General features: G+C 46.1%; 4 protein-coding genes, 1 long non-coding RNA gene and 2 pseudogenes across 5 annotated transcripts; 5 read left to right on the top strand and 2 right to left on the bottom strand.

The window, feature by feature from the left end:
* Nucleotides 1–8,277: 8,277 nt before the first annotated feature.
* On the top strand, nt 8,278–10,153 carry LOC123407750 (protein SLOW WALKER 1). The gene has a single exon (XM_045100951.1). The coding sequence runs from the start codon at nt 8,337–8,339 to the stop codon at nt 9,942–9,944; it is 1,608 nt and encodes a 535-aa protein (XP_044956886.1). The 5' UTR covers nt 8,278–8,336; the 3' UTR covers nt 9,945–10,153.
* Nucleotides 10,154–11,314: 1,161 nt separating this feature from the next.
* LOC123412216 lies at nt 11,315–13,620 on the top strand. Its single transcript, XR_006613449.1, has 2 exons — nt 11,315–12,935; nt 13,236–13,620. It is a non-coding gene; the product is annotated as an uncharacterized LOC123412216 (long non-coding RNA).
* A 4,919-nt stretch (nt 13,621–18,539) lies between these two features.
* On the top strand, nt 18,540–23,576 carry LOC123412215 (putative disease resistance protein RGA4). Its single transcript, XM_045105158.1, has 3 exons — nt 18,540–22,719; nt 22,927–23,032; nt 23,137–23,576. The coding sequence occupies exons 1-2, from the start codon at nt 18,825–18,827 to the stop codon at nt 22,992–22,994; spliced, it is 3,963 nt and encodes a 1,320-aa protein (XP_044961093.1). The 5' UTR covers nt 18,540–18,824; the 3' UTR covers nt 22,995–23,032; nt 23,137–23,576.
* A 19,034-nt stretch (nt 23,577–42,610) lies between these two features.
* On the top strand, nt 42,611–43,133 carry LOC123407016. Its single transcript, XM_045100047.1, has one exon. The coding sequence runs from the start codon at nt 42,611–42,613 to the stop codon at nt 43,052–43,054; it is 444 nt and encodes a 147-aa protein (XP_044955982.1). The 3' UTR covers nt 43,055–43,133.
* Nucleotides 43,134–45,343: 2,210 nt separating this feature from the next.
* Nucleotides 45,344–45,823, top strand: LOC123409562. The gene has a single exon (XM_045102429.1). The coding sequence runs from the start codon at nt 45,344–45,346 to the stop codon at nt 45,821–45,823; it is 480 nt and encodes a 159-aa protein (XP_044958364.1).
* A 19,367-nt stretch (nt 45,824–65,190) lies between these two features.
* Nucleotides 65,191–65,274, bottom strand: LOC123414454 (annotated as a pseudogene).
* Nucleotides 65,275–71,624: 6,350 nt separating this feature from the next.
* Nucleotides 71,625–71,708, bottom strand: LOC123414475 (annotated as a pseudogene).
* Between the last annotated feature and the right edge of the window lie 381 nt (nt 71,709–72,089).

Below are 72,089 nucleotides of genomic sequence, written 5' to 3' on the forward strand. Positions count from 1 at the left end.
ATCCCATTGATTTTTCTGTGCAATTAGTTTTAGCTTTTGAGGAAGTTAGTTCGCGAGATATTTTGCCGTGATGCCCTTTTGTTTAATCCGTAGGTTTTATTCCGAGCCCCGTTCGAATTAGTTGTCAACTAGAGAGTTGATCTCGGATGTTTTGTTTAGCCTCTGGTATTTTTGGTTGCAATAGAAATGCATGTTTAGGTGTTGTTTGACTGCCCTCAAGTTGCTTGAATAGTGCTGTTTCAGAGGAGCTGAAATATTTCTAAGTCTGGAATCTGTTATATTTTGTTGCTGTCTTGTCTAGCTTGCATCTTGTGTTCTGTAGCTCTTTTGAGGTTGGTCCAATGGAGTTAGTTGTACCCCTTATGTTTCTCTAGCATGCTGTTAAGTTTCATGCCATTTGGAGACCTGTATCTATAGGTTTTGCTGCTGTCAATATTGCTTCAGGCTGAAAACTGCACTTTCAGGAGGTGTTATTTTCACTAAGTCTGAAATAGTGCGTGAGGTGCCATTTTGTGTCTTCTTTTCCTAGTGCTCCTTGCTGCCATGTTAGTTGTTGTTAGTTGTTTGTAGTAGTGCTTCTTGCCCTCTTTCATGCCATGCCTTGCTTGAGCTCATCGGAGTTGTGTAGCCGAAGTTGCGAGGCGTAGAAAGTGCTATGTAGCTGATTTTGGCAGTTTGAAGTGTTTTCTTGTTTTGCTCGTAGTTTTTGAACCGTAGCCCCGTTTTGATCGCGTCCTACCTGAGACTTGCTTAGAATCTTGTGTAGTTTCTTTTTCTCTTGCTGGTTGGTTGTGTTGTTGTGCTCGTAGCCGCCGTTGCACACATTTTGCATTCATGCCATCATATCTTGCGGTGCTTGTATCTTTTGATCCGTAGCTCCGTTGGAGATGTTCTTTACGTGCAGGTTGCTTGCCTTGACGCGTAGAAACACGTGAACCTATTTGTTTTGCTGTTTAACAACCAATTAAAGGTATTGATTCAGATCTGGTCAGTATTGTAAATTTACAGGTGAGGTCGTCTCGGAGGTGCTATATGTCATTTCCGACCTCATTTAAAATGCCTAGATAGGTAGTTTAATTTCCGCTTCACCTCTTGCATGTTTGACAACATAAGTATTGCGTGTAGATAACCGGGAGTGAACTAAATAATTAACGTGGAGTTTCGTCAATATGCAACTCGTGCATATTGAACTTCACTTAATGTGTAGTATTTGATTGTGTGATTTGTCATGCCGTGACTTGCATGTATTCAGTAGCTCATGCATCATATGTGTTGTGCATCGTGTGGTGAATATCGTGTGTTGATGCTTGTTTCCGGTTTCCCCGTCTCGATAGAGTTCCGCAAGCGTGTCGGATTGTGAGGACCCGTTCGACTACGTCGGTTCGTCTGCTTCACGGAGGCATTCTTCTTCCAAGCGGGATCTCAGGCAAGATGATCACTTCCCCAGATACCATTACTATCATTGCCATGCTAGTTTTACCGTTGCTATCGTTTACGTCTCGTTGCCTACCACCTGTTAAATATTAGCCTCTCTACAATGCCATGAAACCATCAACCTGTTCACCCTAGCAAACCACTGATTGGCTATGTTACTGCTTGCTTAACCCTGTTGATAGCGTTGCTAGTTGCAGGTGCAGTTGCTTCCATGCAAAGCATGGTTTCCTTGTTATATCACCATATTTAATGCTATTTAATTTAATGCACCTATATACTTGGTAAAAGGTGGAAGGCTCGGCTTTTCTAGCCTGGTGTTTTGTTCCACCTTTGCCCCCTTAGTTCCGGCTACCGGTGTTATGTTCCATAAATGAGCGCTCCTAACACGATCGGGGTTGTTATGGGGACCCCCTTGATAATTCGTTTTTGATTAAGACTGGTCTGGCAAGGCCCAACTTTGGTACTACATTTGCCTAATCACCTAATAAAATTGCATAGGGACTTTCCGGACCCCGAGGATAATTTAATCAACCCCCGGGCCAGTGCTCCTCATGAGTGTTGGCCCCACCTGAGCGATGTCCGGCGCCCCTCTGGTCACCCGGAGGTTTAGCGATCCCGACGTCTAGCTCATCCGCCGTGTCCTGAGAACGAGGTACGCGACTCCTATCGGGATCGTCGACACGTCGGGCGGCCTTGCTGGATTAGTTTTACCTTTGACGAGATATCTTGTGCATCGGGATTCCGGTGATGCTTTGGGTAATCTCAGAGTTGAGGTTTTCCACTAGGAAATCCGACGAGATCGCGAGCTTCGTGATTGAGGATTTCTATGCGGCTTGTGGTAATTTGTGATGGACTAGTTGGAGCACCCCTGCAGGGTTAAATCTTTCGGAAAGCCGTGCCCGCGGTTATGTGGCAACGTGGAAACTTTGTTTAACACTGGTTCTAGATAACTTGAAGTTAATTAACTAAAGTATGCCGACTGTGTGCGTAACCGTGACTGTCTCTTTCGTGAGATCCTTCTTCGATCGAGGACACGGTGGGGTATGATTGACGCAGGTAGGTGTTCAGGATCATTCACTTGATCATTTGTAGCACTCGTCCGTTATGCGTAGATCTTCCCCCTCTTACTTCTGGTACTCGTAAGTTAGCCACCAAATATATGCTTAGGCGCTGCTGCAACCTCACCACTTAACCATACCTCACCCATTAAGCTTTGCTAGTCTTGATACCTTTGGAAATGAGATTGCTGAGTCCCCTGTGGCTCACAGATTACTACAACACCAGTTGCAGGTACAGGTAAAGATTACTTGACGCGAGCGCGTTGATTGTTCATTTGGAGTTGCTTCTTTTTCTTCTTCATCGATCTAGGATGGGTTCCAGGCCGGCAGCCTGGGCTAGCAAGGATGGACGTCGTTCTTCTTTTATCGTTTATTTTCGTCCGTAGTCGGACCCTGCTCTTACTCTTGATGATTATGTGATGTACTGAGGTGACTCTGATGTAGCTTGTGGCGAGTGTAAGCCAATTCCATATATCTCTTCTTTTCAGTACATGTACTTGTAACGATATCCATTCTTGCGACACGACGAGATGCGCTTCTATCCCTGACGAGGCCCTCGTGCCAAATTGAGGATAGGGTCGCATCTTGGGCGTGACAGTTTTGGACCAACACTCATGAGGAGCACTGGCCCGGGGGTTGATTAAAATAGTCCGCGGGTGCCGGCGGGTCCCTATGCATTATTATTAGGTGATTAGGCAAATGTAGTACCAATGTTGGGCCTTGGCAGACCAGCTTTAATCTAAAACGAATTATCAAGGGGGTCCCCATAACAACCCCGATCGTGTTAGGAGCACTCAATTATGGAACATAACACCGGTAGCCGGTAACTAAAGGGGGCAAAGGTGGAACAAAACACCAGACTAGAAAGTCCGAGCCTTCCACCTTTTACCAAGTATATAGATGCATTAAATTAAATAGCATTAATATGGTGATTTAACAAGGAACCCATGTTTTCACATGGAAACAATGCACCTGCAACTAGCAACGCTAACACAGGATTAAGCAAGCAGTAGCATAGCCAATCAGTGGTTTGCTAGGTTGAACAGGTTGAAGGTTAACATGGCATTGTTGAGAGGCTGGTATTTAACATGTGGTAGGCATCGAGACATAATCGACAAAAACGGTAAACTAGCATGGCAATGATAGTAATGGTATCTGGAGAAATGATCATCTTGCCTGAGATCCCGCTTGGAAGAAGAATGCCTCCGTGAAGCAGACGAACCGACGTAGTCGAACGGGTCCTCACAATCCGACACGCTTGCGGATCTCTATCGAGACGGGGGAAACCGGTAACAAGCATCAACACACGATATTCACCACAAGATGCACAACACAAAATGCAACCCACATATGATGCATGAGCAGCTGAATACATGCAAGTCACGGCATGACAATTCACGACAAACACTACACATTAAGTGAAGTTCAATATGCAACGAGTTGCATATTGACAAAACTCCACGTTTATTTATTTAGTTCTATTCCGATTAGATACACGACAATATTAAATGTTGTTAAACATGACAAGAGGGTGAAACACAAATTAACCTACCTAGGTAGGCATTTTAAATGAGACCGGAAATGACATATAGCATCTCCGAACTGACCCCACGTGTTAAATCTTAATTCTGCCCAGATTTGTCCTAATCACATTTTAGGTTTGTTAAGCAACGACACAAAGTGGAGCATGAGATCCTACACGTCGTTCTACTCGATTTACATATATAGAACATCTCCAACGGAGCTACGGTTACATAACTACGACCTAAACCGTTTCTATTACGTCGACATGCAAACCGATGTAAACAACACACTAACAGCCTTAAACATGCATGAGAGTTGGTTTTTGTGAAACTAAAGAAAATTCTAAGCAACTTTCAAGTTAAAATCATTTTAATCCGAGGCACGGTTTAAAAGTTGCAGTCGTTTCTTTAAAACCTGCTATTTTCTGCAAGCTAGCAAATTCGCAGGAGGGAAAAAAAAGACATAGACCGAATTGCTATAGCTTGCAGCGGCCCAGGAGTGGACGTGCCTGTGAATGACAAAGGTGCCCCGCCTGACAGCTAAAGAAAGAAAATAAAAGCCAAAAAAAAATATGATGCTCCTCATACTCGAACCCAGAACCTACTGGAGGTGGGCGAGCGCATTGTCCAGTTGGGCTAGCCACTGGTTTGCGAATTAACAGCGGCTTGACAGCAGCTGAAATAGATGAAGGAGGTCATCCTCGAGACAAAAATAAACGCATAAACAAGACCATGCAGCGACGGGGATTTGAATCCACAACCTGCTGGTGGGGGCGTCGTGAGCTAACAAGAAGGACTAACTAAACTATGTGCTGAAAATGCAACCTTGCGTTCTATGAAGTACACCTTCGGATGGATCTACCATCAGCAGAAAAGGCACAACCTGCAGCGGTTGGGTGCAATGCACGGGGGTTCAGCTCGTCAGAGACTGCAGGGGCGGCGCCGACGGGGATCTTCGCCAGCGGGCCGGGCAGATCCGAACGAGGGGGGGGGGGGCGTTCCCGAGGCTGGAGAAGCTTCCGGCGGCTCGGGATCCATCGGTGACGGCCATCCATGGCGTCCCTAGGGCTGCTGCTCCTGGTTCAGACAAGCAGAGATAGGAGGGAGATTAGGGAGGGGAAAAGGGAAAACGGGGGAGAGAGGAGGAGAGCACAGGGAAGGAGAAGGCTGGGCGAGGCACTGGCCTGGGTGACGGAGACGACCGACGAGCTGCAAGGCGGCGAGATCCGCCCATGGCGGCGTTAGCTGCAGAGGTCCCTGTGAGAGAGAGAGAGAACCGAGAGAGATGAGATCAGGGAGAGAGAGAGCTGTGGGAGGAGGAGGGTGCTAGGCTACCAGAACGCACCCTCATGGTGCCCCGGCTACGGCAGGACGCGGCGAGGTCCGGCAGGCACGCGACGAAGGAGCTGCGGGCTCTGGTCGCCGTGCATGTCCAGGGACAACATGGCGAGGTAACCATCAGGCGGCTGGCTACAATGGTTCGGCTCGGGCTCTCGTTGCCGGTTGGCTTGGTGGGGAAAGCAAGGTGGGGCTAGGGGATGGATCGGGAGAGATCTCGAGGAAGGAGATGGGTCAAGGGGTTGGCGGCGGCGGTTGGGACAGGGGAAGGATCCCTAAAAAATAGGTTTTGGGTGGATTAGTCTACGGTCCAAATATAGCTAGCAGGTTAGTTGTAGGTTCATCTCGACCCTCCGATTTAGATCGGGTGGTCGAGATAAATAGGTTAGGAAGGTCACTGGACAAACCAAAGAGAGTTTTGCGGTAAAACGGGGTTGATCCGGATCCAATGGTCATGATCGCCGGGTTCGGGTTTCGGGAGGTTTTCGGACTAGGCTGCGCGCAAGGTCGGTGCACTGTGCAGAGGGGCTAGGCGGAGATGAGAGGGAAAACGGGCGGCCCGACAACGTATTTTAAAACACCGACAGACGTCCGACGATATACCGAATACGGTACCGCTACGGTCGACCGTTCGGGTACCAGACGGACTCCGATCGCGACGAAATTCGACAGACGGCCTAGCTATAACTAATCACGACCGCATGCCAAGTTTCACCACGATCAGAGAAAGTTTTACGCACACTTTTAAAACAGGGGTTCGAATGATGCCGCGGGCGCGTGCGTGTGTGTTCGGGCTCCGAACGGACAACGACGAGAACCGGCAACTAACACGGATGCAAGTTTTGAAAACTGGCGGCAACGGGGTGCCGATGCAATGTTGATGACGTGCATGATGCGATGATGATGCGACAAAATAAAATAGACACACGATGATAACGGAATAGAAGGGGAATCTTCTGAAACGTCGGCACCGGGCTGTCAGAGCAAATATCATTGTGAAGGTTGGACGACGGTCTTCCTTTGCAAGTCTACGCAGCAATAGCCCAAAGCCATGATGCCACCGCGTGAAGTGGGTGGGGGAAACGTTGCAACCTTCCTCCGTCCGACCCTTCATGAAGCTATATACCAGTGAGCACCTAGAAACGGATGAGAAGCAAAATGGTCTAGCTCGGCTCAAGTCACTTTTTTGGCTCCCTTGACAATTTGTAGCCACCACATTTATAGTCTACTTGGTATTTTGGATGATACACATTCAGTATATGTAATTTGCTTTTCCATACTCATATATTAGAAATAATAAATAATATTAATAAACACATTTTCTCAAAATCAAAATAATACAAAACGGATTTCCAAAACTGAAAATAATTCTGGATTTTTGTTGGGTTCAGTTTTTTCAAAAACTAGGTGATACCCCGTGCATTACTGCGTAAATTGCTTTCAATACTTTCTAAAGATATTTGGTTATACGAAGATGAATATTTTGATTAATAGTACAATAACAAAAGCTTAAAATACATATGATTATTGTATAATTACAAAATATGTTTTGAGTATAAGTATCATAAGAAAATGAAAACATTTGAGACTTTTTGCATGCATGATTGCATGTCGAGGTGGGCCTTTTCCATGCATGATGCATGTTGATGTGACAGGCTTGCATGTTAAGATAAATAGTTTAGTGCGTCACCTACTAAGTAATACTAGATACTAGATGATGCCCCACGTGTCGCAATAGGAAGTATTTAAATAAAATGCATAAAGAGGTGCTTAAAACGATTAACCTATTGTTTTTTGTTTGCAAAAGTGTTATCGGTTTACCTATTTCAAAATAATAAAACCTACAAGTATGTGATAAAATGATTTACAAAAAGAAAATATCTTGACTTGTACTTAATCCAACACCAAGCATGGACTACATATATTTTGCTCTAAGCGTCCATCACATATACTATTCATGACGACGTAAAACTGACGCACAAAAAAATAAGTTGTGGCTGACAAGCATTACTTGATTCTCAGGAAAAAATGCATTACTTGATTAGGTGGCATGGTTTGCATGGATAAATTAACGCAAAATAAGCAACTTATCAGTGTATGCATGACTTGTGATCCCACACATTTTTTATCGGATGGCTATCAATTATTCAAGTGATTTAGAAGAACACATGTGCAGCAAAAATGTAATAGTGGGGACTAACTATTTATAAGTACAAGATTCCAGTGGCACATGGTCTTCTGTTTTGAACTTTGGAAATGATTTTAGACAAAACTTAGAAACATAATTTCAATTAGTTCAAACATATTTCAAAACTTTACAAGTATATATCAGAAATAATCATGGTAATTCATATAATTTTATCCATATTTCTGTTATTTTAAGAAACATTCCGCAAAAAGTGACACAAAATTTCAATTTCAGAAAACCTTTACCACAATTTTCAATCATTTTAAAACATTTTCAATTTCAGTGTATAGTTTTTAAAATGCATTGATATAATGTATTTTTACCTATATTTATGAAAAAAAAACCCGGTATGCACATTAGTATATGTAGTGGAATGAAAAAAATTGCTAGTACCACACATGGATCTTAACGCATTGAAGAATGACGGGAACTTATTCCATAAATGATATCTATGCCGACGTATCCATGGAATTTAGTATTCACATGTAAATATTCCACTTTTGAATTTTTCAGATTTTGTTGAGGTTTCAAATGTTATTTCTTTCATCTAAAAAAAACCGTATCTTCATTTTTTCCTTTAGAAACTGGGCTCATTTTCGATGGAAGTAACGAAGATCAGTCTCGTACACTTCGTTCTACTGGGTCGAAATTCTCGAATTGGAGCAAGAAAAAGCCTTTTTCATACGCGGCCCATCACAGAACCCATAAACCCTCTCCATCCCCACCGTTCCCACCAAGCTAGGGTTTTTCTCTCCCGCCTGGCCGCCGCCCGTCCGTCCACCCACCGCCGCCGCCATGGCCGCCGACACCTCGAAGCCGCTCTTCCCCGCCGCGCCGCACACCTCCCTCCTCCCGTCCCACGGCAACCCCAACCGCCTCTCGCCGGAGGCCACCTACTGGCGCAACTTCCGCTCCTCAGAGCTCGAGACGAGCTCCACCTACTCCGTCACCCACCTCGCCTTCTCCCCGGCGCACGCCAAGCCCACGCTCGCCGCGGCCTGGTCCTCCGCGGTGCACCTCTTCACCGGCGACCCCCTCGCGCCGCGCCCCAAGGTGACCGTCTCCAAGGACGACGCCGCGTTCTCGCCCTCCTTCCGCTGCGACGGGGCGCTGCTCGCCGCCGGCGACAAGAAGGGCGTCGTCCGCGTCTTCCGCGTCGACAAGCCCACCGCGGGCCCGCTCCGGACCCTCTCCGCCCACACCGCCGAGACCCGCGTGGTCTGCTACCCGGAGGCCGGCGGCGACAAGGTCCACCTCCTCACCGCCGGAAACGACGCGCTGCTCGCCTACTGGGACGTCCCCTCCGAGACGCCCGTCTTCACCGTCCCCGCGGCTCACCGCGACTACATCCGCGCCGGCGCGCCGTCCCCCGTCGACCACCACCTCTTCGCCACCGGCTCCTACGACCAAAGCGTCAAGCTGTGGGACGCCCGCACGGGGAAGGCTCCTGCTCTGTCCTTCTCCCATGGCGCCTCGGTGGAGTGCGTGCTCTTCCTGCCGTCCGGCGGGTTGCTGGCCACGGCCGGAGGTACCACGGTGAAGATTTGGGATGTGATTGGTGGTGGCCGGCTCGTGCACTCGGTGGAGAGCCATGTCAAGACAGTCTTTGCGCTCGCTCTCGGGAAGATGGGCACCACCGGGGAAACTCGGCTGCTTAGCGCAGGGAGTGATGGATATGTGAAGTGCTTTGATTATGGGGAGCTCAAGATGACACACTCGATGCGGTACCCCAAGGAGTTGCTGTCCCTGGCTTGCTCGCCGTGTGGGACGGTGCTTGTTGCCGGATCTTCAAAGGGAGACATTTTTGTGCGCAGAAGGAAGAAGAATGCAACGGAGGAGGAAGAAGAGGAGGTTGTCAGCAGCGAGTTCGCTTGGACGACGCCCAAGCCAGAGAAGCAGGCGCTGAAGCCGAGCTACTACAGATATTTCCTCCGTGGTCAGAATGAAAAGGCCAAGCAGGGCGACTTCGTGATCTCAAGGCCCAAGAAGGTGAAGTTCGCAGAGCACGACAAGCTGCTGAGGAAGTTCAGGCACAAGGAAGCTCTGGTTTCAGCATTAGCCAAGAACAATCCGAGGAGCGTCGTGGCGGTCATGGAGGAGCTGGTCGCGAGGAGGAAGCTGGTGAGATGCATCGGGAATCTTGACGTGGCCGAGCTCGGGCTGCTCCTCGACTTCCTGCATCGCAACACGACCCTGCCGAGGTATGCAAGGCTGTTGCTTGGGGTGGCGAACAAGGTCCTGGAGATGCGTGCTGAGGATATCATAAGCGAGGATGGGGGAAAGCTGAGGGGGTGCGTCAGGAACCTTAAGCGGATGGTCATGGAGGAGATTCAGATACAGCACACCCTGCAGGAGATCCAGGGGATGATATCTCCCATGCTTGCGCTTTCTGCGAGCAGATAAAAGAGAATTTTGTTACCTGTTTGGGTTGCCATAAGTGCTCGTGTATGTTCATTTATGCTTCATAGACCATGCTTGCTTGTTGGTGAAATTTTGGCTTGTTTCTACTGAGTGAGATCCTAGTGCCTAGAGACTTTTGTTCAGATTGTTCTTCTAATATGTGCCCCTATTTTGATGATGTTCAGTACCGATTCAAGTGATGTGGTTGCTTATTCCTCAAGCTTCTCTTCCACAAAAATATTATTAATCATTCAGTTTCCAAGTTGAGATCGATCATCATGCCAGAGCTAAAATGCTCACATTTATCTGGAAGGAATTGATAGCTTTGCTGTTTCAGAGACTGGAGCTTTTTCTTTGTCATTTTTCTTGCAGGTCTGTCTTGATATTTTCGTGAACTTTGTAATGCATCGTCAAACCAGTTCTGGACATTTGCATTCCGTCTCCTGTCATGACAAAGTTTGCGGAAGTTGGCTGCTTCTTTCACATTCCTTAATCCATCCGAAATCATTCTACTTTCACCTTGCATCCGGCTCTCAGGTACTTTGATTCTTACCTCTTTCAATCCTCAATTCAATGCTCTGTGATTACCACATGGCCATAATCCCGACTTTTGTTCAGATTATTTCTCTAGTATGATTATTTTAATGATATTCAGTTCAAGTGATGTGGTCGCTTATTCCTTGTGCTTCTCATATTTGTGCTTATCTTCCAGATAAATATAATCAACCATTCAGTTTCTAAGTTTTTATAGACCCTGTGGCATGTGCTGATCATCGTGCTAGAGCTAAAATGGTCACATTAGTCTGGAAGAAATTGATGGTTTCACTGTTCAGATTCGCCTATTGAGGCGTTCAGGTCGTCGCCTAGGCGGGGGAGGCGCTGCTCTGGTCCAATTTGGGCGCCCTGGTCCAGGTCGAGCGGGAACTGGCGAGGGGCGGGGCGGGAAACTGAAATTGGACGGGATTGGAAAGAAATTGAGGGGCAATCTGAGGTGAAATAGATGGGAGAGAGAGTGGGGAACACACACGTGAGAGGAATCGATCTGGGAGAGAGAGAGAAGAGCTCTCTCCTCTCACGTGGCCAGCCCCTCCTCCGCCAGATCCTGTCCGCCGGACAAGTTTCCTCCCTCGCCCAGCTTCCTCTCCATTGCCGGCGAAGCTTCCAGGCCTCTCCTCCCCTGGCGCATCCCTCCCCCAGCAGGGCAACAAAGTACGACTACTCTGCTGCCCATGGTCTCTTTCCTCTCCGCCCCTCACTGCTCTGCTGCTGTGCTGTGCTGCTTCAAAAGTGAACTAAGGCGTCGCCTTGCGCTTTAGGCGTTGAGCCCCCCCCCCCGCCGCGCCTGGACGCCTTAAAAACCATGGTGTGTTGTCATGCCCTTGGTATGGAACATAATACGTTCAGTGGTTATTAGGTCTTGCTCGCTCTCTGCATAATTCTCTGTTGGAGCCTACCAGATTATAAGACTTGCAAAAGGTGTTGCTTACACTACTAATTGTGCAATGTACTGGAGGCAGCTATTGCTGTTCGATTCAGTGATTTTATTGATGTTCTGAGAGGCACTCAGTACGTGGCAGAGTTGAGTAGCCACCATACCTGCGCTGACTCTTGTTCATGTCTATGGAAACACTAAAGAGAGAAGTTTCTTTCATACATGTACTCATCTGTAGTGTATAGCTGTAGAGATTTCAGATTTGTAACAACCCTGTGTGCTAAGCGGAATAGCATACGACGCTCAAGTTTCAATATTACTTCTGAAACTTTGATCCTGATCTATTAATAATATTCTGATTGACTGGTCGGTTTTTGGTGAAGGGCTTAGTTAGCAACTCCATGATTTTGTGAAAATTTCAGCTTGTGTTTCTGCAAAGCAAATTTTGAACAGCAGATAGGTCCGAGTTTGGTAGAAATCAAGAGGATACTGTAAATCATGCATTAGTAGCTAGCTGATCAATACAGCTTGTGATGAACCACTATTTTAATTGATATGTTGTGCTGAATGTTGAGTTACATGCATCTGTATTATTTAAGTTACAAGTTAGTCCTGGATCTCTTGAATCATGCCTCTGCATAGAGTGCATTTATTATAACTAAAAGTGGCTAGATATTTATTCCTTACATTTTGAGACTTGAACTATTTGTGTGTTATCCGAGATAGTAACATAATGTTTTTCCTTTTCATTCTTCTTGCAGGCCTGTCTTGTTTTTTTAATGCATCGTCAAAAGAGTACTTGACAATGGCAATCCGTCTCCTGTCACAGCAAAATTTGAGAAAGTTGGCTGCTTCTTTCATGCTCCTTATGCCTTAATCAATCCAAAAACATACTGCTTCCACCTTCCTATCTGTCCCTTGGGCAGTGAACCCATTTTGTTGATTCTTATCTCTTTCAATGCTCGATGTTTACTACATAACCAGAATTTGTAGTTTATCTGCTTTTTCATGAAGTGCCATAATTTACCAGTTGCAGCTGCTTGGCTTAATTCTATGGTTGCATTTTTTCTATTTATCACTGTACTTGATTTTGCCAAGTGTTGCCTACTTGGTCACTCAACTTGTTGTCTGAACTCTGGAGGTGTCTAGCACTTACATAGGACATAACTTACCTTTGATCATATTTCATCCATGACAAATTGAATTTAGTGTCATCATATTTCCCTTCTACTTATCGCAGGTCTGATGCTGTTTCCCTTAACAAATACTTAAGTCCCTTTTACTCATTTGTGAATTCATGGGTGTTAGATGTGCTACCTATGATTCCGTGAATCTTGTTTTGTCTAAAGATAGGAATCCCAAGTTTGACATTGAGGAGGTGGAGCCCTCCGGAAGGGGATGTACTCAACCAAGAGGCGTTTGAAGCTTCGGAGGAGGCGGGAAAAGAGGAAGAGGAAGGAGGCCGATAAAAATGATCCACGGCAGTATCAGACCCAAGGGGGAAAATAACAAAACAACAATTTCCTACAGTTGAAGCATGATTCAAATATAAGACGGAGAAGGTATCAACAAGTTAGCCTTGTTTTCTTCTTTTGCTATTTGGTTTGCTTGGTTACTGCCTCACTTAAACTTCATATTTAGATTGTGAATTGGAAAGATGCTTAACATTATAAACCTGAACATGGTTTGACAGTTAACACCCATATGCCAGCACATTACCTATCAGCAGCCTGTTTCCGGTTCATATGTCTATAAACACAGCTCGTGGCAGCACTTGGCTCTGATCATTAGCCATCAGGCTGACTCTATATGTGCACATCTTTTCAAGTGTCCACTGATACATGTCTTCTTTTTGTCCCCAGGCACTTGAATTTTTTTTCAAAATATGAAGAATAATAGCTGGTGACAGTTTGCTGTCTCATTCTAGTGTCTGAAAAGCAGGGAGCTTGTACCACTAACTACACTATAGACATGTTGCATTTCATTGAAAAACACAATCCGAGAATGCTGATCTGGTTCATGGTGGTAGCAAGGAAGCTTCTTCACTAGGAATAGAGGAATTGAATTGCAAAAAGGACCAAGGGCCTCATCTGGCATAATGCTTTTGGATGCCGAGCTCCATGGAGGCCTCCAAATGCAAACTTCAAAATTTGTAAAAATTCATATTTTTATTTTTCAAAAAATTCTAGAAGAAATTACGGAGATAGAGAAGGCATAATGCATAAGTGTTTAACTTTTAAAACAAAATACATTGAAATGAGGGCAGTGCAAAAAAAAAAAAAACAAATCTGAAACTTTTGAACACATGATACTATTTATCCTTTTAGGCCATGAATTTGTCTTTTTGTATAGGTCAGATTTCAAGGTAATTCATCCTGAAATTTTGCACACATACTTCTCACATCCTTGTTTAGTTGTGCATTTTTTTTCAGTTTTTTTAAAACCAAAATTTTCGAAGATTTTTTCAAAAATTCGGCCTCCATGTAGGCCGAGAGGCAAACACCATTCTCTTGGACATCACCTTTTAAAATTATGTTTTTCCTCGATCTAGTTTACGCGGTAGCTTTCTTCTAGACTTGTACACTTCATCATGTCGCTTCTTCGCCAATATTTTTGTTATTTTTCTATGGCTGCCTTGAGAAAGATACAAGATTGTGTCATGGAAGATGAAAGAGTTTGAAGGTCTTGAAAATTTGCCCGTTTCTTTTAGACTCTATTTTCATATTTTGTAATCGTTGTAGTCAGCTCATGTATATCTACCATGTACTATGGCTACCATAAATATATCATGGTATCTATTGTAAAAAAAAGACTCGGATTTTCAATGATTTCTACTCCCTCCGTTCCAAAATATAAGACCTTTTAGAGATTTCACTAGGAGACTGCATACGGAGAAAAATGAGTGAATGTACACTTTGAAATATGTCTATATACATCCGTATATAGTTTATAGTATAAAATTTAAAAGGTCTTATATTTAGGAACGGAGGGAGTATATTATTAGTATTGTACTATTTCTGGAGGCCATTCTCTTACGAGTTGGTTTTGGCATAAACTTGGTGAGACTGATCATGAAGTGTGTCACTTCGGTTCGGCGTTCGGGTAAATGGTGAACTATTACCTTATTTCACTCCTACATGTGGTTTACGGCAAGGATGCCCAATGTCATCCTTTTTATTCCTAGTGTGTGCAGAAGGTTTCTCCTCCCTTCTCAAATACGAGTAGTATGGACAGATCGACAGAGGCATTCCGGCCAGTTTTAGGGCGCTGTGGGTGAATCATTTGTTATTCGTAGACGACAGCCTTATTTTTATGAATGCTGACAGTCAAAGTGCACATAGATTACATCTTATCCTGCAAATTTATGGTGCTGCATCTGGTCAGTGTGTAAACCGGGGCAAAAGTGCTATATATTTTTGTCCAAATACACCGGTCACCAGAAAACAGGCTATCAAGACTATACTCGATGTGTGCATGTGGAGGCGTTCAGTGAACGCTACCTCGGTCTACCCACTGCGGTGGGGAAGATTACCAGTGGAACATTCGATTCGATCACATATGCGAACGCTCGCGTTGCAGCAAGATGCAAGGCTCGTCGGAGAGACTATTTGCTTGTGCTGGGAGAGAAACTTTGATCAAATCCATTGCCCAAGCGGTTCCCACTTTCAGTATGAGCTGTTTTCTCCTGACCAAAAAAGTGTGCAAGAGCCCGACTTCCTGTATGGCGAGGTATTGGTGGAGTAGCTCGACTGACAAGCGATCACTTCACTGGATCTCCCGGAAGAAACCTTCAAGACCCAAATGCAATGGTGGCATGGGTTTCCGTGACCTCCATTTGTTCAATTTGGCTCTACTCGATCGGCAAGCAGGGATGGCGACTTTTGACGACCCCCAATTCCCTGTGTGCTCGAGTGGTCCGTTTGGCACTCGAGGAACAAGCTGACGCACGGGGAGGAAAAGTTGGACCCTGCTCTTTCAGTCCGTAGGACCAGGAAAACACTTGCACTCCTCGACATCCCTCGGCGCCAAAGCCAAACGATGGTGTTGCCTGGACATGCATGCATGGTTGGCGCCCCCCGGACATGGAGTTCATAAAGATCAATACCGATGCCGCGATCAGTCGGGACGAAGGCAGCAATCAAACCATACCCGGGCGTGACAGATCCCCTCATTGCAGTGCGCGACGGCATCATCTTTGCCAAGCTAAGGGGTTTTCAAAAGTCGTAATCGACACCAATTGCTTGGAGGTAATTAACCTTTGGGCCGCTCCACACGACTCCCGATCCGTTGTTGCACCAATCTTAGTAGAAACTGGAGAGCTAGCTAATGTTTTTACCTCCTTTGTACTTTAACATGTATCCAGGTCAGTGAACGGTCCTGCTTATATGTGTGCCAAGCGCGTTTGCACGATTGACGGGACTGAAAGCTATCTTGACCAGACCCCGGGCTTCCTGATCAGTAGCCTTTTGGCTGACAGTTCGGCGAATGCTTTCATTGAATAAAAAGCTCTCAAAGTTTCCCCCAAAAAATATGAGATTACAAAGGGGAGGCCTAGCGTTCAGAGTGATGGACCTGGGCCTGGACTTGTCTTCCCCCTTGAAAAAGAAGAAGGAACCAAAAAAAAAGACACTGCCTCCTCTTCTACAATGGTCGATTCCCCAATCCCACGGTACGCCGGCCGGAATCCGCCGCCGCCGCCGCCTGCGACGTGTTTCCTTGCTTCAAGCGAGCACCGGAACCATCCCCCTTATCCTTCGCCGTACATCGCTGAATCGTTGTCTCGCCGCATCCCGGCGGCCGTCGCCCGTCGGGGCGGAGGATGGAGGGACCAAGCTGGGACTTTTCGAGGCTGGCGGCGGAGCGCCAAGGGGATGGGGTAGCCGGGAGCAGAGGGAGGAAGCGAGCATCCAGATCCACATGAGCAGTAAGTAAGCGTTTCTCTGCATCCATTTTCCTCACGATCAAATTCAATCAAGCACATCCTGCCCACACAATACACGAGCGCGTTCGACACAAAGCTGGTAGATTCGTCCTATTTGAAAGCTGCTCGGGCCATCATTGTACTCTCCACCGTTGCAAAGCTCTAATGGAGCCAGAAACAGGCATATTTGGGGGGAAACGCCTTCGTCCTGTGGCCAGGATTCGCCGACAAGCCGTTGAAGAAGCCCCACCGTCACCGTCGAGCTCAGGCCATCACTGTGTTCTCCACCTCTTCTTGTTATCTGTACGGGACTACTTCTGTTCAGATGAACAGTGCTGATGGCACGGGTTAAGAGCATCTTCAACAGGCGCGCTTCGCGCCGCGCTTAAAAAACTAGTTTGCCGCGCGCTGGTCGCCTGGTTTGGCGCGTCGCACAGCGCTGGCTCCAGCAGTAGCTGTAAAATGCAGCGCGCGCTTCGCTCCAGCAGCGCGCTAAAATGCAACGCGCGCGCCGCTGTAGCAGCGCCCAAATATATGGCATTTGGACAAAAAATAGTTTGAAACATTCATCAAAATGTAATGAACATGTGAAATTTAACACAAACAAGTTGATGAATAAAAGTCATGCCCACAAGTTCATCCAACCAAGTTTAAAATACAAACGAAGTTCAAAATACAAGTTCATCCAACAAAGTTGAAGACATATAACACATCAATCATCTTCCTCGTCGTCTTCCTCTTCTTCCGAAGACGATTCTTCCGCCTTCGAAGATGAATCTTCCTCCCTAACCTCATCACGCACCGCATCACGTGTAGCTCCGACGGTCTTGGCAAGATCTTCAACGGCATTTTCATGGGTATGTGTGTGAGGCACATCGAAAGACATTCCACCCATGGCCGGAGGTGCACCCATGCCTCCCATGAGAGAAGCAAAACTCATGCCACCCATGCCTCCCATAGAGTTGGAGGGTGCTCCAAAGCCACCCATGCCTCCCATAGCGTTGGAGGGGGCTCCAAAGCCACCCATACCTCCCATGGCGGCCGGAGGTGCACCCATGCCTCCCATGGCTCCGAAGCCACCCAAGCCTCCCATGGCGCCGAGGCCCATGCCTCCCATGACGCCGAGGCCAGCTCCACCCATGCCGCCAAGGCCACCGCCACCCATGCCGCCAAGGCCACCGCCACCCATTGTGCGGATCATGGCTCTTTTTTGAATCAACACTTCTTCACGGGCAAGGTTGACATATTTCTTTTGCGCATCATTGAACAAAGATGTGTCAAGAAGAACAAGTGCTTTTCCCATTCCAACAACTTAGCTCGCTCCTCCATGCCCACCTTCCTCTCCTCCAATGCCACTTTCCTCTCCTCGGCGGCCACCCTCCTCTCCTCGGCCGTCAACCTCCTCTCCTCGGCCACGGCATCTTGGTTCCTTGCCATTTTCCTCACCTCGTTCGCTTCTTTTCTTGCCTTCACAATAGCTTCCATAGTATTTGTGAGCTCATCATCTCCTTTCCTCTTCTTCTTTTCGGTTTTGTCCTTCTTGCACCCATCCGGTCGTTTTGGTTTCGAGTATGAAACCGACTTGGGTGTGGGGCTTCTCTTGCCGTCATCACTTGATGCATCCTCCTCCTCCTCATCATCATTCAATTCAATTGTGCGCTTGCGTTTGTTGCTCAAATGCAAATCATCCAAATCTTTACGCTTCTTCCATTTCTCATCATCCTTCAACACTTCGTCGAACACGTGGTGCGCGTCGGCCGCCGGCTCAACGAGTGAGCTCGCCGGCGCTTCGGTAGACGCCGCGCCGGTCCGCCGCCCTGCAAGCTTCTTCTTCGTCTTCGAGCTGCCGGAGCCGTCCGTCGTCTTCTTCTTCGCGGATGTTTTTCCTTTCTTCCGCTCCGACGGTGCGGCGGCGGCATGGGACGGCGCCGGCGCGGTCATCCGCGGCGGCGAGAAGAGGCTGTGCGCGAGGCCGACGGTAGGCGGAGCTCCGGCGGCGGCGGCGGCGCCAGCGCCAACGCCCGCCGCGGTAGGGTTTTCGGCGGCTGCGGCGACGGGGGGGGGGGGGGGGGGGTCGCGGCTGTACAGCGGGGTCAGCGGGGTGCCGTTGTGCGCGTCCATGGTGGCAGGGGCGCTGGCGCCGGCGCGCGCGGGAGCAAAGGAGGAAGAAAAGGGGAGAGTTCGCGCGCGCGCTCGAGTCTGCCGCGCGCGAAGTTGACACCCGAAATACACAGCGCGGGATGGGGCTATGGCCAGCGCACCCAACTCGTTTTAGCGCGCGCGCGGTTTTAACGCGCCCGCTGGAGCTGTCCGTCGCGTTGCGCGCGCTATATTTGCCTTTTTTGCAGCGCGGCGCTAGTATAGCGCGGCTGTTGGAGATGCTCTAAGTAAGGCCCCTTGTTTGCTCCAACATATACCGGGCATTGTTTCCTGCCATGCTCCTCACAAGCAAGCAATCACATTTTTTGCTCACACCATTATTGTCCTCTCCACCTTGTGCTTCTCTGCTGTGTTATTACGCCGTGTTCCAATGGCGACCTCGACGGTGATCAATGTCGTTGTCCAACCACTGGTCACGGTCGTGATGGACAAGGCGTCCAACTACCTCCTCGACAAGTACAAGGTGATGAAGGGCATGGAGGAGCAGCGTGAGATCCTCAAGCGCAGGCTGCCCGCCATCCTCGACATCATCGCCGACGCCGAGCAGGTGGCAGCCCACAGGGAAGGGGCAGCAGCCTGGCTCCAGGCCATCAAGAAGGTGACTTACCAGGCGAATGAAGTCTTCGATGAGTTCAAGTACGAGGCGCTTCGTCGCAAGGCCAAAAAGGAGGGACACTACAAGGAGCTTGGCTTCGGTGTGGTAAAACTCTTTCCAACCCACAACCGCTTCATATTCCGTAATAGGATGGGAAGAAAGCTCCGCAAGATTGTGCGGTCCATTGATGTCCTTGTGACTGAGATGAATGCCTTTGGCTTTAAGTATCAACAGCAAGTGCCGGTTTCGAATCAGTTGCGGCAGACGGATCATGTTATCTCCGATCCAAAGAGAATCACCAGCAGGTCGAGAGACAAAGATAAGGAGAAACTTGTTGATATGCTAGTTGGTCAAGCTAACAATGCAGATCTCACAGTTGTTCCCATCGTTGGAATGGGGGGTCTGGGCAAGACCACGTTAGCACAACTAGTTTACAATGAACCTGAAATTCAGAAGCATTTTGACTTGCTGGTATGGGTATGTGTCTCTGACTGCTTTGATGTGGATTCTCTGTCTCAAAGTATAGTTGAAGCAGCTCCCAAGAAGAAGAAGGATGATAGAAAAGAAGATTCTGGGAAGAATAATGACACTCCAAAAGCAGCTCACGGGACGAATAATGATGATACAGAAGCAGGTTCCGGGAAGGAGAAGGATAGTACAAAAGCAGGTCCTCGGAGGAAGAAGGGTGATACAGAAGCAGGTTCCGGGAGGAAGAATAATAGGACAAAAGCAGGTCCTTGGAAGAATAAGGGTGGCACAGAAGCCGCAACTGCTTCAAAGAACAACCTTCAGAAATTAGTGAGTGGGCAGAGATACCTCCTTGTACTGGATGATGTTTGGGAACGACAGGTTGGTATCTGGGAAAAGCTCAAGGCCTGCCTTCAACATGGTGGCAGGGGTAGTGCGGTCTTGACAACAACTCGTGATGAAGGAGTGGCTAAAAACATGGGTACTATTAAAGCTTATAATCTCACAGCTGTGGAGGATGAATTCATAAAGGAAATTATCGAGACAAGTGCATTCAGCCGTTTTCAGAATGAAGAGGAAAGGCCTGCCGGGTTGGTGAATATGGTTGATGAGCTTGTGAAGAGATGTGTTGGCTCTCCTTTAGCTGCAACAGCACTGGGCTCTGTACTGCATACCAAGTCCAGCGAGGTAGAATGGAATGCTGTATTAAGCAGAAACATCATTTGCACCGAGGAGACTGGTATCTTACCAATACTCAAGCTCAGTTACAACGACTTGCCGTCTTATATGAAGCAGTGCTTTGCTTTTTGTGCCATGTTTCCCAAAGGTTACGAGATTGATGTGGACAAGCTGATCCGACTATGGATCGCACATGGCTTTATCATCCAGGAAAAACAAGTTTGTCTTGAAACCATTGGCAAACAGATTTTTGATGAGCTGGTCTCAAGGTCATTCTTTCAGGATGTGAAACAAGTCCAAGCCACATCCAGTGAAATTGAACATGATGGGGCATGTTATTCCAGAACTACATGCAAAATCCATGATCTTATGCATGATGTTGCACTTTCTGTAATGGAGAAGGAATGTGCCTTGGCAACTGAGAAACCTGGCAAAATTGACGCTGTTGCTACAGCTACGGGACCAAGTCAGAGTGAGTGGCTTCTAGACACCACTCAACATTTATTTTTGTCATGCAAGGAACCAGAAAAAGAATTGAATAGCTCTCTGGATAACAGCTCTCCAGCTATCCGAACACTTCTGTGTGATAGTCGTATGGAAAATTCATCATTGCAGCATCTATCAAAATACAGCTCTTTGCAAGCATTAAAGCTCTGTTTGCGGGGTTCATTTCCGCTGAAACCAAAGCATTTACATCACCTGAGGTACCTAGATCTCTCAAGAAGTAAATATATCAAATCACTTCCTGAAGATATGAGCATTCTATACAACCTGCAAACGCTGAACCTCTCTGGCTGCATACGTCTTTGTGAACTTCCAAGACAAATGAAGTATATGACTGCCCTCCGTCACCTTTACACTCATGGTTGTCCAATGCTGGAGAGCATGCCTGGAGACCTCTCAAAACTGACAGCCCTACAGACACTTACATGTTTTGTAGCAAGCAGTGACTCTAATTGCAGCAATGTTGGTCAGCTCGGTAGCTTGAACCTTGGTGGTCAATTAGAGCTATGTCATCTGGAGAACGTGAAAGAAGATGCTGCAGGAGATGCAAACCTCGTGAAAAAGAAGGAACTAACAGAACTGACATTAAAATGGAGCGTTGGATTGGATAACATTGTCGGTGAACGCAGCAGTCGGGATGATGCAAGACTGCTCGAGCAACTTAAACCTCATGATGGGTTGCACGCTATAAGGATACACGCCTATGGAGCCACCACCTTTCCAACATGGACAGCTATGTTGCAAAACATTGTTGTGGTCCATCTTTCTGGTTGTAACAAACTGCAATGGTTCCTTAGCGATGACACTAATACATCCTTTGTATTTGCAAATCTGAAGGAGCTGACATTGCAAGAGCTTGTCTGTTTTGAGAGATGGTGGAAAAAAGATAATGGAACGCAAGAAGTGATCATGTTTCCTCGGCTTGAGAAGTTGTGTATTAGTCATTGTGAAAAGTTGACTGCATTGCCAGGGCAACCGACCTTCCCTAACCTCCAGAACACTTGTATTGAGAGATGTCCAGAGTTGACAACTAGATTTGAATCACCAAAGCTCAGTGTATTAAAGATAGAAGGATGTGATGTACATTTGTTCCAGTGGGTAGCCAGGCATATGACTTCATTGACCAACCTGGATCTGCATAGCATTCTGGACAGTAAAGAAACAACCTCGGTGGCCGCTGAGCATGGTTTAAAGGAAGTAGTGGATGGCATGGACAAATGGAGTGATCATGATTTTCCTCTGACAGTTTTGGTGTTACAAAATTTTCAGCTAGGTGTAACAGAGCTGTGTTCCTGTTTTGTACACCTGCAAGATTTGTCATTTTGTAGGTGTCATGCACTCCTCCACTGGCCAGAAAAAGAGTTTGAAGGATTGGTATCCTTGAGGAAGCTTAAGATTGACCAATGCGAGAATCTGACTGGATATGCACAAGATTCTACCAAGCCATCAACATCATTAGAAACAAGTCAGCTCCTTCCACGTCTAGACGTACTAGTGCTATTGAAATGTGAAAGTTTGGTTGAGGTCTTCAATGTCCCTGCATCTCTCACTGTAATGGAAATTATGTGTTGCAAGAAGCTTGAGTCTATATCCGGCAGGAGGTTGCAGCAGGGACAGTCAGCATCATCGATTCATCAAGGGCCATCTAGTATAGCAGAGGTGTCATCATCATCATCATCACCCGGAGATTGCGCGGAGAACTTAGAAAAACTAAAAATAGCTGAGTGTGATAGCTTAAAAGGGGCCCTCCATCTTCCCTCGCCCCTCAAGGTTCTATACATTGTTAACTGTGGTGGGTTGACATATCTGCAATCTCGGTCGGGGGAGCTCTCATCGTTGGAGCGCCTCATACTTAGGAGTTGCAATTCCCTGGCTTCCCTACCGGATGGGCCGCAGGAATACTCATACCTCCAGCGTCTTACAGTTAAATCCTGCCCTGGTATAAAGACTTTCCCCGCAAGCCTGCAGAAACGGCTGCCCAACATCCAGAAGAAAAACATAGATGCCCATTATTATGAAGGTAAGCACACAGCAATTACCTTTTCTATTACTCCTTACTACTTTACTAGTGAGTATTAAAATTTCTAGTTGGAAAATGATAATAGCATTGCTAGTAGTACGACAGAAAATTGGAGTCAAATTAAAGGTTCCTTTAACCTAAGTTCATCATTTCGTAATTTGTTGATGTTCCTCTGAGTGTAAGTTTCTACATTATTAATCTTTGCAGAAGCATCAAGGCCTATCCCAATCCCGTTGAAACCGAAGACATGGCCATATGCCATCCGTAGAAATTAGAGAATCACGGGAATATCAGTACAGAAGTTGTCATGCAGGTTGGTGATCCATAAACATGCCTCCACTGCTGGAACCCTTTAATCATTCTTCTTTTTTGCAAGAATATGCTGGCGGGGTTGTAAAATGTGATGTTTCTTTGCAGAATCCATCCATCACAAGCAGATGGGGAAGAGAGATCACTTGGAGTGGAACTATTGTCGCGCAAGACGCCCACTGGAACCGGAGACCAGTAATCCAAAAGCGCTCCTATAATACTATCGTCTTTCATTCTGTTACCAGAAATAGATGTTCTTTGAATAGTAAGTACTTGTATCTTGCCACCCCTGTTTACCTACGTCATGTCAGTGTATTTGGTTTCCAAGAGGCACGGCGACACTCAGCCCTGGGCACTGTCAGTTTTTTGTGAAAATTCTGTCGCAGTTTTCCAATTTTATTTATGGACTTGTATATCAGTGCTAGACTGTATGGATGGAGTTATCCCTGATTGTGCAAAGAAACATACGTGATGATCTTGAAAATGTAGCTTGCTTGTGGACTAGCAACAGTAAATGGTTGCTACGGCAATGACGTGGACCACAGGAATGACATTTTCTTCGGGCGATGCATGTGACCTGGTTGCTTGTGGACTATTGTCTTGCTAGACCCACCACGAGCAGTGATTGTGGTTGCCGAGATCATAAGGCCACAGGAATGTTGCAGCGATGCTGAGTTGCAACATCAGTAATCAGAATGATCCCCCACCCCCACCCAAAAAAAAAATGATCAATAACTACTAGTTTATCCCCAGAAAGAGATCATGCTTGAATAATTACTACTCCCTCCATCCGAAAATACTTGTCGGAGAAATGAATGTATTGATACATCCGTTTTTATGATAAGTAATTCCGGACGGAGGGAGTACTTGTTAGAGACCGTGCTTGAATAATTACTACTTGCTGTTGCCACTTGTATTTACCTATGGGCTGTCATTGTATTTCGCTTCAACTGTCATTTTTTATTTTTTTGCCTTGCAACATTTTCTTTGAGTGCTATACCCAGAAGAGGTTGCCCCTCGCGTCGCTCCCGTGAGCGACCGAGGGGGCGAACCCTAGCCGCCGGGGCTAGTCCGCCGCCTCCAGCTCCCTCCCTCGTCGCCGCCGGTGTGCGCCGCCGATCCGGTCGACGTAGGCAGCGGCGGGGATTTCCCTTTTCCTCGTTTTATGTCGTGCTGCGCGGGACGGTGGCTTCGGCGACGGCGTCATGCGGATCCAAGACACGGTGGCGCAGCAGCTCCCGGCGGCAGCGCGTGGCGACGCAGGTGGAGATTGGCTGGGAGTGGCGTGCCGGTCGGCTGGACGTGGCTTGAAGATGAAGGTGGGGCTGGGCGTGGCCGGTGGTGGTGGCAGCGGCGGTGTTCAGCCCGGATCCGGTCTTGGCGGTGGCGACGGCGACGGCTAACCCGGATCCGACCATGGTGGCGGCGGCGTCCCCTCCGCCGGGGATGACGGGCCGGGTGGTGGGTCTTTGTGACGGCACCTGTGAGGCGGATCTTGGGATCCCATGACCGGGCTTGTCGCAGGATCCGGTACTGGCGGCGGGTCGGGGAGACATAGTTGCTGGTGAAAACCAAGCCGACGACGGACAATGGCGGCATTCTGCGCCGTTACCTTGATGAAGGCTTCGTCCTGTAACTATTGTCGATCCACTCGTGCTGCTCCAGGGGAAACCCTAGGATCTGGTTTTTCAGATCGGACGATGGCGGCATTGCGGTGTCGTTCCTCTCTAGGGAGCATCGTTTGTGGAGTAGTGCTGGAAGACACAGGCAGGAGGTGGAGCGTCTTCGTCCTGCACGGAGCTTCGGTGGTGATGTCAGGTCATGCGTGGCCGACAGGTGCTACGCTTTATCATGCCTGTTCGGCAGGTGCTACGCATGACATATCTTACAGAGTCTTCGCGTCTGGATGGACGAGCGCAGGGAGGTGGCGCCGTTGGGCGCCATGGTGGCGTCGACGGATGGCCGGACTGGCAAGGATGATGCGGATATCTCTCTTCTGAATATGGGTCAGCGGTTCGATGATGATGGTGGCTTCTAAAACGTGTGCATGTGGTGTACGTTTTAGGTCTGCTGCACCGGCTGTTAGTTCCGATACGTTATGTGGATGGATCGGCGACGACACCGGTTTTAGATATGGGGAGTGAGATCACTCCACATTATCGCGTTTTGTAGGTGTGAGTGAAGGCTTCGGGTGGTTTGATGTATGTTCTTGTTAGACCTTTGTTGAATAAGTAATAAAAATGAATGTATGCATCGATTGATGCAGAGGCCGGGGGTCTTAACCTCCTTTTCTAAAAAAATTATTAACTTGTATTTTCCACCTCTTCTTACCTACGGTCATGTCATTGTATTTCTTTTCCAACACGCCATATTCTTCCCTGGGCACTGTCAGTTTTTTGTCGAAATTATATATGGGCTTGTATAAACAGAGAGTATCACCATTTACAGTCAATATTCCTGTGATAGCCTGGCTTATTAGGGATGATAGACTACTCATATGAATAAGGAATTTCTTTTTTTCTAGGAGCCCATTCGAACAGAACTCTCAGATTAAGCGTTCTCGGCTTGGAGTAGTTCTAGGATGGGTGAAGTTGATTCCATTGAAGAATTAGGCTGCTCTTGTTTTGTTCCTCAGTTTCTGATGGTTTTTTGAATGTCTGTTTTGGCTGCCTTGTAGTGATATGTATCTATCTGAAGCCTGTTACTATGCATTACATTTCAATGAAAACTGGAGCGGGGCATGTGCCTTTTGATCGTTGTCCTTTTCAGTACAATTTAAGCTAGAGATATAAGATTTCAGTTTCTGAAAATACGATGTTCATCTGAATCCTCCATCCTGACTTGTGAGTACATGCTCCTTTGTTTGTTGACCATCATATGCATTTGAACCTGTTGACTCCACCTCACACTCTGCTCTTTTGTTTGTTCCCAACACTGGACCAGCTGTTGGAATATTGCACTCAAAATGTGGTTAGGAACTTGGCATACAAAAATGCGTTGTCACGAACCTCTTCAGATTATATAAGTATTAACTAGAGAGTTGGGACTTCAAATTTTTAGATATGATATGATGATGCTCATCACCAATTTCGCTTTGCTAACTGATCATCATCGAGTAATCAACATTTCAAAGTCCATATGCATTGTGCAATTCCAGTGTGATATATATAAATATCACATAATTACATAGATGAGTTCATTAGGAGAACCAAGCGCAAGCAGGTCCAACGTTTTTCTTTTAGTCTTTATTAGTAAGTAGTACATACTACTATTACTCCCTCCGTGAACTAATACTGTATAAGAGTGTTTAGATCACTACTTTAGTGATCTAAACACTCTTATATTAGTTTACGGAGGGAGTACATTCACTAGGAGAAAATGGATCAAAAATGCAAAAGAACAGAAGACAATAAAAGCTCTGTAAATTTAGGGTTTCATTCTATAGATACGTCAGCCTCAACCAAGGCATAGTGCCCACACACAGCATGGAAAGCAGCAAGCAGAGCTTCCTTCCTAATAGTAGCAGACAGAAGTTTCTCATCCTCATCCTCGAGGATGAGGATCCTGATCGAGAGCTTTCTCCTGCACAGCGGGCACGATCCGTGTGTCAGGGCCTAATCCCGACGACCTGAAGAAACCAGCACTTACTGTAGCTGCGTCTGTATTTCGTTACTTAAGTCCTCCGATTTGTCGCAGGATCTGCATCCAAGGTCTCTCCTAGCGCGGTTCGGTAACGGCTGGTTAATAGGAGCCGCAGATCCCCCATCCAAAGGCAGACGACAGCACAGCTGTCACTGTTTACCTTTCCGACAATAGGCACATGTACTTGGTGCTTTATTTCACTTCCCTTACTCTTTTGTAAATAAGGGTACAAAAGCCACCATTCGGGACCTGAAAAGGATCATATCTTGTAATAGGGGTAAACACTAGGCCGTTGTGTTTCGGCTGGCGACGAACCCTAGCTACACTACTTGTAAATCTGAGTGAATCGGCCTCTTAAAGTGACCTACTTTGCTCTTCTTGCATTCCATTTCTGAAGAACTTCGACAGTCCTCGCTAGTTCCTGTCAATTGGTATCAGTAGCCAGCGATTCTGAGAGGCGTTAGGACCTGTGTCATAAAAGCCTCCTCCCTGGGCACATGTTCCGACGGCGCCGATCGCCGATCGCCCGGCATAGTGGATTAGTGGTGCCGGCACACTGCTCGGGTGCAGAAAAGGTTTTGGGAGTGGTTCCTGAACATCCCTTCTGCAGTTTAAAATACCACTGACCCAACCTTCTTTGCGCAGACGGTGCTGTTAGCGGCGGTAGAGCTTGGGAAAGATAGGCTGGTTGCTGGCAATAGTGGTAAGTAGTGATCCCTCCCATCTTTCTGTCGGCAATTCCTTTGTTGTTCCTCTTACTAGTGAGTATTAATTGTGCTAGTTGTGGATAACTATAACGACATCACTAGTAGTAATATGACAAAAATTGAAGCAAATTAAATATTCTTTAACCTAAAGTCGCCATTTCTCAACTTACTGATGTTCCTCGTAAGTGTAAGTTTTTTTTTTGTTTGCATTATTAACCTGTGCAGATAAACCAAGGTCTATCTCTATCATGTTGAAACCAAAGTCACTCAAATGTGCCATCCGTAGAGATTAGAGAGCTATAAACAGAATCACAGGATGGGAATACCAATATCAAAGTTATCGCAGAGACTTGTGATCTGGAAATATGTCTACACTGCTGGACCCTTTTAATCCTCCTTCTTTTTTGCAAAAAAAAAAAAAGCTGGCTAGTGGAATTCTTTGCAGAACTCTTCCAGCACATACAGACAGGGAAGAGAGATCACTTGGAGTATACACCCACAGAAAGTTGTTGCCATGTTGAATTGCGAGATCAGTAACCAGAAATTCCTTCTATGATTCTATTGGCTCTCAATTCATTCTGTTCTCAGATAAATATTCTTGTTTGAATAATAAGTAACTATTTTGTCCATCTCTGTTTTACCTACGGGCATGTCAGTATATATATTTTCCTACAAGCACGGCGACATTTTGCCCTGGGCACTGTCAGCTTTGGTCAATATCCTGCCGCAGTTTCTCAATTTAATTTATGGACCTGTATAAACAGTACCACTATATATTAACATTCAGTATTCTGTTTACCGTGTATCTCAGCAGTGTTATTTATCAAGCTGTTAATTTCCCCTAATACCTCTGCACTAGATTTTATGGAGGGAACTGTTCCTGATTGTGCAAAAATAGACGTAGGTGCGGATTTTGAAGATCTAGCTTGCTTGTGGATTAGCAACAAAAAAAATGTTGCTGCTCCAATGATGTGGAGTTCTCTGACGAATTAGGCTACTCTCACCCTGACGCTCTTCTGTGCAACATGCCACCTCTTATTTTCTTCAGTTTCTGTTTTTTCAGCTGCCTGTTTGGAACGTCGTTTCCGCTTTGAATACTCTTGTAAAAATACAGACCAGCCACCATCGGTTTTGTTTTCGCCAGCAAATCACTCTCAGCCAGTAAGTTACACCCGGTAGAAAAATACACCTGTATTTATTTACATCGATTCCAAGCACGGCTAGCAGTATCTGTAGCCTTATGACGAGGTCTGTTACTATGTGTTTCGTCTTCAACGAAAATGGAACAGTTTTCAAAGATATTTTCTTGTTTTCAGATCCTGCAGCTGGAGGCACACCCAACATCCCGATTGAGAGTTAACGGACGGCATTCCGGTTATACTCGTCGCCGGTGATACTGACCTCTATCGGGAAGTTTGAAGATGGACACCCTCGTCATGACGTTGGTACGATTGAGCTGGCTCACAATGATTCAGTGATAAGTGAATTAAATGCATGTAAGGAAAATGACAAGATTTATATGGATGTTCAGTGTTATTTAAACCATTTGTGTTATTTAAATGCATGTTCTCTAGCTCATGATTTAAATGCATGTAAGGAAAATGACAATATTTAAATGCATATTCTCTAGCTCATGACAAGATTTACACACATGTAAGGCGCTGATTAAGAATATATTTTTATTTGAAAGTGACAAGATCATGTTTTTTAAACTACAGCTAACATGAGAGGAATACTTGCAATAGCAGGATGACTTGTTTTATTGCCCCTTATTTAAAAGCAGAGCAGATTTTGCTGCATCTCAACTTCAGTCTTCCAATAGAGATTCTGGATCTCAACTTTAGTCATGAAGAAGATAAACCTGAACATCATCAAGAACCTATTCGCAAGGAGGAAGGAAATCATCAAGAAGATATTCATTAGGAGGAAGCAACACGTAATAACATAAAACATGATCTACTACTACTTGCATATTCTATTCCATGAATTTGATCTTTTCGATAGGAAGCATGTTCTACTCCATGTACTACTTGCATTTTCATTTTCTGAATTTGTTATACTCCATGATCTTATTATTTTTGCTAAAAAACATGTTTATGAATTACCTTTTACTCCTCTTTGTAGATGTTGATCATTCAATAAGAAGAACTTCGGTAAACCTATTAGATGAGCTCAAGTTTGGTCCTTATTTTGCTTAGAAAGTAATCCAAAGCAAAGATGGAGAAATTTAAAAAAATGACAAGGATCTCGTTGCAAGCCTTTTGAAGACAATTCTAAGCAGTACTGAAAGAATATGGAGAGAACAAAATCAATAGATTGTAAAAGGTCAAGAAGTTGACATCTCAAGCAAAAATAAGGGTAGAGTAGGCCGAAAGCAAAACGATCTTGATCTCTTGAGAATATCGACAATCCCAGTGAACAAAATAAATATACTTCAAGGTTTATTAAGGTCTTTCAGAGTTCGCTTCTCAACCATACAATTAAGGTTCTACTGGGGTGAGATGAATGACCACACTGTCACTTTGAAGCCTTTGTGAAAAAAGATACTAATATTAAAATATTAAATGTTATATATCTCCATACTAGATGAGAATTGGATCACAACTCTCAGTCTTATCTTCAAAGATACGAAAAATGTTTGATATGACGAAATGGAAAAAGAAAACCTACTATCTATTCATCACTACAAGAATCGGCGATTTTGATGACATGTATAATCTTTGCTGTCAGCAAATCGTCGGGGCAGACGGCAAACGAGAAGTTTGCCGTCATGGGCAGACGGCAAAGAGCTACTATCGCCAAAATCACGAAAAGCAGACGACAAAAAAAACCACACGGCAAAAAATAGTTTTGCCGTCAACTATTTGGGTAGATGACGGCAAAGGCACGATTTTTGCCGTCTACTTACGCTACGGATGACAGCAAAAAAGATGTCCACGGCTCCTGTTAACTGACCCAAACGGCACGCAGTTTTGCCGTCTTGCATTAGCAAGGGCACACGGCAAAAATTAGTCTTTGCCGTCAGGTACGTCGTATAGAAGACGACAAAGACTAAAAACACAGGTGCCCTACCTCCCGCGAGTGGAAAAAGAACACACCGGATAAAAAAAACAACAGCGAGCGCAGCAGCCCCTCCCTCTCGCGACTGGTGGTTCCCTCCTCTGGTGAAAATATCTAGGGTTCACAGCCGCCGGGCCCTCCCCGGCCGCCGCCGCCGGTGCCCTCCCCGGCCGTCGTCGTCCGTGTGCGCGACATGGCGGGAGGGTAGGCCACCTCCGGTCGGGCCTCCCTCCACCACACCTCCGGTCAGGCCTCCCTCCACCACACCTCCGGTCAGGCCTCCCTCCACCACCGCCAGTGCCCTCCCCGGCTGACGCCGCCGGTGCCCAGGCACCGTTGTCCCTTTGCGTGACATGGCGGGAGGGTAGGCCACCCTGCCGCTCCATTCTCGCGCCACCGCCGGTCGGACCTCCCACATGGATGGCACCTTCACTGTTTAGATCTCGTCCATGTCCATAGCCTGAGAAGTGCTGGTGTGATATCTCGTAGAGTAGAGATTATGCTGTTGCAGGTAGTGCTGCAGTTTGGATTCAATTGGGATTATGCTGTTGCACCCAGCCAAATTGCTTCATCGGAGAATAAAAGAGGGAAACGACATGCGTCTTGCGTTTGCATTGCATAACTTCTAAAAACCCAACCCCGTACTGGCTGATGTAGGTACCATGCGATCCACAAGGAAGTGTACGAGTGGTTCAACATCAGCTTCGACCACTTTGGCCGGACATCCACCCCGCAGCAGACAGAGACATGCCAATCGATTTTCAGCAAACTGCTGGACAACAACTGGCTTTCAGAGAACACAATGCAGCAGGTTTGCCGGGTTATCTGTCTTACGTTATCATCACACAAGTTCACTTCCTGCGTTTTATTTTCCTTACACTAGAAGACATGGCACGTCTATCATCTGTTGCAGCTCTACTGCGAATCATGCCAAAGGTTCCTGGCGGACAGGTTCGTCGTGGGCATATAGAAGCACATGCGGCTGGATCGATTTCATACCGAGACACAGGTACATGAAGCTAATCCGTTCGATCCGCTCAGCAAAATACACACACAAAAGGACTCAATTTAATGTGCCATAGATTCAGGCGTTCTATAGTTTTAGTCACAAATATATTTTCATTACTTCTTCTGATTTATTTGCAACACCAACTCAGCTGTACGTACAAGATGAAAGAGGCCTCTCTACAAGACGATCTCACCCGCAGCAGGAAGAGATAGAACCGGCGAGTGGTGACACACTACTGCTGTGCGATTCTGCGTTCCAGCAGCATCAATGGTTGCACAAGATAAAATGCAAGTCACGCCATGCATGATATATCTCCTGTGTCATCTACATGCTTTAAGAAAAATAAGATCCATGTTCTCTTTACTGCTTAAGTATATGTCCATCCAGATGATTCCTCTCTAACCTTTCTTCTAACCCAACTCACGCAGAAGCAATTTTGTTGAGCCTTTGGGAGAAAAGGAGGTCTAAGGCTGTGACGTTGGGTGCAGCTGAAGAAAAGAAAGGTTTGGCCTAATTCTAGAACGTACTCTATATCATGATTATGTACTTGATTTGTTTAAATCACGTCTCCCTATCTCCACAACTATGCCATGCTGAAATTTTAAAGGTCGACTGAATCCATCAAAATCAATTTCACGTCGCAATGTAGCCTCTCACTGATCATCCTCCTCTCCAAATTTTTAACCTACCCAGACTATAATTTCGACCAGACTGCATATCTTGGTTTGTGCTTCCATGTTGATTAGTGCATTGAGAAGGAATTGCAGTATGAACTAGATAGCACGGCAGTAGTGGAGTCCTCCCAGATGTCCTCTCGCCCTCTGCTAGACACTGCAATGCTAAGCATTACAGCAAGCGGGGAGATGATATGCACAAAGGTCGGTGACCGGTCATCTATCTCTGGTGGTTGCATCACACGAAGTACATCAGGCAGTAAAATGACGCGCAACGGCATACTTGGTATCATCTTTATTAGTTGTAAATTCTGTTAGTAGTCATGTCATGATAGTCATGCGTTTGTCGATATGTTTAAGCTTAAAAACATGACACAATTTAACTCTATTGCTACTAATGTCACTCTCTGTTAACAAATAACTTTTTGATTTTGTATCTTTTGTCATTGACAAATTCATGTTCAATGGCCTTTACTTTTAAAATGTTTGCACAGAAAAAAATTGACACGAAATTGCTAGACTTCGTAAGATGTGGGCGTGCAATATTAAAGTTGGAAGGATGCATGACAGGTCATCTGGGTCTGCAGTAATGTACTGCTTTTAGCATTGGAAGTATTAGCTATGCTTTGTGTAATTACCAGGATCTTCTCGCAAGGAGTCATTGTCTTCTACTGTCATGTTACCACTGTACAAAAGGAGTGTGGGATTCAAGGTACTTGATTTCATTGACAAAGTTATTCAGCATGGTATTTTGACTTAATAAATAGTTACTCAACCATCATGTCTATATCTGCTTTTTATTCTTCTCTTGATTATGGATCGGATGAATAGTTGCATGGAATTTAGATTGAGATTTCAATGTTTGATGGATAGATAATATGTTTGTAACAAATAACGTAGTACCACGAATTAGTACAAGAAAGAACTTTTCCTTTATTAATAGTTCGAGTATAGATAAATCAACCCCGTCCAAGAAATAACTAGACAAATGTATATTAGTGTAGCATAATTTGTAAACTACACATATATGGAAATTGTATGTTTAGGAATTTATTTAGGAGTGGGAGGCCTTCGATTTCTCTATTGAGTTTGTTTTATTGTGTTGGTAGTACTCTATTGAGTTTGTTTTATTGTGTTGGTAGTACTGTATTTTGCATGTGACAATGGAAAATCACAGGATTGTGCTGCCGCATGCCATGCTAATCTACTTGGAGTTTTTTAGATCTTTTCCTCGGTGCACGACATCTGGGCCGTCCAGCCATGCGTTGGGATGGTAACTTGTCAGGTTTTTGTCCCCCGATCTCTTCTCGTAGGCATAGGCCATAGGAAGGGTAGGCGTAATCGACTGGCACATCTGTTTTGCTTTGGTCTAGACAGAAAATGCAATAATGCATGACCTGTAAATAATAAAATACTAGTCTTGACTTAACGTAACCACTACCTCTATGCACAACTCCACGGACTGTTCTTATATGGGGGGCACCTATTCGGACCTGCTCAATAGCCATGCATGTGTGGCGATAAAACATACTCCTAGCCCCCAAAAGTAAGAGATAGCAAGTTCATGAAGCAGATTAGTGTTTATGTAAGCTGACTTTGGCTATTAAAATTCAATTAGTATCGATCGCTTAGCCCAAAAAATGTCAAGATGTTTTTTTAGGGAAAATGTCAAGATATTTCCCAGGTAATAGAATATTAAAAATGTGCATGCCTATTTTTGGGGTACAGCCAAAAAAAATCTGCTTGTAAGAAGTTTCTGACTTGATACAACCAAATAGATATATGATCTCTTAATTTCTAAGAGGTAAGAATATTTAAGCGGGGCCATATTTAAAAGGCACCAGTTTATAATATGGAAATATATTCTCAGAACTCTTACATGTTTCAAAATTGAAAAATCACCATGTGACATATGAATGGAATTGCTACATACAACTTTTTCTATTGCATCAATGTCTATTAGAATTGTCTCTCATTATTGCGGTTGTATTGTGCAATATCATGTGTAGAGATGCTTCTACTATTCTACACATGGAAATATAGTTTTGCTCTAATTATCTCTATTGCTTAGCCGTATAATTCAATATAAAATTATTGGTGTGTATTAAAAAAATTGGTAAATTACCTGGCCCTTTAAATCTTGACATATCTATGTGTATTTGACGAAGGAACTAAAACATGTGGGAGGTGCTCCATTTTTAATAAGTGCCTATTTCTTCTTGTTTTAAACTGACATGTGGGTGGTCCTCTTCCAGGGGCCCTTCCGTTTCCTCGAAGAACTGGATAACCTTTATTTATTGTGTGTCAAAATCTGACATATGTGCATGACTTCATCTTGTAGGTTGTCATATGGATGTTCTTTGGACTACGATATTGACATGAAGACATTTATCGTAATGCCAAATTTTATGTAGTAATGCCAAATATTATGACATGGATTATATATATGATGTATATATATATGTAGTAATGCCAAATATTATGACATGGATTATGGATGTTATATATATGATGTATGGATTATGGATGTGTTATATGTTGTATGGATTAAAGATGTTATATATATAATGTATGGATTATGGATGTTATATATATGATGTAAAATTTTATCTAACACCGGTGGTAGTTACCACCACTTGCGTTTTGTATGTTGTATGAAGTATGTATCAAATTGGAGAGTATGTATGTGCAGTATGTAGGATATAATCATGTTTAGGTAGTATATATACTGTTTTTTTTATAGTATGTATTATATTTTGTGTATGTTCTTTTTTACATACAAATATATATGTATTTCACAAATATAATAAAACCTATGGGTCAACTTGTAATTTTTTCATGTAACTCACTTTAAAAAATCTTGTATATAGCATATGAACATAATTAAAATGATAAATTAGTATATATACTCCCGCATGGTAGTATATTGAACATGTGGGGTAACTACCCCTGGGTGGTAGGATGTATATATATGATGTATGGATTATGTTATATATATATGCTGTATGAATTATGTCTATTTATGCTCTTTGCTGTCATGTTCATGACAGCAAACAAAATGACATATTTTGCTGTCATGTACACGCTAGAAAGACGGTAAACAATAGACCATATTTTGCTGTCATGTATAGGTTAGGAAGACGGCAAAAAAAAAGACATATTTTGCTGTCATGTACGGGGTGAGGAAGACGGCAAAAAAGGCTAACCTCGTCCGTTAGCTAGGCCGTTCCGTCTTCTGACCATTTTTTGCCGTCTACCAAAGTAGCTGACGGCAACATAATTCCACTGACGGCAAACATTTTGCCGTCTGCTGTCCTGGCCGCTGACGGCAAAGACGTCCTTTGCGGGCACATGGTCTGACGACATTATTTGCCGTCATGGGCTGACGGCAAAAATTTTGCCGACTGTAATTCGCTATTTGCCGTCTGTAGCGTCCTGACGGCAAAATGCTCGATTCCTGTAGTGCATCACTCTCTTTCTCTTAGTCGTCATCCTATCTTTCCAGTATCACCTTCCATTTTTGGTTCCACTTATAATTGAGTCGCCACTCCCTTACCCACTCATTGTCGTTCATACAATTTTTGTATGTAAAACAAATTAAAATAAAAAATTTATACTAAACTTTTATACCTTTTAGTACTTAGTTTTATTATACTATAATTCTAACATGCATAATTTTCTAGTAGTTAGTTTGCATAGTTAACCACAAAAAAAACATTAAATATTAATTATAGTATTATGTCTTATATAACTATGTTTTTTGCATCTAAATTTTAACTGTATGTTGCGACAAAAGTTCTCTCTGAATTAACTTTTGTCAATTGCATAATTATATAGTGTATATATCTTTAGATATCTTACTAAAGATCCCAAAATTGCCTAAAAATATCTAATAGTGTCACTTAAAAGTATTAATAGTTGGCTCAACTTCCGTTGAATTGTGTATCTCAACATTTGTCCCCTCATGTTTCCTTTTTGAATTCGTTGTCGAGTGGAAGGAATCTCCACCTGCATATTGATCAGAAATAAAAAGAAATCGAGCCACTTCATGTGGAAAACAGTGTCAAAAACCTTGATCGAGTTTATGTAGAAAATCTGATCGAAAACCTTAAGAGGCCAAGGGGCAATACACCTTGCCGATGCAAGAAACACAAAATACCATGTACATAGACACGACACAACATAGAGATCAACCTTGGTTGAGGGATGGAACACCGATTATCTCACAACATACTCATGGAAGCACAAGCAAAGAAACGAGGTTGACAAGGGTGTACAGAGTGCGAGGGGCCACCACGGAGACAAAACTAGAGGTCGCAAAATGAGTACACCAAAAACAACATCACCCAGACCATTGACACAGGGTAATCCAAGTATCGACTAACTAGTAGATGCACCTTCACTTGCCGCGTGTGCGACATCCGAGCTTAATAGGAATGATAGACTACACATATCAACAAGACGCACCTTCTTTTCCGGGAGCCTATCCGAAAGGAACCTCAAATTAAGCGTGCTTGACCTATAGCAATTTGAGAATGGGTGACCAACCGAAAAGTTGATCCCGGGTGCACCAAATAAGATCAACATGATCACATTGTCCCTTTCGTGAACAAGAATGTTGTAAGCACTAACCAGCTTTGGAAGAGAACTATTTGCCATGAATGAGTGCTATCTGATCTTGCTCGATGGAGAACATGAAGTCCCGCAACAACATTAACAAAGCATCCAACTCGTTTGTGGCTGCATTGGTTAGACGATTTCGCAAGTTCGATTGTAGCCCATCATGCAATAATTTGGAGACAAGAATATCTTGGTTATCTTGGTTTGTAGAGTGGGTGTATAGGCCTGGGTACATGGCAGCACGAAGGCGTGAAGCTAACTAAGTATCTTTAAAAGAAAGGTGTGGTTTCCATTATTGGCGAGGACAAATGAATTCGTAAGTAGCGTGGGCATGTGGGTTTGAATAATCTTAGTTAGGAAAGTCATGTGGGTGGGGTTTAGCATGGAGCTTCGGTGATGTTTGATGTACCAGGTTAGCCAAGGAATAGGGAAGGGTGAGATGAGGCATTTGAAAGCGAATTTCATTAGGAGGAAATTGTTTTGGATTTCTATATTTTGATGCCTAGACCTCTGAATTGTTTTAGTTTGCAAATATTTTTTCAAACAATCAAACATTTTCCCGTGTACATGTGTCCTCAGCTGAAAAGAAAATTCTTCAAATGGTAGATATGAAATAGGTACCTAGACAGTCTAAGACCGAGGACAAAAAAAAGCCTATGCTGCATGGTAGTAGCTTTGCCCGCCAACCAGTTAGGTATTCATAACAATTTGTGATGATTGTTTGTAAAGCACATGCAGGGAGTTTTGCGGTGAAAGGGGTAGACCGAGGCATGTATGTGGGAACGACGATTTCTCACAACCTAGGGCAGTGGCAATAGTAGTCGTAGTGAGATCGTCCGTGTGAAGAGGGACAAATGTAGTCTTAGTGAAGTTGATGGTAAGGCCAGTTGCTAATGTAAAGTTATCCAAGATAATTTTGATAATGTCCGTGGCGCGAACAGAGGATTTGTATATTATGAGTGTGTCATCCGCGTTCTGTAGAATTGTGGGAGGGGGGTCTAGGTACATGTGGTTGTGTAGGTCTGTGTTGCCACTGGTGTGAGTTTTGAGATTTAGCTGCTCAAGGAGGTTAGTAATGATGATAAAGATATATGGAGAGAGTGGATCACCCCGCCACAACTCGTTTCGGGAGGTGATCCAACTCCGAGGGACACCATTCCCAGACGACCAGTCAGGGCAACCATGGTCTTTAAGCACGGTGAGAAGCAAGGACCAGGAAATCGAATCGATTGCTTTTTAAAACTCTCGCTTAATTATCATTGTTGGGCCTTTTTCTTGTTACTTGAGCTCACAATGTCAGTCGCATAGACAAAGTTTTCCGCAATGCACCTACCTGCAATAAAACCAATCTAGTCATCGTGCACAAGTAGTGGGATGAGAGATTCAAGACTATTTGTGAGAACCTTAGCGATTGCTTTGATTGGGCAGTTTTACATGCAAAATGGTCCGAAAGCGTTTGCGGTTCTAACATCGTTCCTTGTGGGAGGAGGACAATAGTATATGTGTTGAACCTTTCCGTGGATGCAAGGTCGCTAGCAAAGTCATGTGTGTTTGATCAGGGACCAAATTATTTTGTAAAACCCACGACCGAAATCGCCCGGACTAGGGCTAGCAACAGGATTCATTTTAAGTACTTCTCTGATCATAGAATTTCGAGTGGTGGGAAGGAAAAAAGAATTCCCTAGGCCACTAGCTAGCTTCCTTACCAACAATGTCGGGTGCCCAGGTTCTGATTGACAAAGTCTGTGATAGATCTAAAGCTGATGAGAGCTGATTGTAATCACACCAACAAGTAAACCGTACTCCTTGGTCCTAAAAAATCCAGTTGCTGGAGCTGAGTAATTGCAGTTGAGATAGGCCGGATAGCTCGAAGTTCCAAAAAGTTGAGAGGGGCAGGTGTTCCCAGCGCTTCCAAATAAATAAATTCCAGTCCTCTGATCCAGTGGCGAAGGTTGGTACAAATTGCTCGGGGGGGGGGGGGGGGGGGGGGGGGCGCTAATGCAAAATCATGTGTATTTTGGGGTGTAAATTGCTAAAAAAATCGCATCTAAGCCCTCCCTTAAAACTTTTCTTCAGAGTTTGGTCCAAGGCTGGGGGGGGGGGGGGGGGGGGGAGGGTGTAGCGGCCCCCCTCGGCCTCAACATAGGTCCGCCAGTGCTCTAATCTCAGGTAAACTACAAGGGTGCAATTCGACTGCTTTGGTCTGTGAGGCGAAAAACCATGACCCAATGCGCGGCCGCACACGCAATTTCTATTTGTTCGATGTCTGTCTGGATGCACTTTCGTTCTAAATTTGGAGCCAATTGATATCCACACGGACATAGAGATGTCAACCTTGGACCTACGAGTCCTTAAAAAAAAAACTTGGAGCTGCGTGTTGGCCCAACAAATTTACATGGGTCCTATTTGATTCAAGACCCCGCACATCAGCCATAGAAACCAGTCCATGCACGTCCTTTTTAATGACATGTGTGTGGTGGGCCACCGCCAACATTCTAATCAAGAGATCACCGATAGCGTTCCTGTTGCACCGAACTCCTGGGTAATCCTTACCTCGATCGGGCAGCTTGTTGACGGACACCCTCGATCTCGAAGAGTCCACTAAAGTGCCCGTCAGAAAAATGCGAGAGCGTTCAGTAACTGGTTTCAGACACAATAACTTGTGATGGCTCCGGTCTCCGGACCACCGGATCGACCTGTTCGTGCTCATGGACAAGTAAGCTGCTGAACCGGAGTACGGGACGTAACCAGGGCTGCAATAAAACCTCGAGGCTTGTGAGCAACTCGTGATTGATTTGTCTATTGGCTCGACTTGGGATCAACTCGAAAAGAAGCGTGTCAGTATGAGCAGTTTATGTAACTCGATTGAGAAATGAGTTGACCTTGTGCCACTACTCCCTTGTTCGATTTTAACTCGATATAATATAATGATATTAAAAAATATCTTCTATATATTAAAATAAAAATAGGATAATTTACTAACATATGTGTCGTGTAGGATTTTCTCCATTTTATCTACTAGCAAAGATGAAAGCTTAGTTAGGCATGAAGAAAATTTAGGCCTTAATACATGCTCAGCGTGTGTTAATATCCTATATATTTTTGCCAACATTTGAGTTACACGCAACTTTGTTTTTTTTTCTCTTGATAGTTCATCCATGCTATCTTATCATGAAGTACTAGCAGTCTCCAGTTAAGAGAGATTAAGTCGAACTACCTTGATATTTTTATTATCATAATTGGACTAATATTTTATAGTGGTTTCCTATGTTGTGTTTTGGGGCCTATCCTGTTTGAATAATTGCCATAGATTGTGAAAAGTTCATCTTATTTAACTCGAAACTAGTTTGAGGTTGGCTCGAAATCATTTTAGACTGGGCACGAGCCATTTCATACAGCTCGAAAGTAGGCATTTTATTATGAATTTTTAGTATGAGTTAAACTGACCCTAGTCCAACTCGCTCGAACTCGACTCGTTTGTACCCAGCCCTAAACACAACACAACACAAGAGGAGAGGAGGACTGGGGCTAGCAGCAGTATTCATTTTAAGTATTTCTCTGATCACAGAATTCGTGTGGTGGGAAGGAAAAAGAATTTGGCCCACGAGCTAGCTGCCTTAGCAACAGTATCGCGTAACCAGGTTCTGATTGCCAATGTCTCTAACAGAAGATGATGCTAGCTGATTGTAATCACACGGTATCCTGGTTATAACCATGTTTTTATTTTCCAAATGATAACCCCGACACGTGTGACATGTTTGCATTTTATTCACTGGCGTTGATCCACATTGATTCTATTTTACACGAATTCTAAAAATATATATTCAAATTTCAGTATCACGTAGGCATCATCGTGTGTATGGGCGTTATAGAGTTCACCCATACAACTCTCAGCGTATGGTTGCCAGCTGCGTCGTGTGGGCAAACTAGTTTCTTTGACCGATCTGGCACATTCGGAATGAGTTAGTCCACCACAAACCTGCACCTCGAATTGATGTTTCCTGTCGCTTTCTATCTAGCTAAGTTGCCTCGTTGAACTCCATTGCAGCAAATTCAAATGCTGACCACACAAAAGGGAAGTCCCATGCTCGAGTTTGTTTCCCTCTGGTGGCACCCACATGTGATAGGTGGCGTCAAGAACACGGTCCTTGGTCTCCACACCAGCGGCTGGACGGATGAAGCTCAACAGCCAAAGTGGCAGCATCATATTCAGCTCATGCAAATATCATTTTTCTTGTGATGAGATGCTTGAAACTGAGATTTTGGGCATTTGAGAGGGCCTCTTACTCGCTTTGCAATAGAGCAATCTACCTATTGATGTTGAATCGGACAGTATAAAAGAAGTGAAGATGATTCAAGGGGGAGATGATAATAGATCTAAATATGTCTTTTTAATAAAGGAGATAAAAGATAGTTTGATCAAGCGTAATTCTTGTATTACTCATATTGCCCATAGCAAAAACAATGTTAGTCACTTCATGGCAAGTTTTGGACGATCACAACGCCAAACTGTTGTGTGGCTTGGTTCGGGTTCGAATAAACTCCTCGGAATTGCAAGTCGTGATTGTAATTTTTGAGTGTTGAGTAATACAAGTATTATCCCGTAAAAAAACTAGCTTCTGCCCACACAATCTAGTAAAGTGCCACACGTGCGGAAGTCAAATAATCTTTACCTAATAATAAAGAGGCTATTGCTTTCGTCGGAAAACCCACCGTTGTCGTTTTTTTTAAAAATCCTGTCTTTTAAGTAATTAAACCCGCAATACCTTTTTATGTGTTACGAACAGGAAACCGTTTCATTTTTGCAGAGAGGCCCCTATGGCATTGGATAGGAGAAACGCATATGGGCTGACAGAAAACGCACGAAAGGGCTATCGCTTCTGCCCTCATAATCCCACATCGATACTTCATAGATAATTTCATCACTTTATATACATGCGCCTCGGTGATTTTACAAGAGGCAACGGAAATCAACAGAGGAACAAATTCGAGAAGAAGAAATTGGGATGACGCGAACAGAGGTGGAGCCGCGAGACAGAGGGGGCTTGGGGCGAAGGAAAGGGGCTGGCGCCGGCGATGCATACGTGGAGGTGGGGGCGTCGGGGTTAGAAGATTCAGCCAACCGACGGGGTAAGTCTTGCCAGAGACTGGCCCCGTAGGCCGACCTCGCAGCAGCACACCATGGGAGGTGGTCGCGAGGTGTAGAGATGGGAGGCGGTGGAGGAGCAGAGGAGGAGGGGAGTGCGGGCGCCATTGGAAGGGGGAGTCGGGGAGATTGGGGATCCTGTGGGGCTCTCTTCCCTAGCGGCGCGAGGTGGAGGAGAGGAGGGGGGGGGGGGGCTGGGGATCGGGCTAGGTTAGGGGATTTAAGAGTGGGTAAGGCTGGGCCTTGGCACGTCTAATGGGTTGTGCACTACTACTCTTTTTTTTAATTTCTTTTCTAAATTCTTTAATTAAAAATGTGTGGTATTATTTTTTCCCGTTGCAACGCACGGGTTTTTTGCTAGTGTGCACTAATCGGACGCAAGAGGAGAGGAGGGCGGCGGCAAGGGTTAGAAGAATCTGGGGTTGCACCGATCGAACGCAAGAGGAGAGGATGGCGCGCGGCGGCAAGGGTTAAAAGATCCTAAAAATCTGGGGTTACGAGCCGATCGGGAAGTACGGGACGCATCGATCCAACTCCTTTTGGGTTTCGGCCTTTCGGAACGTCTGAACGCAAGCTAAGATCGAGAAACGACCGGACAATTTTGTTGGGATTTTGCCGTTTCCTTCCTATAAAATAGAATCCTAGTCTCCCACGCGAGCCCGTTTCTCTCGCAAAGAAAAAGAGAACGTCCCCGGCCGTGTGGCCGTTCCCAGATTGAAACTAGATGTTCACCTCCACCTCCATGCACCGCTGCTGCCTGCTCGCCCTAGGCGCCATCCTCCTCTGCTTTCCGCCGGAAACGGCGCAAGCTGCGATAAAACTTCCGTGGTCCGACGAGTACTGGGCGAACGAGCCCGTCAGTGAGGCGGCCATCGTCGCCGCCAGGCGCGCGGAGGCGGGCGGCTACCCCTACGGCTGCGCGAGGCTATGGCTCGACATGGGCTGCCCTCCTGCCCCCGGCGAGGGGGTTAACGGCACCCTGGTCCACGGGAGGCGGTCCTACGATCGGGAGCTGGATCGCCTCGAGGAGGAGAGGCGGCACTGCACCAACGATCGCCTTTTCGATGATTGGGATCATCCCGATGGCCACTTCCGTCGCACCGTCCCGGTGACTAATCTTGATCCTCGCTGCTGTGCCTGTTGCTTTTCATGTGCTCCCGGCTACTAGCTAGTGAGGCAGACCTTTTTTGTACTACAAGAGACAAAGAACGACTAGACAATTGGTTTCGTTTCGTAGTAGCACTAGATAGAATATTTTATACGCTTCTAATAAATCGTTGTTAGTTTTCAGAATTTTTAAACTTGTAAACCTGATTCTTCTTCTCCTATGATAAAGGGTGGTTCTGTTTCTTCGTTTTCTGATCTGTCCACCCATATTTTTTTGGCATGTTCGCCTTTGATGTCTGGATCAACAATTTTTCACTGGCACACGCCCAGCGCCGATCGCGATGATGTTCGTATTTGATTCCTGTCTGAGAAGATCTTCAGTAGCAGGGGCCAGACATTGCCATCACAAAAAAAAAAACACTTAATCCCTAGCAGTGGAAGCAAATAAATATTGTTTTGCTGATAGAAGCAAAATTAAATTGCAGTGGAAACAAATCAAAGTTGATGGAAATAAAAAAAATTGTTTGGTTGCAAGGAAAATCATCATTTATAATCACACAGTATCATCAAATAAAAAACAATTTTGGTTGTACTGAGTTCAGGGAAACTAATATGGGTTGATTGAAGCAAACAGCTGATTGCGCGGAGCCTAAATAGGAAGAAAATGCCATGAAGCTGAAGTCGAGAAGCTCAGTTGAGTTGGAATAAGACGGCCTGGACACCCTTGAAGCTCTTGACCATGTTGCATGGTGAGACGCATAGCAATTGCCGATGAAGAGTTTGCAGCATGTCTGTACCTCGGAGCTGATGGAAGCAAATTAAATGCATGAAACTGAATTAAGAAGAAAATAATTTGTTTGGAACCAGATGCATCTCTAAAAAAAGAACTACCGCCCGGCCATGCACACACGGTGGATGGTACAAATCAACTAATAACGAAATCAATAGGATTTGTAGCCGTCCGATTAGCCAATGTGTAGTCGTTCGATCATGCACCTGAAGCACCTGTCGTATCCTGGTTCCTCCGTCGCAGCGGCCCTTGTATTGCAGCAACGCCGTCGTTGACGCTCCTTCGCAACAGTGACATACGCCGGGGCGAGCTGCGTCGTAGCACCATGGCGCCTCAGCGCTAATTTGATTACCTTTTAAAACTTGAGAGCATCAGTATATTATTTTCCTCTCCCTTCTCTAGTCCCGGTTCCAACGGCTAGGAGCCGTCGGTGGGCATGGGCATCATTAGTCCCGGTTTGATTTGGACCTATAGTCCCGGTGAGTTATTGTTGAGTTACTGTTATTCTTTCAAGTAATTATACATGCCTTTCCCCTCTTCATTTTCTTTCAAGTAAAAAAAGCATGACAGTAGGAAGGGCAATTAGAATGGACACAACTTTGCAATGAAACACTATACAAAATGTCTATTATGCTCTTCTTATTCATTGAGTTACTGTCAATTTTTCAACACCTTTGGGTCAGAGAATGTAGAAGAAAACAAAGTAAAATTTCTCGCATTCCATTAGGGTAGATAAAACATAAGAATGTGAATAGTTATTATGATATCAAATCTCATGTTTTCCTTTTCTCCAAACATTCTAACTTTAAGTTTGAAAAACTAAATCATTTCTATGTGCCTCGAGAGATTTTTCCAAACAAAAAAGTTTGTGAAAAAAAACTTAAATAAATTTGCACTAGAATTATAACTCATTAAGATAAAGGGCTCGGTGTATCACGAGTCTCTCTCTCACACGCTCTTTTTCATATTGTCTTTCTAATCATGGTTGAAGTGCCCTCACTTACCGTTTCAGTACAACAAAAAAAACAATTTTTCTATGCAATGTATTTATACTAAACTTTTATACCTTCCCGAATGTAGTTTTTTCATACTATAAACGAAAAAAGTACAGTTTTCTATTTTGTAGTTATAACTAATGCATGGAAATATTACTTACTAAATAATAATTACTAGTATTATGCATTCTACATTTGTAATGTATGTAATTATGTTTTTCAATCTTCTAAATTTAAAAGTATGTTGTAACAAGAGTTCTCTTTGAATTAGATTTGACGATTACATAAGTTATATAGTGTATTCATATATATTTGTACCCATATGCATGTGTTCGTGTATATTCTAATCTATTAAGATATAATAGTAAATATCTAGAATATTGTCTAAAAAATATATAATAGTCTCTCTCAAAAAGATCTTAATGGTGGGCTCAATTTATGTTGAAATTGTGGGTTAAGCATAACTTTGTATCTCAATATTGGTTTTCCTTTTTTGCGAGAAAATTCCCGATCTATTTATCAACTATCATGGTAGTAAAAACAACAACACAAGTAAAAGAATTACATGCAGATCTGTAGACCACGTAGCATCCACTACAAGCACTCGAGTGAGCCAAAGGCGTGGCACCTGCTCGCCCTCGCCCTAGGCGCCATCCTCCTCTGCTTTCCGCCAGAAACGGCGCAAGCTGCGATAAATCTTTCGTGGTCCGACGAGTACTGGGCGAAGGAGCCCGTCAGTGAGGCGGCCATCGTCGCTGCCAGGCGCGCGGAGGCGGGTGGCTACCCCTACGGCTGCGCGAGGCTATGGCTCGACATGGGCTGCCCTCCTGCCCCCGGCGAGGGGGTTAACGACACCCTGGTCCACGGGAGGCGGTCCTACAATCCGGAGCTGGATCGCCTCGAGGAGGAGACGCGGCACTGCACCGACGATCGCCTTTTCGATGATTGGGATCATCCGGATGGCCACTTCCGTCGCACCGTCCCGGTGACCAATTTTGATCCTCGCTGCTGTGCCTGTTGCTTTTCATGTGCTCCGGGCTACTAGCTAGTGAGGAAGACTTAATTTGTACGAGAGAAACAAACAACTAGACAATTGCTTTCATAGCAGCACTAGAATTTTCTAATAAATCATTGTTATTTTTCAGATTTTTGAAACCTGTAAACCCGATTCCTCTTCTTCCGTATAATTATGTAATAAAGGGAGGCTGTGTTTATTTTTCGGTCTGTCCACCTCAGATGTTCGATAAACGATTTTCTCAATCGGATGCCTTGCTAGAGCTTGCCTTGCCTGCCTTGCTAGGGATTTTTTCAATCGGATGCCTTGCCTGGTCCCCGCCGTCAACAATCACGGTCAGTTGAGCTTGGCTGAGGAACGTCCTTGACCAATGGCCCTCGAGCTAGCGAAGCCCCAGCTGATCTTGTATCTCAACAAGCCGGTAACATTGTCAGCAAGATTGCAATACACATTTTTTACGTTAAGTCAAACGTGGAGAATTATGATTGGGTTTAGGAAGAGAAACCGGCCCACTCACCTGAAAATCAGGTGGGGGATAAATGGATTCGTTTGGAAGGTTACGTTGTTGTACGTAAAAATTACACAGGTATAGGACTTCCGCTCCTCAGGGATCTTCACCTCTGCAATTGTTGGGATGACACCTGAAAATAATGGCAAACAGTTGTTTACAGCCACAAATCAGATCCGTTGCTAAATGTTGGACCTTGTTAGGATCATTGTTATTACACATGGAGTTTATCCATACACGAAACTGAAATTTAGGTTGGATTTATGAGCCATTGCCATCTTATGATTGAATCTAAATGCAACTAACAACGTAAATTAGAAGATGCTCACTTGTTTCTGAAGGCAGAGGTGTTGGACCAGAAGTCCTGGCAAAGGAGGAGGCATAGAATGTATCCTGTGCACCAAGCAAATTTGTGCAGCCAATGCAACGGTGGATTCTCGACACTTTGATGAAAAAGAAACAGGCTAGATTTTGGTCAAAAGTTGGCCTATGACATTCTGGTAGACACAAACCTTGTACTTTGTAGAAACTAACCCGCACCCCACATCCCACACTCCCATCAGAAATCTGCATGTTTATTTTTTCGGCCCAAACACAAGATGATTCATATATTTTCAACCGAATTTTTGATTTCATATCCGTTTTTACTGTCATTTTTTTTTCTGGATGAGATCTTCGAAATAGGATCAATATTGACTATGTTTCCAACCTTTTTTTTCTTGCTTATTTTGAAATTTGACACAAAACTTGATGTACCGGAAACACTTTGCATGTGAGGCCCACGTGTGAAAGAGAGGTGGATGTTTGTCACAAACAAATTATGAAATTTTTAAATGTTGCAGCCAAGTTTCAAGTTAAATTTTAAAAGGCTAAAAGTATGAATTTTCAAAAATATTGCTAATATTGTTTTTGATTCAAATATCTCTTTTTTGTTTAAAACATATGACCTCCTTTTTGTTTGAAGTAAAAAAAATTAAACTATCAAGTTATTTAGAGGAGACGGAGATGTGAGGTACGCGTTGATTTTCCTAAAATGAAATGACAGTTGTGCAATGTTTCAACAATCCACCTACCAACCTGGTCATATCCATTTGTTTTTTATCCAGCGGCTCATATACCAACGGGGCACTCGGTGCATGAATTGAGTTGGTGGGGCATATGCCCCCCCCCCCCCCCCCCCCCCCCCCATCTTATCTCAACCTTCACTCACAACTCACCCAAACAATGGGGGCATGGCCAAAGTGTCTCATCCATACTTTATTCAAATATGGCACGGGGCTGAAATGGGCGAAGCGCGGTTGACCTGGACCGCCCGGCCCGCACGCCCTTGAAGCTCTCGGAGGTGTTGCATGGTGATACAACATAGCAGTTGCTGATGCTTGTGTGTACCTCGGAGTTGATGGAAGCAAATTAATTACGTGGAGACTAATTAAGAAGAAAATAATTTGTTTGGAACCGAACGCGGTCCCAAAAGAAAGAACTACCACCCGGCCATGAACACACAACGGCTGCTACAAGTCAACCAACAATGAAATCATTCGGGTTTGTGACCGTCCGATCAATCTCCGTGTAGCCGTTCAATCACGCACATGATCCCCTGTTGTATCCTGGCTCCTCCGTTGCAGCGGCCCTTGTATTGCAGCAACGCCTTCGTTGACGCTCCGCAACAATGGCATACATAGAGGCGAGCTGCGTCATAGCACCATGGCGCCTCGCCAATTTGACCTGCATGGCCGCAAGAGTTTTACAGATCAAAATCGTTCGCACCATTGTCGACTGCCGACGGGCTGCATAGCAGCAGTGCCATGAGTGTTGCATAGCAGCGCTGACAGCCGATGAGAAACCCGCGCGTTAGAGCGCCCGCAGCACCGTTGAACGCTACATGAGCAACCACCGACGTGCCACATAGGAGCGCAGTGCCAGCCGCACCGACGTGTGGTCTCACGTAGCAGTGGGGTCCAGAAGCCATGGTCTCTAAACTTTTATAAGACGTTTTAAGTCACTACTTTAATGTTTCTTCAAATGTATGTTTTGACTTGATTAACCTATGCAGATAAGCCAAGGCCTGTGTTGCTGAAACCGAAGATGTGGAAACATAACATCCATACAGATTAGAGAGATGTACTCCATCCTTATCTAAATATAAGTATTTTAAGAGATTTCACTGCCGTATATATGAAAGAAAATTAATGAATCCATAATGACAGTATGTATGATGTAATTAAAGAGTTGAGGCCCTAAGTTTTCAAAGTAGCAGTAACGTAAATTCATCCACTAAAGATTTTAGGCCCTAATTCCAGCCATTATGTATCAGTTTCACCATAAGAAACACCAATTAAGTAATCATGTTTCGACATTTTTAGATCTTTATTATTTGATACATACAATCAGTAGAAAGTCAGAAACATTTGAGTATGAATTTCTGACCTTGATTGTTTATTGACTTGCTATCACTTTGTAACTTGGATACTTGGTTAAAGTTTATACTTTTCAGGATAGAAAAAAGAGAGGGGAGGACTGGTTCCCTTAACTCGCTGCGGGTAGCTCGCCGCCTGGTAGCACACGCCCCTTCACATATTTTTTTCTCAGGAATCGACACTTCACATATGACAGCAGCAACACAAAAGTATGATGCTCTCGCGCCTCAGCTCCGATGCTTGAGCGATGCCATCGATTTATGTAGTTGTAGTTGATGGCCCATTTTAGTTTTCCATGTAAGAATTCGGTTGAGATGCTAAATATGTATATCATATATATTAGGATGGAGAAGTGGGAAAGGGCTCTATCTGCATGCTCGATTAAGACAACATCGTTCTCAAGTGAATTACTTTTGACCACATGATTCCATGATGTTTATTTTGTTCTGCGACACATGGAAGTTGCCACCTGATCCGTGATGTTTTTCGACATTAGATTTCAAGATACTACTTAAATCTATGTGGATATTCTGTTGCTTCCACCAGTTACATGTTGTTTTCTTGATCTGCTCAACTTGCAAGTGAAATAGCCTTTTATATAATTTTAATATAATCTTTTTCAGATTCTTGGATTGACAGTTCATTTTCAATTTGCGGCCATAACCATATGGCGCATTATCTTTCATTGACGAAATAGTTACAGGTCGTTCATTTCGTTCCATTAGTAAAATTAAAAAGAAAAGCATCAGTATTTGAAAGTCGATCTTTCTGTGCCCTTCACACTATGTCTTTCTTAAACAATAGATAGATCGAGCAGAAGGAGGTCCAATTGTCCAAGAGATTGACCGTGCGTCTCCTCCTCCACAGCAGAGCGCCGGGGGCCGGATCTGCAGCTTCCTACCCCTAACCTACCCATCCTTATGGCTGGCATCCTCCCCTGCCACGCCACCCCCCGGCCTCACCCCCTCCCCCTCCCTTCCTCGCCGCTGCCTGAGGCAGCTGCCGGGCAAGCCCGGGGCGCCAAGGATGGTGGGGGCGAGGCCTAGGCTGCCCTGCCTCTGCGTGGGGAGCCCCGGATCTGGAGCGACGGCTTCATTGACGAGGCACGACAGGCTAGCAGCCGTGCGGGCGTTGGATCTGGCGTCCCGGCCGCGCGGGCGGCGGGATCCGGTGATCGTTGGCGTCCGACGGCGGCTTCTGCGGTGGCCGGTGTGCGCGATCTAGCGCCTCCCCTCCTCCCCTGTTCGGCGTGCAGGCCAGCCTTGTCGGGCCGCGCTTCCTTGTGTCGCCGGTTTGTACAGGAGGTGTTGCTGTTGCGGGGATCTAGTACGGGCGAAATCCCTGATCGGCCATGGCCGGCCGTGTCGACGGCGACGCCTGAGGGCGTCGTTCCCCTCCTTGAGGGGTCGGTATGGACTGATCCCCTCACTTCCCCTTCCCTAGGTCTCCCGGGCGAAAGGCTTAGCTTTATTGGGCGGCGGCGGCGCTCACGACGCCGTTCCCTTCTTGAAGGCATCGCTTTGGGAACCTTGGGGCTGGGTGGCGCTTGTGGGTTGTGGACGACGGCAGTGGTGCGGCCCTATCCTAGCATGGATCCGCGTCCGTTGCTTGGAGATGGACTCGCGTAGGTGGAGATCGTCGTTTGACGTCATGGTGGGGTCCATGGCGGAGGCACCTGCCAAGGCTGGTACCTCAATCTGATATGTAGATGGACCAGTGGAAGATGGCGACGACGACACATGTGAGTGCGTCGGACCGGTTTGTGCTCCGGACCCGGTATGTGGCTCGATCGGGACCTCCGACTTTAAATGTTAGGTTAGGTGAGAGGTCTGGGTATTTGGTCCAGCTTGCACCCCTTCGTCATATGGATAGGAGTAGCGACAGATGTTGCCAAGATGACGGATTCAGGCATATTGTTGTACTACTTTGTAAGGTCCTTGAGAATAATCAATAAAATGACCGCATGCATCTCCCAGATGCAGAGGCCGGGGGTCATCCTCCTTTTCTAAAAAAAAATTGTTCAAGGGATTGATAGATAGTGTCGAGATTGCTGTTGTTAATTTTCCATAGAAGTTGGTTCTGCCTACCAGAGTGTTCTATATGCATGTTTTGTATAGTGTTGTAGAGCTTACTGTATGAAAGTACTCATTTTGTATCCATTACGGTGCTAAGTTGTTGACCTACTGAAGTTTGACTATTTTATTTTATTTATGATCTATTGTCCTCTTTAAGGCATGTGTACTTTTCTTCTGCGTTCAGAATCAAATATATTTATTGTAATCTTGCATCCATTAATTTTTTATTTAGTGCAGGTTTGCCAGACTTTCGTGTCAATCCAATTGGAGGTGGGAAATCGGGTAATCGATTGCACAAGGAACCATGGTAAAATCTTAAGGATTCACTCTTTTTTACTCTCCAGTTATTTCTTTGATTCAGAATTCACCAGACAGGAGTAGGAAAGTTCAAAAGGGACTGCTTTTTTCTAGGGGTTCTCTTCGGTCTATTGAAGTTTCATTAAATTTTGTTATTCAAACTGTATTGTCCTCTAGTGCACGTGTATTTTGTTCCTACCCAATATATTGCTCGAAACTTTCCGTATTTAAGTGTGATGCATTGTTACGGCTTTGAGATGAAAAGCATCAAACATGTAGACAAGCCAGAGCTATTGGCTTCCCTGCCATTACATAATCTTACACACCCAGGTTCAGCTAAGTTAAGCATGTACTCCTATATATATATACCCACGAGACTCAATTGATTACTTAGAAAACATAAGATAGACTAGAAATTATTCTGGCTTGTCTTGTATTCTAAGTTAAACATGTACTCCTATATATATACCCAAGAGACTCAATCAATACAAGAACTATTTCACCAATCCATCTATTCCCGTGCAACATGGTATCTGCCGCAAGTTTCAAGACCTAGCCGCCGCCCGTCGCTTCCGCACCGCGCGACGCCCCCGGGGTGGTCGGCCTCCATGACCGCCACCGGGCCTAGTCCGTCCGTATCTAGGGTTCGTCCACCGGTCTTGCTGACCACCTGCCCTAGAGAGTCTTTTTCCCGATCTCTTGATCTGGATTTCTCTCTTCCGCCGGTCACTTTGATCGACGTTTTCTTTCTGGTTTTACGATCTATGATCGGTTTGCGCCGCCCGCCGCCGCCGTCGACCACCGCGCCTCTACTCCGACATCGGCGCTATCCGTCCTCTTCACAGACCCGGCGGCGTTGCTGTGAGAATAACTGGGGTAGAAACGTATGCGTTATGCAGGGACGTGTGCGTGTTTATATAAGGCATAAGCCAACCAAATACACAAGATTTACAAGGTGGTTAGGATTGATCTTTATCTATACAAAGGATACATCTACAAGATCAATCCTAACTTAAACAAACACGCACGCCTAATATTACAATGTCTAACACTCCCCTTCAATCACAACTTATCTAAGTTGAGATTGCGACGAAAAACATCTAACTGACGAGCGGTAAGCGGTTTAGTGAAACCATCCGCCACTTGATCTCCAGTTGGAATGAACCGAATATGCAACAACTTCTGAGCAACCCGTTCACGAACAAAATGATAGTCAATCTCAATATGCTTCGTACGAGCATGAAAAACAGGATTGGCAGATAGATAGGTTGCACCCAAGTTATCACACCACAGAGAGGCAACAGTAGGATGAGCAATCCCCAACTCAGTCAATAGATTTTGTACCCAAATGATTTCAGCCGTGGCATTGGCAAGTGCCTTATATTCAGCTTCAGTACTGGAGCGAGACACAGTGGGTTGCTTGCGAGCAGTCTAAGAAACAAGATTACTACCAACAAACACAGCAAAGCCTCCAGTGGACTTTCTATCATCAGGACAGCCAGCCCAATCAGCATCAGAGAAAGCACTCACCAACATGGAGTCAGATTTGCGAATAGAAAGACCATGAGACAAAGTGCCTTGCAAATATCTAACAATCCTTTTGACAGCAGTCCAATGAACAGTAGTAGGAGCATGCAAAAATTGGCAAACCTTATTGACTGGAAAGGAAATATCAGGGCGAGTGAGTGTGAGATATTGCAATGCTCCAACAACACTGCGGTACTGAGTAGAATCCTCATCCCCAAGAGGTTGACCATCAAACAAATACAGCTTATCAGAGGTGGATAGAGGGGTGCTAACAGGCTTGCATCCTGGCATAGCCACTCTTTGCAGTAATTCAAGCAAATACTTATTTTGAGATAACAGGATGCCACCATCAACAGGAGTTACCTCAATACCAAGGAAATACTGAAGGGAGCCAAGATCCTTGAGAGCAAAATCAGTGCGTAAGTCAGCAAGGAGAGCTTCAACTGCCTGAGGGTGCGAACTGGTGACAATAATATCATCCACATATATAAGCATAAAAATGATTATACCAGCCTGTGAATATAGAAACAGAGATGTATCACACTTAGAAGGCACAAAACCAAGGGACTGCAACTTGTGAGAGAGACGTGAGTACCAGGCTCTTGGTGCCTGTTTAAGGCCATAAAGAGCTTTATCAAGTTTGCAAACAAGATGAGGTGATTGTGGATCCACATACCCAGGAGGTTGTTTCATGAACACATCCTCTTCCAGAACACCATGTAAGAACGCGTTCTTGACGTCCAACTGTCACATGCACCATCCTTTAGAGACAGCTATAGATAAAATTAACCTGATAGTGGCAGCTTTGACAAAAGGGCTAAAGGTGTCCTCATAATCAAGACCATAACACTGCCTAAAACCCTTTGCAACCAACCGTGCATTAAAACAATCAATACTGCCATCAGATTTACGTTTAATCTTGTATACCCACTTGCAGTCAATAAGATTTGTACCTTTCTGGTGTGGCACAAGATGCCACGTACGATTCTCCATAAGTGCACGATACTCCTCATCCATGGCCTCCTTCCAAAGAGAATGAGCAAGGGCCTCCGACAAATTTTGTGGTTCACCTGTAGCACAAAAGGAGCCCCAACGGATACAACCATCTTTATATTCTTTGGGTTTGAGAGTACCACTGCATGACCGTGTATGAGGACGATCAGGAGGAGGGGCGGCGGAGGTGGCAGGAGCGCCTGGCGGCACCGAGATGCATCAGCAGCATCAGACGAGGCAGCCGACAGGGACCCAACATCATCGGCGGCATGCAGCCTATCGGGAGCCGACACGTGATCGGGTGACGCGGCGGAGCGACGCGGCTCCCGAACTTGTGGAGGGAACGGCCCACAGCCAGTGGCAGGTGGCACCGCAGCAGCCGTCGCGGGCGGCTCCAGAGTTGGTGGAGAAGACGGCCCACGGGTAGGGGCAGTTGGCGCCGCAGAAGCCGGTGCGGGCGTTGCAGTCGAGGGAGGGACCGGCGTGGCAGCCGACCGGGGTAGACCCGAGGGGGAGTCCGTGGCCGACCGGGACAGGCCCGGGTCCCGCGCCAGGTCCCGCAAGTGGGCGGTGTCGGGAGACCGCGCTGGGGCCGAGGCGGAACCACCTGAGGCCGCGCGTGAGGCCGCGCCACGTGGGGCGACAAGATCGGGCGGGAGGTTGCCGGATAGGTGCGTCGATCCCGGGGCGGATTCGCCTGATGCACCTGCCGCGCCTGATCCCGAGGCGAATCGGGCAGGAGTATCAGCAGGGGATTCCGCGCCGGTGGGATTTCCTGTGGCTGAGAATTCTGCAGCATTGGTGACCAGCATAAAATCATCACTGCCTGCACAATGTTCATTAGATCCGGAAGCACCGGTATGAGAAATAGACACAGTATTAGTATGCACTTCCTGTTGGGGAACGTCGCATGGGAAACAAAATTTTCCTACGCGCACGAATACCTATCATGGTGATGTCCATCTACGAGAGGGGATGAGTGATCTACGTACCCTTGTAGATCGTACAGCAGAAGCGTTAGAGAACGCGGTTGATGTAGTGGAACGTCCTCACGTCCCTCGATCCGCCCCGCGAACAATCCCGCGATCAGTCCCACGATCTAGTACCGAACGGACGGCACCTCCGCGTTCAGCACACGTACAGCTCGACGATGATCTCGGCCTTCTTGATCCAGCAAGAGAGACGGAGAGGTAGAAGAGTTCTCCGGCAGCGTGACGGCGCTCCGGAGGTTGGTGATGATCTTGTCTCAGCAGGGCTCCGCCCGAGCTCCGCAGAAACACGATCTAGAGGAAAAACTATGGAGGTATGTGGTCGGGCAGCCGTGAGAAAGTCGTCTCAAATCTGCCCTAAAAGCCCCATATATATAGGAGGAGGGAGGGGGACCTTGCCTTGGGGTCCAAGGGATCCCCAAGGGGTCGGCCGAGCCAGGGGGGAGGACTCTCCCCCCCCAAACCGAGTCCTACTTGGTTTGGTGGGAGGGAGTCCTTCCCCCTTCCCACTTCTTCCTTTTTTTTTCTTTCCTTTGATTTTTTCTCTCTTGGCGCATAGGGGATTGGTGGGCTGTCCCACCAGCCCACTAAGGGCTGGTGTGACCCCCCCCCAAATGCCTATGGACTTCCCCGGAGTGGGTTGCCCCCCTCCGCTGAACTCCCGGAACCCATTCGTCATTCCCGGTACATTCCCGGTAACTCCGAAAACCTTCCGGTAATCAAATGAGGTCATCCTATATATCAATCTTCGTTTCCGGACCATTCCGGAAACCCTTGTGACGTCCGTGATCTCATCCGGGACTCCGAACAACATTCGGTAACCAACCATATAACTCAAATACGCATAAAACAACGTCAAACCTTAAGTGTGCAGACCCTGCGGGTTCGAGAACTATGTAGACATGACCCGAGAGACTCCTCGGTCAATATCCAATAGCGGGACCTGGATGCCCATATTGGATCCTACATATTCTACGAAGATCTTATCGTTTGAACCTCAGTGTCAAGGATTCGTATAATCCCGTATGTCATTCCCTTTGTCCTTCGGTATGTTACTTGCCCGAGATTCGATCGTCAGTATCCGCATACCTATTTCAATCTCGTTTACCGGCAAGTCTCTTTACTCGTTCCGTAATACAAGATCCCGCAACTTACACTAAGTTACATTGCTTGCAAGGCTTGTGTGTGATGTTGTATTACCGAGTGGGCCCCGAGATACCTCTCCGTCACACGGAGTGACAAATCCCAGTCTTGATCCATACTAACTCAACTAACACCTTCGGAGATACCTGTAGAGCATCTTTATAGTCACCCAGTTACGTTGCGACGTTTGATACACACAAAGCATTCCTCCGGTGTCAGTGAGTTATATGATCTCATGGTCATAGGAATAAATACTTGACACGCAGAAAACAGTAGCAACAAAATGACACGATCAACATGCTACGTCTATTAGTTTGGGTCTAGTCCATCACGTGATTCTCCCAATGACGTGATCCAGTTATCAAGCAACAACACCTTGTTCATAATCAGAAGACACTGACTATCATCGATCAACTGGCTAGCCAACTAGAGGCATGCTAGGGACGGTGTTTTGTCTATGTATCCACACATGTAAATGAGCCTTCATTCAATACAATTATAGCATGGATAATAAACTATTATCTTGATACAGGAATTATAATAATAACTATACATTTATCATTGCCTCTAGGGCATAATTCCAACAGTCTCCCACTTGCACTAGAGTCAATAATCTAGCCCTCACATCACCATGTGTTTTACATCGTAATAAATCTAACACCCATACAGTTCTGGTGTCGATCATGTTTTGGCCGTGGAAGAGGTTTAGTCAGCGGGTTTGCTATATTCAGATCCATGTGCACTTTGCATATATTCACGTCCTCCTCCTCGACGTAGTCGCGGATGAGGTTGAAGCGTCGTTTGATGTGTCTGGTCTTCTTGTGAAACCTTGGTTCCTTTGCTAAGGCAATGGCACCACTGTTGTCACAGAACAAGGTTATTGGATCCAGTGCACTTGGCACCACTCCAAGATCCGTCATGAACTGCTTCATCCAGACACCCTCCTTAGCCGCCTCCGAGGCAGCGATGTACTCTGCTTCACATGTAGAATCTGCTACGACGCTTTGCTTGGAACTACACCAGCTTACTGCACCCCCATTAAGAATAAATACGTATCCGGTTTGCGATTTAGAGTCGTCCGAATCTGTGTCAAAGCTTGCATCGACGTATCCTTTTACGGCGAGCTCTTCGTCACCTCCATACACGAGAAACATCTCCTTAGTCCTTTTCAGGTACTTCAGGATATTCTTGACCGCCGTCCAGTGATCCACTCCTGGATTACTCTGGAACCTACCTGCCATACTTATGGCCAGGCTAACATCCGGTCTAGTGCACAACATTGCATACATGATAGAGCCTATGGCTGAAGCATAGGGGACGGAGCGCATATGCTCTCTATCTTCATCAGTTGCTGGGCACTGAGTCTTACTCAATCTCGTACCTTGTAACACTGGCAAGAACCCTTTCTTGGACTGTTCCATTTTGAACCTCTTCAAAACTTTATCAAGGTATGTGCTTTGTGAAAGTCCTATCAGGCGTTTTGATCTATCCCTATAGATCTTAATGCCTAGAATGTAAGCAGCTTCTCCTAGGTCCTTCATAGAGAAACTTTTATTCAAGTAACCTTTTATGCTCTCCAAAAGCTCTACGTTGTTTCCAATCAGTAATATGTCATCCACATATAATATTAGAAACGCCACAGAGCTCCCACTCACTTTCTTGTAAATACAAGATTCTCCAACCACTTGTATAAACCCAAATGCTTTGATCACCTCATCAAAGCGTTTGTTCCAACTCCGAGATGCTTGCACCAGTCCATAAATGGATCGCTGGAGCTTGCATACCTTGTCAGCATTTTTAGGATCGACAAAACCTTCGGGTTGCATCATATACAATTCTTCCTTAAGGAAACCGTTAAGGAATGCCGTTTTGACATCCATCTGCCAGATTTCATAATCGAAAAATGCAGCTATTGCTAACATGATTCTGACGGACTTAAGCATCGCTACGGGTGAGAAGGTCTCATCGTAGTCAACTCCTGGAACTTGTGAAAAACCCTTTGCCACAAGTCGAGCTTTATAAACGGTCACATTACCGTCAGCGTCCGTCTTCTTCTTAAAGATCCATTTGTTCTGAATAGCCTTGCGGCCCTCAGGTAGTATCTCCAAAGTCCACACTTTGTTCTCATACATGGATCCTATCTCGGATTTCATGGCTTCCAGCCATTTGTTGGAATCTGGGCCCACCATTGCTTCTTCATGATTTGCAGGTTCATTGTTGTCTAACAACATGATTGATAAGACGGGATTAACGTACCACTCTGGAGCAGCGCGTGATCTCGTCGACCTGCGTGGTTCAACAGAAACTTGAACTGGAGTTTCATGATCATCATCATTAACTTCCTCCTCAACCGACGTCGCAACGACAGAGGTTTCCCCTTGCCCTGCGCCACCATCCAGAGGGATGAGAGGTTCGACAACCTCGTCAAGTTCTATCTTCCTCCCACTCAATTCTCTCGAGAGAAACTCCTTCTCGAGAAAAGTTCCGTTTTTAGCAACAAACACTTTGCCCTCGGATTTGAGATAGAAGGTGTACCCAACTGTCTCCTTTGGGTAACCTATGAAGACGCACTTTTCCGCTTTGGGTTCCAGCTTTTCAGGCTGAAGCTTTTTGACATAAGCATCACATCCCCAAACTTTAAGAAACGACAACTTTGGTCTTTTGCCATACCACAGTTCGTATGGTGTCGTCTCAACGGATTTTGATGGTGCCCTATTTAAAGTGAATGCAACTGTTTCTAATGCATAACCCCAAAACGATAACGGCAAATCAGTAAGAGACATCATAGATCGCACCATCTCTAACAAAGTACGATTACGATGTTCGGACACACCATTACGCTGTGGTGTTCCAGGCGGTGTTAACTGTGAAACAATTCCACATTGTCTTAAGTGAGCACCAAACTCGAAACTCAGATATTCACCCCCACGATCAGACCGTAGGAACTTGATCTTCTTGTTACGATGATTTTCCACTTCACTCTGAAATTGCTTGAACTTTTCAAATGTTTCAGACTTGTGCTTCATCAAGTAGACATAACCATATCTACTTAAATCGTCAGTGAAGGTGAGGAAATAACGATATCCGCCGCGTGCCTCCACGCTCATTGGGCCACACACATCGGTATGTATGATTTCCAACAAGTCACTTGCACGCTCCATTGTTCCGGAGAACGGAGTTTTAGTCATCTTGCCCATGAGGCATGGTTCGCACGTGTCAAGTGAATCAAAGTCAAGTGACTCCAAAAGTCCATCAGCATGGAGCTTCTTCATGCGCTTTACACCAATATGACCCAAGCGGCAGTCCACAAAAATATGGCGCTATCATTGTTTACTCTAACTCTTTTGGTCTCAATGTTATGTATATGCGTATAGCTATCGAGATTCAATATGAACAATCCTCTCACATTCGGTGCATGACCATAAAAGATGTTACTCATAGAAATAGAACAACCATTATTCTCAGACTTAAAAGAATAACCGTCTCGCAATAAACAAGATCCAGATATAATGTTCATGCTCAACGCAGGCACTAAATAACAATGATTTAAGTTCATCACTAATCCCGATGGTAGTTGAAGTGACACGGTGCCGACGGCGATTGCATCAACCTTGGAACCGTTTCCTACGCGCATCGTCACTTCGTCTTTCGCCAGCCTTCGTCTATTCCGCAGTTCCTGTTTCGAGTTGCAAATGTGAGCAACAGAACCGGTATCGAATACCCAGGCACTACTACGAGAGCCGGTTAAGTACACATCAATAACATGTATATCAAATATACCTGATTTTTCTTTGCCCGCCTTCTTATCTGCCAGATACTTGGGGCAATTGCGCTTCCAGTGACCCATACCCTTGCAATAGAAGCACTCTGTTTCAGGCTTAGGTCCAGCCTTGGGTTTCTTCGGCGGATTGGCAACAGGCTTGCCGCTCTTCTTCGAATTTCCCTTCTTGCCTTTGCCGTTTCTCTTGAAACTAGTGGTCTTGCTCACCATCAACACTTGATGCTCTTCACGGAGTTCAGACTCTGCGACTTTCAGCATCGCAAACAACTCGCCGGGAGACTTGTTCATCCCTTGCATGTTGTAGTTCAACATAAAGCCTTTATAGCTTGGCGGCAGTGATTGGAGGATTCTGTCAGTGATAGCTTCTTGCGGGAGTTCAATCCCTAGTTCAGCTAGACGGTTCGAGTACCCAGACATTTTGAGCACATGTTCACTGACAGACGAGTTTTCCTCCATCTTGCAAGCATAGAATTTATCGGAGGTCTCATACCTCTCGATCCGGGCGTTCTTCTGAAAGATAAACTTCAACTCCTGGAACATCTCAAATGCTCCATGACGCTCAAAGCGACGTTGAAGTCCCGGCTCTAAGCCATACAAGACTGCACATTGAACTATTGAGTAGTCCTCCTTACGTGCTAACCAAGCGTTCTTAACATCCTGATCAGCCGTAGCGGGTGGTTCATCTCCTAGCGCAGCATTAAGGACATAATCCTTCTTACCAGCTTGTAAGATTAGCTTAAGATTACGAGCCCAGTCTACAAAGTTGCTTCCATCATCTTTCAACTTAGCTTTCTCTAGGAACGTATTAAAATTCAGGATGACACTTGCGTGAGCTATGATCTACAACACAAATATATTCAAAGTGGACTTAGACTATGTTCAAGATAATTAGAGTTCAACTTAATCAAATTATATGCTAAACTCCCACTCAAAAAGTACATCTCTCTAGTTATTTGAGTGGTTCATGATCCACTTACACTATCCCAAGTCCGATCATCACGTGAGTCGAGAGTAGTTTCAGTGGTAAGCATCCCTATGCTAATCATATCAACTATATGATTCATGATCGACCTTTCGGTCTCATGTGTTCCGAGGCCATGTCTGCACATGCTAGGCTCGTCAAGCTTAACCCGAGTGTTCCGCGTGCGCAACTGTTTTGCACCCGTTGTATGTGAACGTTGAGTCTATCACACCCGATCATCACGTGGTGTCTCGAAACGACGAACAGTAGCAACGGTGCACAGTCGGGGAGAACACAATTTCGTCTTGAAATTTTAGTGAGAGATCACCTCAGAATGCTACCATCGTTCTAAGCAAAATAAGGTGCATAAAAGGATTAACATCACATGCAATTCATAAGTGACATGATATGGCCATCATCACGTGCTTCCTGATCTCCATCACCAAAGCACCGGCACGATCTTCTTGTCACCGGCGCCACACCATGATCATCCATCAACGTGTTGCCATCGGGGTTGTCGTGCTACTTATGCTATTACTACTAAAGCTACATACTAGCAAAATAGTAAACGCATCTGCAAGCACAAATATGTTAGTATAAAGACAACCCTATGGCTCCTGCCGGTTGCCGTACCATCGACGTGCAAGTCGATATTTCTATTACAACATGATCATCTCATACATCCAATATATCACATCACATCATTGGCCATATCACATCACAATCATACCCTGCAAAAACAAGTTAGACGTCCTCTAATTTTGTTGTTGCATGTTTTACGTGGTGACCAAGGGTATCTAGTAGGATCGCATCTTACTTACGCAAACACCACAACGGAGATATATGAGTTGCTATTTAACCTCATCCAAGGACCTCCTCGGTCAAATCCGATTCAACTAAAGTTGGAGAAACCGTCACTTGCCAGTCATCTTTGAGCAAAGGGGGTTACTCGTAACGATGAAACCAGTCTCTCATAAGCGTACGAGTAATGTCGGTCCAAGCCGCTTCAATCCAACAATACCGCGGAATCAAGAAAAGACTAAGGAGGGCAGCAAAACGCACATCACCGCCCACAAAAACTTTTGTGTTCTACTCGAGAAGACATCTACGCATGAACCTAGCTCATGATGCCACTGTTGGGGAACGTCGCATGGGAAACAAAATTTTCCTACGCGCACGAAGACCTATCATGGTGATGTCCATCTACGAGAGGGGATGAGTGATCTACGTACCCTTGTAGATCGTACAGCAGAAGCGTTAGAGAACGCGGTTGATGTAGTGGAACGTCCTCACGTCCCTCGATCCGCCCCGCGAACAATCCCGCGATCAGTCCCACGATCTAGTACCGAACGGACGGCACCTCCGCGTTCAGCACACGTACAGCTCGACGATGATCTCGGCCTTCTTGATCCAGCAAGAGAGACGGAGAGGTAGAAGAGTTCTCCGGCAGCGTGACGGCGCTCCGGAGGTTGGTGATGATCTTGTCTCAGCAGGGCTCCGCCCGAGCTCCGCAGAAACACGATCTAGAGGAAAAACTATGGAGGTATGTGGTCGGGCAGCCGTGAGAAAGTCGTCTCAAATCTGCCCTAAAAGCCCCATATATATAGGAGGAGGGAGGGGGACCTTGCCTTGGGGTCCAAGGGATCCCCAAGGGGTCGGCCGAGCCAGGGGGGAGGACTCTCCCCCCCCCCAAACCGAGTCCTACTTGGTTTGGTGGGAGGGAGTCCTTCCCCCTTCCCACTTCTTCCTTTTTTTTCTTTCCTTTGATTTTTTCTCTCTTGGCGCATAGGGGATTGGTGGGCTGTCCCACCAGCCCACTAAGGGCTGGTGTGACCCCCCCCCCCAAATGCCTATGGACTTCCCCAGAGTGGGTTGCCCCCCTCCGGTGAACTCCCGGAACCCATTCGTCATTCCCGGTACATTCCCGGTAACTCCGAAAACCTTCCGGTAATCAAATGAGGTCATCCTATATATCAATCTTCGTTTCCGGACCATTCCGGAAACCCTTGTGACGTCCGTGATCTCATCCGGGACTCCGAACAACATTCGGTAACCAACCATATAACTCAAATACGCATAAAACAACGTCAAACCTTAAGTGTGCAGACCCTGCGGGTTCGAGAACTATGTAGACATGACCCGAGAGACTCCTCGGTCAATATCCAATAGCGGGACCTGGATGCCCATACTGGATCCTACATATTCTACGAAGATCTTATCGTTTGAACCTCAGTGTCAAGGATTCGTATAATCCCGTATGTCATTCCCTTTGTCCTTCGGTATGTTACTTGCCCGAGATTCGATCGTCAGTATCCGCATACCTATTTCAATCTCGTTTACCGGCAAGTCTCTTTACTCGTTCCGTAATACAAGATCCCGCAACTTACACTAAGTTACATTGCTTGCAAGGCTTGTGTGTGATGTTGTATTACCGAGTGGGCCCCGAGATACCTCTCCGTCACACGGAGTGACAAATCCCAGTCTTGATCCATACTAACTCAACTAACACCTTCGGAGATACCTGTAGAGCATCTTTATAGTCACCCAGTTACGTTGCGACGTTTGATACACACAAAGCATTCCTCCGGTGTCAGTGAGTTATATGATCTCATGGTCATAGGAATAAATACTTGACACGCAGAAAACAGTAGCAACAAAATGACACGATCAACATGCTACGTCTATTAGTTTGGGTCTAGTCCATCACGTGATTCTCCCAATGACGTGATCCAGTTATCAAGCAACAACACCTTGTTCATAATCAGAAGACACTGACTATCATCGATCAACTGGCTAGCCAACTAGAGGCATGCTAGGGACGGTGTTTTGTCTATGTATCCACACATGTAAATGAGCCTTCATTCAATACAATTATAGCATGGATAATAAACTATTATCTTGATACAGGAATTATAATAATAACTATACATTTATCATTGCCTCTAGGGCATAATTCCAACACTTCCTCGAGAGGTACTGGAGCCGGCTGTGGAGGAAAAAGAGAAGGTAAAAGAACAAGTTCGGCACGAAGTTGAGCTACGGCATTAGGGTGGAGTGCAGCAAAGGGAAAAATATGCTCATCAAAAATAACATCACGAGAGACATAAACCCGACCCGTGGACACATCAAGGCATTTATACCCTTTGTGTAGTGGACTATAGCCAAGAAACACACATTGTTTAGAACGATACTCAAGTTTGTGTTTGTTGAATGGGCGCAAGTTGGGCCAAACTGCACACCCAAAAATACGAAGAGAAGAATAATCAGGTGTGATGTTGAAGAGACGTTCGAGTGGGGTTTGATTATGAATGACACGACTAGGAACCCTATTTATAAGGTAGACAGCCGTGAGGAAAGCCTCATCCCAAAATTTGAGTGGCATGGATGCATGGGCTAAAAGAGAGAGGCCTACTTCAACAAGGTGACGGTGTTTGCGTTCAACAGAACCGTTTTGTTGATGAGCATGAGGACAGGAAACATGATGTGTAATCCCAATACTTTCAAAACATTGATTCAACTTTTGATATTCACCTCCCCAATCAGTTTGCATGGCAATGATTTTCTTATCAAATAGGCGTTCAACTAGAGCTTGAAAGAGATGAAATTTTTGGAACACATCGGATTTATGTTTGATAAGATAAATCCAGCTGAACTTACTAAAATCATCGATGAAACTGACATAGTATTTTTGTTTGCCTACAGAAAGAGGCCCAGGGCCCCATACATCGGAAAAAATAAGCTCTAAAGGAGCATGAGATACACTAGTTGAACAAGAATAGGGTAGTTGATGGCTCTTAGCCTTTTGACAAGCATCACAAACTAAATGATGATTTGTTTTATTGGACAAGGGAAGATGATGATTACGAAGAATTTGCTGCACCACTCGGAAGGATGGGTGTCCTAGACGCCTATGCCACCTAGAGGTAGATGGCTTGACGACTCCAAGAATCTGACGTCCAGGGGTAGTTGGTTGGCCATGGATTGGGTAGAGTCCATCTCTACTTGGACCGTGAAGGATTGTGTTCCCCGTTGCCTGATCCTTCACAGGAAAGAACTCAGGGTAAACAATAAGATAGGCATTATTATCTTTGGCGAGGTGATGACCGGAAAGAAGACTTTTGGTGGCACTAGGTACATGAAGAATATTATTTAGCTTGAGAGACTCAAGAGGGGTAGGACGAAGGGCATGACCAATATGTGCAATTTCCATACCTTGACCATTTGCTGTATGGATTTGTTCCGGCCCGGTGTAGCGATCACACACCGTAAGATTCTCTAGCTCACCGTCACATGATCCGTTGCCCCCATGTCGAGATACCAGTTAGTATCACCACCATAGGAGGGAGCTGCGGCATTGGCAGACTTGGGAGGACTGCCTTGGCACTTGGGGTTGTTGTTGAAGGTCTTGTCGAAGCGCTTTTTGCAGGACCAAGCACCATGGCCAGCATATTTGCAGATCTGGCAGATGAGGGGGCTTTGAGGATGAGCAGCCCTCCTCCTGGTGGGGTAGTAGTGGTGCCGAAGTTGTTGGGGAAGGCGGCACCACCACCAGCAGAAGGGCGAGCAGGACCACCACGGCCGCCCCCTTTGGATGCGAGGTTGATGGAGTGGGCGACAGTGGTGTTCTGGGACTCGATCCTTGTTTCAGCAGAAAGGAGGAGGGAAAACAGCTCACCAAGGCCGATGGGATTGTCTGCTGCTGCACGGGTTGAGATCACAGACACAATGGAGTTGTAGTCCAAATCCAAACCATGCAGGATATGAGAGACAACCTCATCTTCATCAACAGGAGTCCCGGCCGCCGCAAGTTCATCTGCGAAGCCTTTCATCTTAGCATAATAGGAAGCAGCGGAGAGATCACCTTTGCGTGATGTGGAGAGTTGGCCGCGAAGTTGGATCTTGCGAGCACGGGACTGTGCCGCAAAAAGCATGAGGAGCATCTGCCACACGCCGGAGGAGGTGGTGATGGTGTGGACTTGCAGAAGAACATCCCGGGTGAGGGATGCGAGGAGGAAAGTCAGGACATGTTGGTCCTGACTATACCACGCGGTGTACGCCGGGTTTGGAGTCGAGATCGTCTCCTTCTTCCCAGAGACCTCCGTCTCCGTGGCCAGAACAGCAGGGGGCGCCGCAGAAGTACCATCTAGGTACCCCATCAGGCCGGCAGCCCTGATGTGAGGAAGAACCTGTGCCTTCCACATCAAAAAATTCTCTCGGGAAAGCTTCTCGGTGATTGTGTGGCCGAGGGCAGCAAGGGAGGTGGCGGGGTTCATCGCAGCGGTGGTGGTGGAGGAGAAGGGGTTGGACATAGATGGGAAGAGAGAGACTCTTATACCATGTGAGAATAACTGGGGTAGAAATGTATGCGTTATGCAGGGACGTGTGCGTGTTTATATAAGGCATAAGCCAACCAAATACACAAGATTTACAAGGTGGTTAGGATTGATCTTTATCTATACAAAGGATATATCTACAAGATCAGTCCTAACTTAAACAAACACGCACGGCTAATATTACAATGTCTAACAGTTGCGTGATTCGGCGGCCCTTCATGGCCGTCGACCGCATGTCTGCTCGCCCGTCGCCCTGCACCATCAGTCGTCGCCCTTCTCCGATCGGGAATGTGTCATCATTACCTGCCTCCACCGTCGCCTCGTACTGTCGCGCCACTGCCTGCCTCGGGCCGGCTCCTGGCTCCGTCCGCATCAGCCTCGCCGTCTGCCTCGGGCCGGCTATCGCCTTCGGCCGCGCCGCCTGCCTCGGGTCGGCTCCATGCTCCTCCGCATCGGCCTAGCTGCCTGCCTCAGGCCGGCTACGGTCTCCGGCCTTGCCGCGTGCCTCGGGCCGGCTGCGTCGGGCCGGCTGCCGCCTCCGGCCGCGCCGCGTGCCTCGGGCCGGTTGCGTTGGGCCGGATCCCGGCTCCGGTTGCGTCGGCTGCCTCAGGCCGGCTACCGACTCCGGCTGCATCGGCCTCGCCGCCTGCCTTGGGCCGGCTCCGGATACTCGGTCGCTGCCACCCCGCCTCCACCAAGCGACGTCCCCGACCTCGCGCGCGATCAGATTGATCACCCGCCTGCGCGCGATCCGCGTCATCTACGCCGTGCGACCGATATGGCTCGTCGTTTGCGTGCACCCCCGCAGGTCCCGTGAAGACTTTACCGAGTAAAGCGCGCCCCTCCACCGATCGAGCATCGGGCTGCCGCTGTGTCGCCCCATCGGGCCGCAACACCAATGCCTCGTGGTTTTCCCCTTGGCTACATCGCCACACACTGCCGCTACGCCGCCACATCGGGTCGTCGCGTTGCGGCACGCGGTCTATGCAGCCGCCCTGAGTTCTTCCCACCATTGCCTCGACCTGCGCGCTGCCGCTTCGTCGCCCCTTCGGGTCGTAGCAACGCGGTGCGCGGTCCACTCCGCTATCCCCGCGCATCGACTTCCTGTGGTATGCGCCTTGTCGTCTCCTTTGGCGCGGGAACAACATCGTGCGCGTCGGTCTTCGTCACGTTGTCGGGTTCTTCCTCGCTTACTTCGAGCATCGCTGCCGTGTACCAACCAAGCCGTCGACACCGCCTTCATGCCGCCGTCGCCGTCAGGACACCGCCGCAGCTCGCTCAACCGAGCCGCGACGCCCCTCCACCTCCTTCATCTTCGTCCTGCACCAGCTCCTCGCCAGCGTCGACGTCATCTACCCTGACTCCTCGACATGACGTACAGCTTGTGCAGGTACCTTATCTATGCATTCCCGGTGCTAGCAACACCGACGTGTGCCTTCGTCCCCGGTGTGTTCCCAGGCCTGGCAAGCCTGGAGCTACGCATCGCCAACATGGACTTCGTCCGTCTACGCATGCGCGGTGCTGGCAACACCGATGTGTGCCTTCATCCATGAAGTGTCCCTGGGCTTGGCAAACCCGGCGCGACGCGTCATCAACTACGCCTCCTTCCCGACGCATCACTACTTCGACACCACTGCGCCCATGACTGACTCGGCGCCTCCATGGCGACTACCTCGACACCAGCTACCCCGACTCGACATCGACCACAGCTTTCTTTGCACGGCTACGTCGACCACGGCTATACCACCCTACGCTCTCGGCTACCTCGACATCAGCACAAAGTGCTACCGCATTGCTTTATGAACCTCGTCGGTTTCCACTCCAGCCACAACTTCCGCGATACATCGACCGTTACGACTGTGGGGCGGGGGGATGACCATTGGCTTACCTTCGGATTCTTCTCCAGTCTCACCGTCTGCGTCCCTACTGTTGTGACTGCGGGGGGATGTTGAGTATATTGATTAGTTAGGAAACATAAGATAGACTAGGAATTATGTTGGTTTGTCTTGTACTCTAAGTTGATCATGTACTCCTATATATATGCCTACGAGGCTCAAGCAATACAACAACTATTCCACCAATCCCTCTATTCCCGTTCAACAACTTCTGCCAGAAGAACACGAGGTATAAATAACTACATCGTATTTTATAGCATATTCAACGAAGAATACAATCTTGATCTCAACCTCAGTGAATTTTGACAGGTTTCTCTCACTAAAGAAATCCCATAGGAAAAAACACAAGAAGCGTTGGTAGCTCCCTATACAAGGATGAAAAAAGGTCAACCTAATTTCAGCCTGAACAACTATAAAATGGAAATTAAAAGGATACATTAACTTTGGACCATTTTTTCTCATGATACAGTCGCTCCGCAAAGAGCAGCTATTTACTCGATACAACTGTGAGAATGTTGGTTGCAAACAAGATACATTGAGACTGAAGTTTTAAATAGCCAACAACATGAACATAGCCTCTCCACATGAAAAAGACCCACCGAGTACCAGTGTGGCTGCTAAATAAGCAAGTGAATCAACATCACCTTGCTGAATTTCACAGCTCTTTGCTCTTTCCGTCTATTGTTTTGTTGGTCGTAAAAATGAGAACTTAATGAACCCCTATATGTGCTGTGCACCTATAACCTGGGTACTCACTGTACTTTTAGACAATTGTTGTGTCGTGGGTAGTAATAGTATATGACTGCCCTGTGCACTTCATCTGCTACACAAATTAACTTCTTCATCCAGCCAATTTACCTGTTTTATACAAGAAGAAGCAAGTACTTCGAATGTTTTTTCCATGTTATAACAAATACCGATACCAATATCATTTGTTCACATCATTTGTAAAGGAAATGTAAAAGTAAAGGCTAGAACTGCAAGAGTGGTGCCAGTAGAAAACTTATGAAACGCCAACTGAAAATAGCCTGACTTAGCAAGCACATAGTTTATGTTGGGCTAACCGTTTATTGATTAATCATCCTGTCCGAAGGAAGTCCTATTTGTTAACAGTCTAGATTAGTCTGCATGCAGTAAAAACAAAACAAAAATACTTATCCCAAATATAAATGAGGCCTGCCATGGACGCGGCGTGCGCCGTCCTTCTTGGTCCTAGTTCACATACAGACGCCCACACACCCACAGAAAGTTGTTGTCATGTTGAACTACGACATCAGTAATCTTTCTCAAAATGGAAGTTATCCTACATTCAGTAAAAAAAAAGTTGCTTATTTAATTAGGAAAAACTGAGCCAAAACCGGATTGTTCAGTTAATTTCAAAAAATCTGACGAAAACCATCATAACCGTTGAACGACATACACAAGATTCCCCACGCACACCACTCCAATGATGGCCTCCTCGAAACATCACACAAAAACATCATCATCATCACTCCTCCCCTAGAGACGTCATCGTCATCCCTAAAGTCCTAAACACTGAGCAAACGACTATGCCTTCGTCGTAGGAGATCGTCGACTCAACACACACACTGCAGAGTCCGCATGGAGATGAATGAAAATTTGCGCTGGCTCAGCCACCCACGACCTGACAATGCAGCCCCGACTCTGATGAAGAACTACAAAGGATAAAATCAGGCATGGCTGGCACGGCTGAAGATCGCGAAACAGAACACCTGCAGCCGGTCATCATATACCACACAGAGCCCGCCGCTGCAGTTCCGACATTACATCAACAAACAAACCGAGGCAGTCCTATGGACACATCGGAGAATAGCCGACTACCTCAACCATTGTCGTGTTGCCGACATTGCTTCCACCATCATCATTGCCATAGAAGTACGGATGCCACAACAACCGCCATCCACCTATCCCACGTGCCGAAGCCGAGCTCCTGGACGAAGCACCCAAGATGAAAAACGACACCAAGCGCCAACATCGTCCGATCACACAAGATCAAGGGTTTCTCGTGAGGAGGCCGAGATGGCCGGATCCATGCAGAAGGAAAACAGAAGCAAATCAATGATGCCTCCAAAAGTGTTAACGACGGCCACAACAACGCCCCAAGCTGACCTGCACCTCTGTCACTCACCAGTTTCCCGCGAGGTGCTCATATGCGGTCGCGCGCCCACCGCAACACAAGATCCAGGTGTGAAGGCTCCGGATCTTCCGCCTTGCCAGAGGAGAGGACCTCCCGGCCGTCGGCACCGCTTGCGGGACGAACCACGCGCTGGTTCCGGCATGAAACCAGCCACGAGTGCGGGTGCGCCCGTGCCCTGGAGAAGACGAAACCTTGCTGCCACCGTTGACACACGGCCTTTGACCGGCGGTGCATCCCGGCGGCGGCGAGGGGGAGGAACACATGGGAGCATCTGTCGACGGCTAATAGTACCGCTGTCCGTGTCGTTCGTGCGGAGCGGCGCAGGGGCAGTGTGTTTCGTTTTCCTACCAGCTAGTCACTGCGACATGAGTAATAAACTTTTTTTTGTGGGAGAAAGAGACATCAGTAATGATCAGAAGGCAAGACTATAATAACACTATTGGATTTCAGTTTTTTGAATAATAAGATGAAAAGAAAACTCAGATTGTAACAGAATGACCAAACAAGAGGAAGCCTGACCAAACATGATGTGTAATCCCAATACTTTCAAAAAATTGATTCAACTTTTGATATTCACCTCCCCAATCAGTTTGCATGGCAATGATTTTCTTATCAAATAGGCGTTCAACTAGAGCTTGAAAGAGATGAAATTTTTGGAACACATCGGATTTATGTTTGATAAGATAAATCTAGCTGAACTTACTAAAATCATCGATGAAACTGACATAGTATTTTTGTTTGCCTACAGAAAGAGGCCCAGGGCCCCATACATCGGAAAAAATAAGCTCTGAAGGAGCATGAGATACACTAGTTGAACAAGAATAGGGTAGTTGACGGCTCTTAGCCATTTGACAAGCATCACAAACTAAATGATGATCTGTTTTATTGGACAAGGGAAGATGATGATTACGAAGAATTTGCTGTACCACTGGAAAGGATGGGTGTCCTAGACGCCTATGCCACCTAGAGGTAGATGGCTTGACGACTCCAAGAATCTGACGTCCAGGGGTAGTTGGTTGGCCATGGATTGGGTAGAGTCCATCTCTACTTGGACCGTGAAGGATTGTGTTCCCCGTTTCCTGATCATTCACAGGAAAGAACTCAGGGTAAACAATAAGATAGGCATTATTATCTTTGGCGAGGTGATGACCGGAAAGAAGACTTTTGGTGGCACTAGGTACATGAAGAATATTATTTAGCTTGAGAGACTCATGAGGGGTAGGAAGAAGTGCATGACCAATATGTGCAATTTCCATACCTTGACCATTTGCTGTATGGATTTGTTCCGGCCCGGTGTAGCGATCACACACAGTAAGCTTCTCTAGCTCACCGGTCACATGATCCGTTGCCCCCGTGTCGAGATACCAGTTAGTATCACCATCATAGGAGGGAGCAGCGGCATTGGCAGACTTGGGAGGATTGCCTTGGCCTTGGGGTTGTTGTTGAAGGTCTTGTCGAAGCGCTTTTTGCAGGAACAAGCACCATGGCCAGCATATTTGCAGATCTGGCAGATGAGGGGGCCTTGAGGATGAGCAGCGCCTCCTCCTGGTGGGGTGGTACTGGTGCCGAAGTTGTTGGGGAAGGCGGCACCACCACCAGCAGAAGGGCGAGCAGGACCACCACGGCCGCCCCCCTTTGGATGCGAGGTTGATGGAGTGGGCGGCAGTGGTGTTCTGGGACTCGATCCTTGTTTCAGCAGAAAGGAGGAGGGAAAACAGCTCACCAAGGACGATGGGATTGTCTGCTGCTGCACGGGTTGAGATCGCAGACACAAAGGAGTTGTAGTCCGAATCCAAACCATGCAGGATATGAGAGACAACCTCATCTACATCAACAGGAGTCCCGGCTGCCGCAAGTTCATCTACGAAGCCTTTCATCTTAGCATAATAGGAAGCAACGGAGAGATCACCTTTGCGTGATGTGGAGAGTTGGCCACGAAGTTGGATCTTGCGAGCACGGGACTGTGCCGCAAAAAGCATGAGGAGCATCTGCCACACGCCGGAGGAGGTGGTGATGGTGTGGACTTGCAGAAGAACATCCCGGGTGAGGGATGCGAGGAGGAAAGTCATGACATGTTGGTCCTGACTGTACCACGCGGTGTACGCCGGGTTTGGAGTCGAGATCGTCTCCTTCTTCCCGGAGACCTCTGTCTCCGTGGCCAGAACAGCAGGGGCGTCGCAGAAGTACCATCTAGGTACCCCATCAGGCCGGCAGCCCTG

This window comes from Hordeum vulgare, chromosome 7H (assembly GCF_904849725.1).
Source record: "Hordeum vulgare subsp. vulgare chromosome 7H, MorexV3_pseudomolecules_assembly, whole genome shotgun sequence".
NCBI classification, from domain to species: Eukaryota; Viridiplantae; Streptophyta; class Magnoliopsida; order Poales; family Poaceae; genus Hordeum; species Hordeum vulgare.

Excerpts from the sequence above, each read along its gene's own strand:
- LOC123407750 (XM_045100951.1), top strand. The coding sequence starts at position 8,337 with ATGGCCGCCGACACCTCGAAGCCGCTCTTCCCCGCCGCGCCGCACACC.
- LOC123412215 (XM_045105158.1), top strand. The coding sequence starts at position 18,825 with ATGGCGACCTCGACGGTGATCAATGTCGTTGTCCAACCACTGGTCACG. Across the intron at positions 22,720-22,926 it reads AGATGCCCATTATTATGAAG|AAGCATCAAGGCCTATCCCA; the intron begins GTAAGCACACAG and ends TAATCTTTGCAG.
- LOC123407016 (XM_045100047.1), top strand. The coding sequence starts at position 42,611 with ATGTTCACCTCCACCTCCATGCACCGCTGCTGCCTGCTCGCCCTAGGC.
- LOC123409562 (XM_045102429.1), top strand. The coding sequence starts at position 45,344 with ATGCAGATCTGTAGACCACGTAGCATCCACTACAAGCACTCGAGTGAG.